The 71,832-nt window shown below is 43.1% G+C and overlaps 2 protein-coding genes and 10 non-coding genes across 14 annotated transcripts; 1 reads left to right on the top strand and 11 right to left on the bottom strand.

Annotated features, from left to right (window-relative positions):
- Positions 1 to 21,652: 21,652 nt before the first annotated feature.
- On the bottom strand, positions 21,653 to 30,883 carry LOC123114280 (zinc finger MYND domain-containing protein 15). Its single transcript, XM_044535700.1, has 12 exons — positions 30,510 to 30,883; positions 29,772 to 29,882; positions 28,864 to 28,977; positions 28,497 to 28,615; positions 27,588 to 27,634; positions 27,404 to 27,504; positions 26,682 to 26,769; positions 24,130 to 24,238; positions 22,720 to 22,876; positions 22,531 to 22,602; positions 22,099 to 22,212; positions 21,653 to 21,997 (listed from the first exon to the last, which is right to left on the bottom strand). The coding sequence occupies exons 2-12, from the start codon at positions 29,880 to 29,882 to the stop codon at positions 21,905 to 21,907; spliced, it is 1,125 nt and encodes a 374-aa protein (XP_044391635.1). The 5' UTR covers positions 30,510 to 30,883; the 3' UTR covers positions 21,653 to 21,904.
- A 1,531-nt stretch (positions 30,884 to 32,414) lies between these two features.
- Positions 32,415 to 32,486, bottom strand: TRNAC-GCA (transfer RNA cysteine (anticodon GCA)). Its single transcript has one exon. It is a non-coding gene; the product is annotated as a tRNA-Cys (tRNA).
- A 1,164-nt stretch (positions 32,487 to 33,650) lies between these two features.
- On the bottom strand, positions 33,651 to 33,722 carry TRNAC-GCA (transfer RNA cysteine (anticodon GCA)). The gene has a single exon. It is a non-coding gene; the product is annotated as a tRNA-Cys (tRNA).
- A 1,147-nt stretch (positions 33,723 to 34,869) lies between these two features.
- On the bottom strand, positions 34,870 to 34,941 carry TRNAC-GCA (transfer RNA cysteine (anticodon GCA)). Its single transcript has one exon. It is a non-coding gene; the product is annotated as a tRNA-Cys (tRNA).
- Positions 34,942 to 36,113: 1,172 nt separating this feature from the next.
- Positions 36,114 to 36,185, bottom strand: TRNAC-GCA (transfer RNA cysteine (anticodon GCA)). The gene has a single exon. It is a non-coding gene; the product is annotated as a tRNA-Cys (tRNA).
- A 1,161-nt stretch (positions 36,186 to 37,346) lies between these two features.
- TRNAC-GCA (transfer RNA cysteine (anticodon GCA)) lies at positions 37,347 to 37,418 on the bottom strand. The gene has a single exon. It is a non-coding gene; the product is annotated as a tRNA-Cys (tRNA).
- A 14,034-nt stretch (positions 37,419 to 51,452) lies between these two features.
- Positions 51,453 to 51,524, bottom strand: TRNAY-GUA (transfer RNA tyrosine (anticodon GUA)). The gene has a single exon. It is a non-coding gene; the product is annotated as a tRNA-Tyr (tRNA).
- A 3,122-nt stretch (positions 51,525 to 54,646) lies between these two features.
- On the bottom strand, positions 54,647 to 54,718 carry TRNAY-GUA (transfer RNA tyrosine (anticodon GUA)). Its single transcript has one exon. It is a non-coding gene; the product is annotated as a tRNA-Tyr (tRNA).
- Positions 54,719 to 55,753: 1,035 nt separating this feature from the next.
- On the bottom strand, positions 55,754 to 55,825 carry TRNAY-GUA (transfer RNA tyrosine (anticodon GUA)). The gene has a single exon. It is a non-coding gene; the product is annotated as a tRNA-Tyr (tRNA).
- Positions 55,826 to 56,860: 1,035 nt separating this feature from the next.
- On the bottom strand, positions 56,861 to 56,932 carry TRNAY-GUA (transfer RNA tyrosine (anticodon GUA)). The gene has a single exon. It is a non-coding gene; the product is annotated as a tRNA-Tyr (tRNA).
- An 807-nt stretch (positions 56,933 to 57,739) lies between these two features.
- Positions 57,740 to 57,811, bottom strand: TRNAC-GCA (transfer RNA cysteine (anticodon GCA)). Its single transcript has one exon. It is a non-coding gene; the product is annotated as a tRNA-Cys (tRNA).
- A 1,101-nt stretch (positions 57,812 to 58,912) lies between these two features.
- Positions 58,913 to 61,491, top strand: LOC123114278 (putative receptor protein kinase ZmPK1). 3 transcript variants are annotated; one of them, XM_044535699.1, is made up of 4 exons: positions 59,211 to 59,486; positions 59,594 to 59,797; positions 59,892 to 59,976; positions 60,055 to 61,491. In XM_044535699.1, the coding sequence occupies exons 2-4, from the start codon at positions 59,782 to 59,784 to the stop codon at positions 61,379 to 61,381; spliced, it is 1,428 nt and encodes a 475-aa protein (XP_044391634.1). In that variant the 5' UTR covers positions 59,211 to 59,486; positions 59,594 to 59,781; the 3' UTR covers positions 61,382 to 61,491. The 3 variants fall into 3 exon arrangements, with proteins under 3 accessions (XP_044391633.1, XP_044391632.1, XP_044391634.1); XM_044535698.1 differs by having other exon boundaries at positions 58,913 to 59,976; XM_044535697.1 differs by having other exon boundaries at positions 58,916 to 61,491.
- Positions 61,492 to 71,832: the final 10,341 nt, after the last annotated feature.

The following is a 71,832-nucleotide window of genomic DNA, read 5'->3' as shown; positions in this document are numbered from 1 at the left end:
TGGAAATATGCCCTAGAGGCAATAATAAAAGTATTATTATTATATTTCCTTGTTCATGATAATTGTCTTTTATTCATGCTATAACTGTATTATCCGGAAATCGTAATACACGTGTGAATACATAGACCACAATATGTCCCTAGTGAGCCTCTAGTTGACTAGCTCGTTGTGATCAACAGATAGTCATGGTTTCCTGGCTATGGACATTGGATGTCGTTGATAACGGGATCACATCATTAGGAGAATGATGTGATGGACAAGACCCAATCCTAAGCATAGCACAAAGATCGTGTAGTTCGTTTGCTAGAGCTTTGCCAATGTCAAGTATCTCTTCCTTTGACCATGAGATCGTGTAACTCCTGGATACCGTAGGAGTGCTTTGGGTGTATCAAACGTCACAACGTAACTGGGTGACTATAAAGGTGCACTACAGGTATCTCCGAAAGTACCTATTGTTTTATGCGGATCGAGACTGGGATTTGTCACTCCGTGTAAACGGAGAGGTATCTCTGGGCCCACTCGGTAGGACATCATCATATGCGCAATGTGACCAAGGAGTTGATCACGGGATGATGTGTTACGGAACGAGTAAAGTGACTTGCCGGTAACGAGATTGAACAAGGTATTGGATACCGACGATCGAATCTCGGGCAAGTAACATACCGATAGACAAAGGGAATTGAATACGGGATTGATTAAGTCCTTGACATCGTGGTTCATCCGATGAGATCATCGTGGAACATGTGGGAGCCAACATGGGTATCCAGATCCCGCTGTTGGTTATTGACCGGAGAACGTCTCGGTCATGTCTGCATGTCTCCCGAACCCGTAGGGTCTACACACTTAAGGTTCGATGACGCTAGGGTTATAAAGGAAGCTTGTATGTGGTTACCGAATGTTGTTCGGAGTCCCGGATGAGATCCCGGACGTCACGAGGAGTTCCGGAATGGTCCGGAGGTAAAGATTTATATATAGGAAGTCCTGTTTCGGCCATCGGGACAAGTTTCGGGGTCATCGGTATTGTACCGGGACCACCGGAAGGGTCCCGGGGGCCCACCGGGTGGGGCCACCTGCCCCGGGGGGCCACATGGGCTGTAGGGGGTGCGCCTTGGCCTACATGGGCCAAGGGCACCAGCCCCTAGAGGCCCATGCGCCAAGATAAAGGAAAAAGGGGAGAGTCCTAAAGGGGGAAGGCACCTCCGAGGTGCCTTGGGGAGGATGGACTCCTCCCCCCTCCTTAGCCGCACCCCTTTCTTGGAGTAGGGGGCAAGGCTGCGCCTCCCCCTTCTCCCCTGCCCCTATATATAGTGGAGGGGAGGGAGGGCATCCACACCTGAGCCCTTGGCGCCTCCCTCCCTCCCGTGACACCTCCTCCTCTCCCGTAGGTGCTTGGCGAAGCCCTGCAGGATTGCCACGCTCCTCCATCACCACCACGCCGTTGTGCTGCTGCTGGATGGAGTCTTCCTCAACCTCTCCCTCTCTCCTTGCTGGATCAAGGCGTGGGAGACGTCACCGGGCTGTACGTGTGTTGAACGCGGAGGTGCCGTCCGTTCGGCACTTGATCATCGGTGATCTGAATCACGACGAGTACGACTCCATCAACCCCGTTCACTTGAACGCTTCCGCTTAGCGATCTACAAGGGTATGTAGATGCACTCCCCTTTCTACTCGTTGCTGGTCTCTCCATAGATAGATCTTGGTGTTACGTAGGAAAATTTTTGAATTTCTGCTACGTTCCCCAACAGTGGCATCATGAGCTAGGTCTATTGCGTAGATTCTTTGCACGAGTAGAACACAAAGTAGTTGTGGGCGTTGATGTTGTTCAATATGCTTACCGTTACTAGTCCAATCTTGTTTCGACGGTATTGTGGGATGAAGCGGCCCGGACCGACCTTACACGTACTCTTACGTGAGACAGGTTCCACCGATTGACATGCACTTGGTGCATAAGGTGGCTAGCGGGTGCCAGTCTCTCCCACTTTAGTCGGAACGGATTCGATGAAAAGGGTCCTTATGAAGGGTAAATAGCAATTGGCATATCACGTTGTGGTTTTGCGTAGGTAAGAAACGTTCTTGCTAGAAACCCATAGCAGCCACGTAAAACATGCAAACAACAATTAGAGGACGTCTAACTTGTTTTTGCAGGGTATGCTATGTGATGTGATATGGCCAAGAAGAATGTGATGAATGATATGTGATGTATGAGATTGATCATGTTCTTGTAATAGGATTCACGACTTGCATGTCGATGAGTATGACAACCGGCAGGAGCCATAGGAGTTGTCTTTATTTTTTTGTATGACCTGCGTGTCATTGAAGAACGCCATGTAACTTACTTTACTTTATTGCTAAACGCGTTAGCCATAGAAGTAGAAGTAGTCGTTGGCGTGACAACTTCATGAAGACACGATGATGGAGATCATGATGATGGAGATCATGGTGTCATGCCGGTGACGATGATGATCATGGAGCCCCGAAGATGAAGATCAAAAGGAGCAAAATGATATTGGCCATATCATGTCACTATTTGATTGCATGTGATGTTTATCATGTTTATGCATCTTGTTTGCTTAGGACGACGGTAGTAAATAAGATGATCCCTTACAAAATTTCAAGAAGTGTTCTCCCCTAACTGTGCACCGTTGCTACAGTTCGTCGCTTCTAAGCACCACGTGATGATCGGGTGTGATGGATTCTTACGTTCACATACAACGGGTGTAAGACAGTTTTACACAGCGAAAACACTTAGGGTTAACTTGACGAGCCTAGCATGTGCAGACATGGCCTCGGAACACGGAGACCGAAAGGTCGAGCATGAGTCGTATAGTAGATACGATCAACATGAAGATGTTCACCGACGTTAACTAGTCCGTCTCACGTGATGATCGGACACGGCCTAGTTGACTCGGATCATGTAATCACTTAGATGACTAGAGGGATGTCTATCTGAGTGGGAGTTCATAAGATGAACTTAATTATCCTGAACATAGTCAAAAGACCTTTTGCAAATCATGTCGTAGCTCGCGCTATAGTTCTACTGTTTAGATATGTTCCTAGAGAAAATTATAGTTGAAAGTTGATAGTAGCGATTATGCGATCAGTAGAAAGCTTATGTCCTTAATGCACCGCTCAGTATGCTGAACCCCAAACGTCGTTTGTGGATGTTGTGAACATCGGACATACACGTCTTGATAACTACGTGATAGTTCAGTTAAACGGTTTAGAGTTGAGGCACCAAAGACGTTTTCGAAACGTCGCGGAACATATGAGATGTTTCGAGGGCTGAAATTAGGATTCCAGGCTCGTGCCCACGTCAAGAGGTTTGAGACCTCCGACGATTTTCTTAGCCTGCAAACTAAGGAGAGAAGCTCAATCGTTGAGCTTGTGCTCAGATTGTCTGAGTACAACAATCACTTGAATCAAGTGGGAGTTGATCTTCCAGATGAAATAGTGATAGTTTCTCCGAAGTCATTACCACCAAGCTGCTAGAGCTTCGTGATGAACTATAACATATCAGGGATAGATATGATGATCCTTGAAATATTCGCGTTGTTTGACACCGCGAAAGTAGAAATCAAGAAGGAGCATCAATCGTTGATGGTTGATGAAACCACTAGTTTCAAGAAGGGCAAGGGAAAGAAGGGATACTTCATGAAACGGCAAATCAGCTGCCGCACCAATGAAGAAACCCGAGGTTGAACCCAAACCCGAGACTAAGTGCTTCTGTAATAAGGGGAACAACCACTGGAGCAAGATTACCCTAGATACTTGGTAGATGAGAAGGCTGGCAAGGTCGATAGAAGTATATTGGATATACATTATGTTAATGTGTACTTTACTAGTACTCCTAGTAGCACCAGGGTATTAGATACCGGTTCGATTGCTAAGTGTTAGTAACTCGAAATAAAAGCTACGGAATAAAACGGAGACTAGCTAAAGGTGAGCTGACGATATGTGTTGGAAGTGTTTCCAAGTTTGATGTGATCTAACATCGCACGCTCCCTCTACCATCAAGATTAGTATTAAACCTGAATAAGTGCTCTTGCACTTAAAGGAATGGTTTATTGAATTTTGGTCGTAGTGATACACATTTTCATGCCAAAAGATATAAGATAGTAATGATAGTACCACTTGCTTGTGGCACTGCCATGTAAGTCATATTGGTATAAAACGCATGAAGAAGCTCCATGTTGATGGATCTTTGGACTCACTCGTTTTTGAAAAGTTTGAGACATGCGAACCATGTCTATTGGTGTATATGCATGAAGAGACTCCATGCAAATGGACCGTATGAACTCACTTGATTTTGAATCACTTGAGATATGCAAATCATACCACATAGGCAAGATGACTGAAAAGCCTCGGTTTCAGTAAAATGGAACAAGATAGCAACTTGTTGGAAGTAACACATTTTGATGTGTGCGGTCCAATGAGTGCTGAGGCATGCAGTGAATATCGTTATGTTCTTACTTCACAGATGATTCGAGTAGATGTTGAGTATATTTACTTGATGAATCACGAGTCTGAATTATTGAAAGGTTCAAGTAATTTCAGTGTGAAGTTGAAAGATCGTCATGACAAGAGGATAAAAGATCTATGATATGATCATAGAGATGAATATCTGAGTTACGAGTTTTGGCACACAATTAAGACATTGTGGAAATTGTTTCACAATTAATACCGCCTGGAACACCATAGTGTGATGGTGTGTCCGAACATCATAGTTGCACCCTATTGGATATGGTGCATACCATGATGTCTCTTATCGAATTACCACTATCGTTCATGGGTTAGGCATTAGAGACAACCACATTCACTTTAAATAGGGCACCACGTAATTCCGTTGAGACGACACCGTTTAGAGAAACCTAAGTTGTCGTTTCTTAAAAGTTTGGGGCTGCGACGCTTATATGAAAAAGTTTCAGGTTGATAAGCTCGAACCCAAAGCGGATAAAATGCATCTTCATAGGAAACCCAAAACAGTTGGGTATACCTCCTAATTCAGATCCGAAAGCAATATGGATTGTTTCTTGAATCGGGTCCTTTCTCGAGGAAAGGTTTCTCTCGAAAGAATTGAGTGGGAGGATGGTGGAGACTTGATGAGGTTATTGAACCATCACTTCAACCAGTGTGTGGCAGGGCACAGGAAGGTGTTCCTGTGGCACCTACACCAATTGAAGTGGAAGCTTATGATATTGATCATGAAACTTCGGATCAAGTCACTACCAAACCTCGTAGGACGACAAGGACACGTACTACTTCGGAGTGGTAAGGTGATCCTGTCTTGAAGGTCATGTTGCTAGACAACAATGAACCTACGAGCTATGGAGAAGCGATGGTGGGCCCGGATTCCGATAAATGGCTCGAGGCCATAAAATCCGAGAACGGATCCATGGACTTTGGTGGACTTGCCCGATCGGCAAGCCATTAAGATAAATGGATCTTTAAGAAGAAGACGGACGTGGGTGGTAATGTCACCATCCATGAAGCTCGACTTGTGGCAAAAAGTTTTTCACAAGTTCAAGGAGTTGACTACGATGAGATTTTCTCATCCGTAGCGATGCTTAAGTCCGTCAGATTCATGTTAGCATTAGCTGTATTTATGAAATCTGGCAGATGGATATCAAAACGAGTTTCCTTACCAGTTTTCGTGAGGAAAGGTTGTATGTAATACAATCAGAAAGTTTTTGTCGATCCTAAGGATGCTAAAAGGTATGCTAGCTCCAGCGATCCTTCTAAGGACTGGAGTGAGCATCTCGGAGTTGGAATGTATGCTTTGATGATGATCAAAGATTTTGGGTTTGTACAAAGTTTATGAGAAACTTGTATTTCCAAAGAAGTGAGTGGGAGCACTATAGAATTTCTGATGAGTATATGTTGTTGACATATTGTTGATCAGAAATAACGTAGAATTTCTGGAAAGCATATAGGGTTATTTGAAAGGTGTTTTTCAATGGAAAGCCTGGATTAAGCTACTTGAACATTGAGCATCAAGATCTATAAGGATAGATCAAAATGCTTAATAATACTTTCAAATGAGCACATACCTTGACATGATCTTGAAGGTGTTCAAGATGGACCAGTCAAAGAAGGAGTTCTTGCCTGAGTTGTAAGGTACGAAGTTAAGACTTAAAGCTCGACCACGGCAGAATAGAGAGAAAGGACGAAGGTCGTCCCCTATGCTTAAGACGTAGGCTCTTCAGTATGCTATGCTGTGTACCGCACCTGAAGTGTGCCTTGCCATGAGTCAGTCAAGGGGTACAAGAGTGATCCAAGAATGGCTCACAGGACAGCGGTCAAAGTTATCCTTAGTAACTAGTGGACTAAGGAATTTTCTCGATTATGGAGGTGGTAAAAGAGTTCGTCGTAAAGGTTACGACGATGCAAGCTTGACACCTATCCGGATAGCTCTGAGTAGAGAGACCGGATACATATAATGGAGCAATAATTTAGAATAGCTCCAAGTAGAACAGTTGTTTGGAATAGCTCCAAATAGAGCGTGGTAGCTGCATCTAGGAGATGACATAGAGATTTGTAAAGCACACACGGATCTGAAAGGTTCAGACCCGTTGACTAAAACCTCTCTCACAAGCAACATGATCAAACATAAAACTCATTGAGTGTTAATCACATAGTGATGTGAACTAGACTACTGACTCTAGTAAACTCTTGGGTATTAGTCACATGGCGATGTGACCTGTGAGTGTTAATCACATGGCGATGTGAACTAGATTATTGACTCTAGTGCAAGTGGGAGACTGTTGGAAATATGCCCTAGAGGCAATAATAAAAGTATTATTATTATATTTCCTTGTTCATGATAATTGTCTTTTATTCATGCTATAACTGTATTATCCGGAAATCGTAATACACGTGTGAATACATAGACCACAATATGTCCCTAGTGAGCCTCTAGTTGACTAGCTCGTTGTGATCAACAGATAGTCATGGTTTCCTGGCTATGGACATTGGATGTCGTTGATAACGGGATCACATCATTAGGAGAATGATGTGATGGACAAGACCCAATCCTAAGCATAGCACAAAGATCGTGTAGTTCGTTTGCTAGAGCTTTGCCAATGTCAAGTATCTCTTCCTTTGACCATGAGATCGTGTAACTCCTGGATACCGTAGGAGTGCTTTGGGTGTATCAAACGTCACAACGTAACTGGGTGACTATAAAGGTGCACTACAGGTATCTCCGAAAGTATCTATTGTTTTATGCGGATCGAGACTGGGATTTGTCACTCCGTGTAAACGGAGAGGTATCTCTGGGCCCACTCGGTAGGACATCATCATATGCGCAATGTGACCAAGGAGTTGATCACGGGATGATGTGTTACGGAACGAGTAAAGTGACTTGCCGGTAACGAGATTGAACAAGGTATTGGATACCGACGATCGAATCTCGGGCAAGTAAAATACCGATAGACAAAGGGAATTGAATACGGGATTGATTGAGTCCTTGACATCGTGGTTCATCCGATGAGATCATCGTGGAACATGTGGGAGCCAACATGGGTATCCAGATCCCGCTGTTGGTTATTGACCGGAGAACGTCTCGGTCATGTCTGCATGTCTCCCGAACCCGTAGGGTCTACACACTTAAGGTTCGATGACGCTAGGGTTATAAAGGAAGCTTGTATGTGGTTACCGAATGTTGTTCGGAGTCCCGGATGAGATCCCGGACGTCACGAGGAGTTCCGGAATGGTCCGGAGGTAAAGATTTATATATAGGAAGTCCTGTTTCGGCCATCGGAACAAGTTTCGGGGTCATCGGTATTGTACCGGGACCACCGGAAGGGTCCCGGGGGCCCACCGGGTGGGGCCACCTGCCCCGGGGGGCCACATGGGCTGTAGGGGGTGCGCCTTGGCCTACATGGGCCAAGGGCACCAGCCCCTAGAGGCCCATGCGCCAAGATAAAGGAAAAAGGGGAGAGTCCTAAAGGGGGAAGGCACCTCCGAGGTGCCTTGGGGAGGATGGACTCCTCCCCCCTCCTTAGCCGCACCCCTTTCTTGGAGTAGGGGGCAAGGCTGCGCCTCCCCCTTCTCCCCTGCCCCTATATATAGTGGAGGGGAGGGAGGGCATCCACACCTGAGCCCTTGGCGCCTCCCTCCCTCCCGTGACACCTCCTCCTCTCCCGTAGGTGCTTGGCGAAGCCCTGCAGGATTGCCACGCTCCTCCATCACCACCACGCCGTTGTGCTGCTGCTGGATGGAGTCTTCCTCAACCTCTCCCTCTCTCCTTGCTGGATCAAGGCGTGGGAGACGTCACCGGGCTGTACGTGTGTTGAACGCGGAGGTGCCGTCCGTTCGGCACTTGATCATCGGTGATCTGAATCACGACGAGTACGACTCCATCAACCCCGTTCACTTGAACGCTTCCGCTTAGCGATCTACAAGGGTATGTAGATGCACTCCCCTTTCTACTCGTTGCTGGTCTCTCCATAGATAGATCTTGGTGTTACGTAGGAAAATTTTGAATTTCTGCTACGTTCCCCAACACGTGCGTGGCTGGCTCTGGCCGGCCCTGGGTTCTCCGGATCTGGCTGCTTCGTTGCGGCGAGAGGCTGTTTGGTGGTCCGGCCGGGCTTGGGCTCGGCAGACAGTGTGGCAACGCCAGGCGAAAGCTCTACCTCGGGCTTCTGGCCGGGGCCGGCGACAGCGACACACTCGGGTGCCGCGCTCTTCTTGAAGACGTCGTCGAGGTGTGCTGTCTGCCCTGCTCGTGTCTCCGGTCGGTGAGACCAGTGGTGTGATGGTGGCTTCTGCTTGGCCATGGCGTGATGGCTTCGTGGGAGGTGTGCGGGTCAGCGGAGGTGCAGTGCGTGAGCGTGTGGTGTTGGGCGGTGCTCCGGGCGAAGGCTTACCGGGTTTCTACCGGCCGACGGCGTCGGCGTCTGCGGATGTCGTGTCACCTTCTTGGAGGCGCCGTCGTGGAGTCCACCCCCTGCACATCCTCGGTTCCAGCTCTTCGGGTGAAAGCCTAAGGCCCAGTCGGGTCGGGCGACGGCATCGGCATCGTCGCTTCCTCCTTTGGGGCGTCGCCTTGAAGAGCATTGGATCCCGTTTGCACTTTCCTTGGGCTGGAGCTCGCGACATTGCGGTCGGCGGCTGTCTGTCCGGCAATGTGGATGTTGCGCGACTTCTAGTGTGGCAACGATGACGGCTTCGAGCGAAGTTGGGCGGCTGCTGAGCTTTGGTAGTCGGTCTCATCCGGCGTGTTCGAGGGGTTGCCGGGCCTCATTTGTCTTCCTGAAGTCGGAGCTGCAGAGGAGGTGCTTCCGGGGCAACGATGACACGAGACGGGTGGTCGGCTCCGGTGCCGGCTCGACGCAGGCCCAGCGCTTTCCCCCTACGATGCTCGTCGACAGAGTCAGAGCTGCCTGGTCGTCGACGTGTGCGGTGGACTGTTTGGCATCGACCGACGCAGGCCTCGACGCTTGTTCGTGGTTTTCTCTTTGACGGCGTGTGTGGGTTGCCAGGTCGCCCTGTGTGACTTGTTTTTGCGGGCATGTTGACGGTTTTCGCCCGGTTTTCCGTTAATTAACTGGGCACCTCTGTTCGACCTTTTTTAATGAATCGGGCCCTAAGGGACCGCGTTTAAAAAAAATAGTTAGTACTACTGATGATGAAGCACATTGTTTACCATTTAGTAGTTTTGATGCTTATAGTATTGATGCTCACTGCAATAGCTTAGTTGGCTATTAAGAAACAGTATGACTGAGCTACCTAGGCCACACCTCAGCGTTTTGACGCTAACAGCCATCCGATGACGCTCCCAAACGGACCAGATCTCTCCATCATCCCGCAGCATCCTGCCGGGCCTCTTTTACCGTCCGAACAAGCTATCAAACGTAAAACGGGCCGCTGCTCCGCAGAACCACCTTGGCGATTTCTTATGAATCGGGCCATGTAGTGGGCCACGCAAGCTACGTACGCAAAATCAGCCGAGGCCGCTGCGCTCTCTCTCTCCCCTGTTCTTCTTCGATCGAAGATGCCTCCTCTTCCGTCATCCCCTCGCCGCGAGGCCTCATCTCTCACACCCATGACGATGCCTAGGGTTCCGCCTGCACCTGCTCATTGTAGCATGGGGCGCCACGCCATGTTGTTGATGGCGGATAGGAGATCAACGGCAAGGAAGCTGGGAAATATAATCTAGGCGTCAGACTGAGTTTATGCTAGGTATTTTTTTCTGCTTCTCAAACTCCACCCATCTTTTCCTGAGATCTCTATCCGGATTTCACAATCTCATCCTCTCTCTCTCTCTCTCTCTCTCTCTCTCTCTCTCTCTCTCTCTCTCACTTGCTTATATTTGTGATTTGTTAACAACTTGCTCCGGTGTTAGTATTGTTTAATTTCCCTCAATTTTTCTCTTTTGTTTCTACACATGTTAGGCCAATGAGGGATTACAAATAGGTATAAATCCTCTCAAGACTTATCTTCTTGGGATGCAAAGAACATAGTTAAGTTGATATTTAATAATTAATTTAACTACAGGCCAGGAGGGTTAGAACTTGGAACAGATTGAGACCCCTGAGTTATGGTGGAGCTGACGTATTCTCTGGGAGATGATTAGTTAATTTGTAAAATTTCCATATTAGGTTAATGGTGCCCCCTGGTAGTCCATGTATAGTTTTTTTAGGGATTGTCCATGTATAGTTTGTTTCTACCGTGAGTAGTTAAAAGTTGTCTCTTCAGAAATGTCGAGCTGCTACAGAGGATGCCCAGGAATTGCAGTAAATATGTTAATCGTAAACTGGACTAATGATTCAGTAACCTTACTTTTTGTTTGACGATAAATATCTTCAGCAAGGCTAGGATGAATCTTATTTCTTGAGGCCATACTGAACCACATGTTTGTTGCTGGAGCTGTACTATAGACTATTAGTTCTAAACTTATTTTAAGCAAATTTTATGCCTCTCACTTATGAGAAATTTATAAACCATAGGCTCTTCATAAGCTTTCGACCCTACTACATGTATATGTACCCGTTGACATTATATGTATGTTTTTATTTGTTTAATTTTCTAATGAGGGTGAATCGTTCATATGTGGACGTAGTGTAGAAGGTACCATGCAAGAAAGATAATGTAAGTTTTAATCCGTGGAGAGGTGTTTCTTCATCCCATTTCATTTATGCTTCACCTGCAAAATATTGCATGGTTTCTTGCACATTTTAGCTACTTGGTTTCTTTAACTTCTTGCAGATTAATTATATGTAAGATGTGTGCTGCATTAAACAACTTGTTAGCCTTTTGGCTTGCTTCCATGAACAAGCATCTATCATACAAATGAACGAGTGCGGCAACGCGCGCCATCATGGTCTAGTGTTCACTGTAATATATAGATGGTTTAGTTATTTATTAGTAGTTCCGATGCTTATAGTTTTGATGCTTATGTTCACTGTAATATATATTAGTAGTTCTGATGGTTTAGTTATTTATTAGTAGTTCTGATGCTTATAGTTTTGATGCTTATGTTCACTGTAATATATATTAGTAGTTCTGATGCTTATTTATTAGTAGTTCTGATGGTTTAGTTATTTATTAGTAGTTCTGATGCTTATAGTTTTGATGCTTTGTTGAAGCTTTGGGAAATGTTTGAAGATAGCAGGACTGCTAGGAGGAAGGATAACCTGGAAAGTTCACTTACTATCCACCACCTTAAAGAAGAAAAAATGAATCTGGATGCCAACTATGACAAACTAGTTGAAGGTGTCCATCAACTTCTCAATGCCCAGGAGGACAGGGTGTTGGATTTCAGCTATGTGCAGGCTAAGGAGAAGAGAGCTGAGGTTGCCAGTGCATCAGTTGTGGCTTCCATGAAGAATGAGATGGAGAAGAAAGAGGCAGAGAACTTCAAGATGCAAGAGAAGTACAAAGTGCTGATGAACCTGGTAGAAGCTCAAGGCGGTGTCATTAGGAACCTGAAGATGAATCATTTGAAAGAGGAAAGCTAGCTGAATGCAACAACAGTTTAAAGATTCAGGTTGATGAGCTCACCCAGTCTGTGAAAAAAACTAACAAAAGAGAATGTACAGTTCAAGAGGGGACATGAGAATCTGATAAAACGTAGGGATGAGTTAAAGCTCCAGTTTGCTGTGCAGTTCAAGTCACTGGAGAAGAGCAAAGAGAAGTTGAAGTTGATCCATGACATCTTGAAGGAATGAGGTAGATGAAGATGATCTGGGTAGATGAAAGAGATCATACCTATCATGATATCTGTTGCTTTGATAGAAGGCTTTGCTAATCTTTTGTGAAGGGTGGTTTAATGAAGTGTAATGTATGGATGTAGTAGTTGTGAACAATGTTGAACTCCGCTATGCTATGGTCTTTAGCTAATGTTGTAAGAATCTATTAATTATGGCTGTAAGAATCTATGGTTATGTTGAACTCCACTATGCTATGTTATTTACCTAATGCTTTCTTAGATGGCTCAAGTTATACCTCTAATGAAATATGTTGCTTTGATGGCTGTTAGATGGCTCAAGTTATACCTGTAAACTAACGAATCCCTATCCAAATCAAACCTTAGTGTCGTTTTAGCCAAAAAAAGCACTGACGTGGCCACTGTCAACCGGTATTGCTCTGAGTGGTGGCCCTGGTTATAACAGCAATGCGCGGGGGCGAACAGGAAACTGTTTGTGGATTTGGGGGGGGGACTAGGGTTAGGCAACGGCAGAGGCGATTCCTAAGCGGGCCGGCGGTGGAGGCGACCTCGCAGGGGGTGGCGGCAGCGGCTGCGTCCAAGGCAATGTCAATGTCGTGGTCTTCGGGTCGTTCTCAGGCTCCCAGCTTCCGTCGAGCCTCTGGAAGGAGAGGGGACAAATCGAGGTCGCCGGTGCCCTAGCGTGAGAGCCCGATGGCGTATGAGCCGGAGAAGCTCTGCTGGTGCAGGCTGCGTCGAAAGGCCCCGAGATGGATCTCATGGAGCCGTCAGAACCCAGGCAGGAGGTACTACGCCTGCGTGGATGCCATAGTGAGCTTCATTTTTGTTCTACTTTTCTGTTCATTAGATCTCCTCCCCTCTCAAACCCTGATTTCTGTTGGTACAACATGGTGGTTGTGGCTTCGTTGAATGGCATGATGATCCTCTGCCGAAGTTTTTGAGTGATTTGATTGGAGATTTGCGAGATGAAGTGCGTAGGCTGAGAGCTGAATCAAGTGTTGTTGTGTTTGAAGATGACACTACAGTTGTGGTTCTTCCTGAAGCTCAAAGAGGAAGAGAGGTGGTGGCTATGTCTTTGGAAGATCAGCTCAAGGAGAAAAATGCAGAGATAGATGCACTGAAGGGGAAATATCAGAATGTTGTCTTTTTTTCTTGTCTTTGTGGTAGGTTTAGTGACAGCCAAGATGCTGCTGCAGTAAGCTTGTTTAGTGGTAGTTGTATGCAATATAGTACTGGTCAGTGGTTTAGACTCAAGCTTGTTTTGGCACTGAAGATGCAAGTTGTGGTCAGGTTGATCCTTGTAAGGAGAGTTGTTGGTTAGTGTCAAGTGTTGCTGGAACTGAATGTTGATCCTAGTATTGTTGATCCTAGTAATGTGTCAGGTGTCTTTGTAAAAAAGATTTGGTATGTTGATCCTAGTAATGAAGTATGTGGCCATTGTGGCATTATCAACCAGTTTGTGCATGGTTTCTTGACAAATGAGCATGGTTTCTTGACAATACAAGGATCTTTATGGTTTCTTGACAAATGAGCATGGTTTCTTGACAAACTAGTTGACATGAGCATGGTTTCTTGACATAATATTGACAGGAGCATCTTTGCAACAACACAAAAAGCATTGAATTGTTCACAAATGACCAGAACAACACAAAAAGCATTGAATTGTTCACAAATGCCAAATGACCAAATATTGCAGATATTGCAGGCATAATATGTTGACAGAAGCATGATATGTTCACAAATGACCAGAACATACATGGTTTTGTAGCACAAATAACTTAGTTCTCATCAGACTCAACTTAGTACTCCATCAGAACATACATGGTTTTGTAGCACAAATAACTTAGTTCAGAAGCAAAAACCATAAGCATTTTCTGGTACACATCGGACCAAAGTTGCAACATTCTGTCACTCAAGTGTTACCACTGGCAGTAAAGAATGACATCAAGTGAGTATAATTCCCTGGGACACTTGAAGGAGCACCAGAAGTAGAAGGACCAGAAGATGAAGCTCCAGCAGCAAATCTTGGGGCAGTGAAAGGCCTTGTAAATCTTGCACTAGCTGACCCTCTAGCAGATCTTGCAGAAGCAGTTTGGCTTGGCACTAATCCTTGATGTCACAGTGTTGCTAGGGCAAGTGTGCTCCAGCCTTATTTTCTTAATAGCAAAAGTCTTCTACCCTTTGATAACTGCAGCAACTATGCAAAACTGGCAGTGCTCTTGCTTACAACAGGCAATGATCCTTTGGTCTGAATTTCTTTGATACCTGAAGTCTCTGGCATGTGTGATATGCAAGCTCAACAAAGCATCTCTGAATTGCTGCTGATTCTTAAAGCACATGTACAGACATAACTGCTGATGTGGTTGCTCAAGTTTGTCATTGTACCAGATCCTTAGCTTCCTTTTCTTGGCCCTACTCTTCCTCCCTTTAGGTAGAACAAATGACAGTGGCTCATGTCCATCATCTTCATCCTCAAACAGCAACTCATCATCTTCTTCATCTGATGAAGGAATGAAATCAGGTTGCACCTCCTCCAACATACTTGAATGTGACCTAGTAGTAGGGCCTCTCCTGACTACCAGCTTCTTCCTCCTTTTTGCAGGTTTTTGCATTGCTTCTTCTTCTGTTGCAACAACATTGACCTCATCCTCCTTCTCCTGCTCCTCCTCCTCCTCCTCCTCCATCTCAAACAAATCCTCAACCTCAGTGTCACCCTCATAATGTACTTGTTCCTCTTCTGAATCCTCATCTGAATCTTCATCTTCAACTTCTTGCTCTGCTAGTTTATTCCCCTCAATTATCTCTGTGTCTTCAATTATCATGTACTTCTTCATGCAGAAAGGATTGTTATCACTGTCATATGCAGCAGCCTCAGAGTCATCACTGTTATTATGTCCCTCCTCTAGCAGTGCCTCTTCCTCCATTACAGCTTTGAGCTTCCCCTTACTGAAATTTCTGCTCTCTTGTGTGCACTGACTATGAAAAACAACACCTTCTTTATCTACAGCAAGAACTGCAGGCTCATTGAGATCATACACTAAAGGTGGTTCATACTATATAGTTGCTAAATCTTCTTCTCTCCTCTGACAGACATTGCTGTACTTTGATCTCACTAAATCTTCTTCTATTTGACATACAAAAGGTGCAGTTGCCCTCACTAGCAAATTCAGAACTAAACTATGCTCATATTCCTTCTTAAGTTGCTGCAGTTTGATGTTTGTGTCAATCAATTCTAACCCATGCTCTCTTTCCTCTCCTCTGCCTAAATTCTTCATGTGGTACAATTTATCAGAGAAGGAATAACCTTGTGTGCACATCAGTGCATATAAGTTCAGAAATGTCACATCTGAGTTGCATATCTTCCTATCCAGATTATGTTGTGCATCAAAATGAATCCGAACATCCCAAACAGCATCATCCAAACTCCAATTGACAGCACAAATTTACACTGTCATGAGCAACTAACCCTAGCCCCATGTTTTGAAATATACAGAAAGAAGGAAAGAAGAGAGGGACTTACAGCACGCCGCCAGCAGCTCCACCGGTCCACTGATGGCTACTGATAGGGTTGGTCACCCATATCTCTGCCAGCTTCACCCTGTCCTCCATGGACAGCGCGGCCTCCTCCTCCAAATCCTCGTCGTTTGCACTGGAGTAGTACGAACTGGAGTCGTCGACGTCGTCTAGACCTAAGTGGTCATCACTCCCGAGGCCAGGAAGGTCTCCGTACCCACCCGCACCGCCAGTGCCACCGGGAGTCGCCGCCGCCATCGCCTGAGAGGGGAGAGGGAGATGAGTGAGGGGGAGAGGAAACTAGGGTTCGTCCCGTACGGGTTTGACCCGACCCAGCTACATGGTGCGACTGAGCCGGCTGGAACGAGTGACCGCGCGGGTGCGCGCGGGTAAGCCACCGTGGCACCTGACACCTCGGGCCGGTCGGTCAGATACGTGGTCAATATGCGCTTATACGCCTGTCATACCGTTTTGCAACACTTAGGCTTAGAGTTGGTACTGCATGGCAAAAAAAAGACTAGTGGTACTGATTCGTTACGACGTGCCAAAGTGTGGTAGTTCCTTGCAATTAACTCATTTGTCATTCCCTCAATTATTAATGCGCACATCACCTCGACGCAGCGTGCGGCCAGATATCTGTGTACAGATGCCGCTGCGGCCAGGACGGACACAGCCCTTCCTGACACTAAAACAATAACTCCACCTCAAAATTCACTAAAAAAACAAAGTTGTCAAGCATGAGGAACGCCTAGCTTAACAGGACTAAGAAAAAAAGGACTCAACAAAGATCAACGGTCAACCAATAATAAAGAAAAATGGAAAAATAGGTCGCACAAAGAAAAGCGGTGCGGCAAAGCGCACGTCCACAGCCGACAAGGAAACTCTAGCCGCAACCCAGTGGTGACCAAAGGGATACTACATGACGATATTTAACTATAGTTAAATGCGATCGATGGACATGCAATTGTAGTTGCATGCCCATGCGGGGACGTGCGACTGCAGTTGCGCACGATCTGTTGGCATGCAATTGTAGTTTTATGTGGTTGACGAACATGGTAAAAATAAAACCAACACACACAAAAATAAAAGTACCAATCAAACTGGTCAAAATAAAAAATAGAAAGGATGTGTTCCGCTTTGCGCAAAATAAGACTGAGATTAGCAAAACAATTTGTCTGAGATGAGTTCATTTTTGTTTCACAGTATTATCTAAAAGCACACAAAAACAAAAATAGAAGTACCAATCGAAACGATCAAAATAATAAATAGAAAAAAGGAAAAAGACATGTTCCGCTCCATGTAAAATAAGACTGAGATTTAGTAAAAATGGATAGAACGGTTGGGCTAGGTAACTAGTTCGGTTTTTGATAAGGCCCATATGTGTGCGACCGCTAGTGCCAAGGAGGCACGGCAGGGTGCCGTGCTTAACAACACGGTACAATAGCCGGTTCCTATGGCATAAAGAATACTCCCTCCGTTTCAAAATAAATGACTCAACTTTGTACTAAGTTAGTATAAAGTTGAGTCATCTATTTTAAAACGAAGGGAGTATTGGAGATGTTGCAGAGCTTTATTGTGGCTAGGGGACCTTTGCCCCCCTCCCCCAATCCAAAAATATTGTAACTTCTTTCTTTAGGGGATAAAAACACTGTAACTTTTAGGCATGCATGTATGAGTCTGATAACTGAGTGGGACTAACTAGCCCATCCCACTTAAATTGCGTTAGTGGGATCCTATTTGTATACAACCTTGAAGTGTAATACTATCCCCCATTCTTTATCCCTCGAACTTTTGAAGTGTGAGCAGCCAGAACACATCATTAAATGGCTCATGCAGCTCCGGTACGTAAAATTGCTTTGTTACTAGCGGCAGTGTGGACGATGGCTCGGGCCAATATATTGCCGTTCAAAAAATTTCAAACTAACTAGAAATAGCCTGGAGGGAAACTAGGCTATATATATAGCAAGCGGGAGAGTGAAAAATTTGTAATTGCACCACCAAAGAATCTCATTCCAATCCCCACGCTGTCCATTCTTCGCTCGACACTTCCACATGGGTGGGGCGGTGGAAACGCTGCTCAGCATCTTCCTTGATTTTCCTTTTCATCTATATTTGTAGCGTGCATATCTGATTTGTTCTTATAAATGAGACGTTTTGACAGCATGTGATATAGCAAAATTAAGGCCACGCAGTCTACTACTGTTGTGCTTTGCTCCTCCATTTCATTGGCTTCTATTAATGGCCAAAACAAGGTTCATTTAATAGCTTGATTATTGAAAAGCATTTTTTTAATATTAAAATGGTTGGTGATCGTATTTACATCTGACTTTTGCCTATGTTTTCACTAGGATCAGTGCCATCTAGATGGAGATTCCCGTGCGGATAAAGAATCTTTGGTCTCATGTGATGATGGATTCGCAGAAAAGTATGTTGCCCATTATATAAAAAGGAATGTTACAGATAGTAGTTTTTTCACGATTTTTTAACTAACAAACATTTGAACGAAAAATTGTGTCTATGGCCGCGAAGAAGAGCGATGCGGCAAAGTGCGCGCCCACTTCCAGTTATATTCATCCGCTATAAAGAATACATGAGCTCGAAAATCTTCTTGAGATATTAAATGGCACATGGCGTAAAGAATATTAGAGATGTTGCAGAGCTTCATTGTGGCTAGGGGACCTTTGCCCCCCTCCCTCAATCCAAAAATACTAGCTTCTTTTTTTAGGGGATAAAAACACTGTAACTTCTAGACATGCATGTATGGACCTGATAACTGAGTGGGACTAATTAGCCCATCCCACTTAAATTGCGCTAGTGGGATCCTATTTGTATACAACCTTGAAGTGTAATACTATCCCCCATTCTTTATCCCTCGAACTTTTGAAGTGTGAGCAGCCAGAACACATCATTAAATGGCTCATGCAGCTCCGGTACGTAAAATTGCTTTGTTACTAGCGGCAGTGTGGACGATGGCTCGGGCCAATATATTGCCGTTCAAAAAATTTCAAACTAACTAGAAATAGCCTGGAGGGAAACTAGGCTATATATATAGCAAGCGGGAGAGTGAAAAATTTGTAATTGCACCACCAAAGAATCTCATTCCAATCCCCACGCTGTCCATTCTTCGCTCGACACTTCCACATGGGTGGGGCGGTGGAAACGCTGCTCAGCATCTTCCTTGATTTTCCTTTTCATCTATATTTGTAGCGTGCATATCTGATTTGTTCTTATAAATGAGACGTTTTGACAGCATGTGATATAGCAAAATTAAGGCCACGCAGTCTACTACTGTTGTGCTTTGCTCCTCCATTTCATTGGCTTCTATTAATGGCCAAAACAAGGTTCATTTAATAGCTTGATTATTGAAAAGCATTTTTTTAATATTAAAATGGTTGGTGATCGTATTTACATCTGACTTTTGCCTATGTTTTCACTAGGATCAGTGCCATCTAGATGGAGATTCCCGTGCGGATAAAGAATCTTTGGTCTCAGGTGATGATGGATTCGCAGAAAAGTATGTTGCCCATTATATAAAAAGGAATGTTACAGATAGTAGTTTTTTCACAATTTTTTAACTAACAAACATTTGAACGAAAAATTGTGTCTATGGCCGCGAAGAAGAGCGATGCGGCAAAGTGCGCGCCCACTTCCAGTTATATTCATCCGCTATAAAGAATACATGAGCTCGAAAATCTTCTTGAGATATTAAATGGCACATGGCGTAAAGAATATTAGAGATGTTGCAGAGCTTCATTGTGGCTAGGGGACCTTTGCCCCCCTCCCTCAATCCAAAAATACTAGCTTCTTTTTTTTAGGGGATAAAAACACTGTAACTTCTAGACATGCATGTATGGACCTGATAACCGAGTGGGACTAATTAGCCCATCCCACTTAAATTGCGCTAGTGGGATCCTATTTGTATACAACCTTGAAGTGTAATACTATCCCCCATTCTTTATCCCTCGAACTTTTGAAGTGTGAGCAGCCAGAACACATCATTAAATGGCTCATGCAGCTCCGGTACGTAAAATTGCTTTGTTACTAGCGGCAGTGTGGACGATGGCTCGGGCCAATATATTGCCGTTCAAAAAATTTCAAACTAACTAGAAATAGCCTGGAGGGAAACTAGGCTATATATATAGCAAGCGGGAGAGTGAAAAATTTGTAATTGCACCACCAAAGAATCTCATTCCAATCCCCACGCTGTCCATTCTTCGCTCGACACTTCCACATGGGTGGGGCGGTGGAAACGCTGCTCAGCATCTTCCTTGATTTTCCTTTTCATCTATATTTGTAGCATGCATATCTGATTTGTTCTTATAAATGAGACGTTTTGACAGCATGTGATATAGCAAAATTAAGGCCACGCAGTCTACTACTGTTGTGCTTTGCTCCTCCATTTCATTGGCTTCTATTAATGGCCAAAACAAGGTTCATTTAATAGCTTGATTATTGAAAAGCATTTTTTTTAATATTAAAATGGTTGGTGATCGTATTTACATCTGACTTTTGCCTATGTTTTCACTAGGATCAGTGCCATCTAGATGGAGATTCCCGTGCGGATAAAAAATCTTTGGTCTCAGGTGATGATGGATTCGCAGAAAAGTATGTTGCCCATTATATAAAAAAGGAATGTTACAGATAGTAGTTTTTTCACAATTTTTTAACTAACAAACATTTGAACGAAAAATTGTGTCTATGGCCGCGAAGAAGAGCGATGCGGCAAAGCGCGCGCCCACTTCCAGTTATATTCATCCGCTATAAAGAATACATGAGCTCGAAAATCTTCTTGAGATATTAAATGGCACATGGCGTAAAGAATATTAGAGATGTTGCAGAGCTTCATTGTGGCTAGGGGACCTTTGCCCCCCTCCCTCAATCCAAAAATACTAACTTCTTTTTTTTAGGGGATAAAAACACTGTAACTTCTAGACATGCATGTATGGGCCTGATAACTGAGTGGGACTAATTAGCCCATCCCACTTAAATTGCGTTAGTGGGATCCTATTTGTATACAACCTTAAGTGTAATACTATCCCCCGTTCTTTATCCTTCAAACTTTTGAAGTGTGATATTTCCAATCGTGCGTGCATTTAAGTGGGATCCCATTTGTGCCCACATAATTTGTGTATGTTCTGACGGGATGTCTGGTTATCAGCACTAACCGTACAGATTGAGGTGGAACAAAGAACAAGAACACATCCAAGAAGCAAACTGTACCAACCGCATCGAATCGTTGGTTTGAATCGCGCACCCGCTGCAATGACCGAACTTGCATAATAAATTCACCGTCTTAAGGAGTCGTGATTAAGATGATGGAGGTAGGAGGAGTATAATTTTGCCGAGCAACGGAAACGGCCTAAAGAAACACTAGAATGATCCTAATTAGATGGTCAAGTGCCGATAACGGTCCCTTTATCATTAATTATTTAATGGTTTTGATCAGCTTGCTATACTCGAGAGATCAACACATACTTATTTATCTTTATTTATATATGTGTGTGCCTAGCTGCCTCTCATCGTGTCCGACTGGATCAAGCAGCATCATGCTCCTGTGCCTAGATGATCTCTGTTCCTCAACGGCATCAAGCTTGATCTTTGATGGGGGTCGATGCGGGTGATGATGGCGTTTGCAGACGTCCTTCTACTTATCAGAGGTATTGTCGACGAGTTCGTTAGATTGTGGCAATGGTTTAGTGTCATCATTCATCAAACACCGTGTATTCATCATTCAGACGACAAGAATTCTGCCGGTTGTAACTTCAAAAATTGCCTGAGGCTGTTTTAGTTCGAAGAACGGCATAGACAAAAAACATAGCCGCTGTTTCCACATTAATTCAAGTCAGTTCACATCCACAAGAGGTCTTGAGCACATCAGTTTAAAACAGAAATGCAACACCAGGGCCTTTTAAATAACTAAAACGCCGAAATTTGTTGTAAAACAGAGGAATCACCACATGAACCGACTTGCATGCAACAGTGGCATTACCACATTCCCATAAATTCAGCAAATAACTATCCAGGTCCAGCATGGGACAGATTTTGCAAGAAGCAAATTGCGCAACTTCACCAACAGGGCAACGTACGAACTGATGATTCGATGAGTGCATCTTAAACGCACATGTTTCTGAACACATGCATACCGGAAACAACCAAGAGCAACATCATCCATGTAAAACATATTTAGCCCGAAAGGGACTTTCGGCTAAAATGGCTATTCTACATTCCAAAAACAAAGCCATTCGAGTAGCATGGTATGTATAGCGCACTATTGTTCTCCGCAATCGGCTGCCTGAAAGGATTTACCTGTATCTGGATGAGAAATGACAGATGATGAAGGTGTTAGTTTGATTGACGCTCCATAATGCAACAGCAAAAGAGATAACGAAAGGCAGAGCATATATAAGACATACAGGGAGTCCCAGGGGTTGACCAGTTATGGAGCTTATGCAGCAAGAGGCCAGATGAGCAGCTTCTTCGCAGAAGTCCGTAAAAATTGCAGGAACTCCAATCCCCCTAATCATTTCCTTGAAATGAAATAGAATACAAATGATAATTAGCACCAACTTTTTAAAATAAAAAGCCTCTTACAAATATAGCTGAGGCAGTGTAAATGTGAAATTCCAAAACATGCTTCCATGAATCATGTAGCTGATGCAGTATTACAGAAACAAGAGATATCAATTGACTGCATGCATTTTTACTTTGAAATCATCAATTGAAGTTATAACTTGGAGTACTAGACAAAAGGAGGGAGGATACACCAACACAGGATCAAACAGTTGAAGTCATAAATGCATACTACGGTATGAAAGTAACTTGTTTATTATGCACTCAATACTTACAATAGTAGGCATCCAACTAGGATAAGCAGCTACACCCGCATTTGGGGCAAGTATAAGATGAGGATTTGAATCCTACCAAGAGACAAATTATTAGTAGGGGGAAGTCAGCCATACATGAAAGTACTTGACTGTCAAGCTGACAGGGAATTTCACATTTTTAAATAAGTCAAGAGTTACTGTTGAGAGAACCTTTACTATATCACCATATCTCTCATGATAGAGGCCTTTCCATATTCTCAGTGTCACCGCACTGCAATTCAAGTTCTCAGAGGAAATAGAAGATCTACACTGGCAGCTCTCACCGGAACAATTTGGATAGCTGGAAATATTTACAACTTCACCATCCCTGTAAGCAGCCATCATATCAAAATCACAAAAAAGAGCAGGAACACCAAACCAATTATCCTACTCAGTATTTGGAAATAACAGTATATGATATACCTGTTGAAAATAAGGCCTACCACTAAAATAATCCCGAAAACAGGCAACATACTGAACATCAATGTTAGGTCTACAAGATTTCTACCACTATCAAATATATGAAGGCTAGTACTGCGTGTATCATCGACTTAAGACTTGGATAGACTAAATTCGATATGAGTCAACCGGGAATTTGATCACATATGAAATAACAAATCACAACATGTACTTGCAGTGCAACAGATCGGACATGCTTTTGTACATAGACAGAGGAGAGGTCATGGCAATCAGGTATATGCAAAGGAGAGGCGACAACAATCGGAGACCTGAGTAGTTGTGTGGAGGACAGCACTGCCCAGAATCCTTATCACATGGCACCCATTTTAGGTCCTAGTTTTCGCCATTCACATGCTGGCACACTTAACTTGGCCAAACAGAATTCAGAGAACACATGTGAGATGTATTCTCCTCCTCTATTCGACCTTAAGCATTTGATTTTCTTATCTAGTTGGTTCTCTACCTCAACCTTACTGATCTTAAAGCAATTTAATGCCTCATCTTCTGCTGTAAGTTAAAACATGTAGCACCATCTTCTATGGACATCATCATACTATTTCATTGTATTAGTCAATATTGCATTCATGTGCCATCCATGTGCCAGAGCCATGAGTTGGTTGCGAGATCTTATGGGTTTCACCTCTAGCCTAACCCCAATTTGTTTGGGACTAAAGGCTTTGTTGTTGTTGTTGTTGTAGTCAATATTGCATTCGTTCGACATATGTCTAAATGGTTAAATCTAAAGGTGAAAGATTGTTCTCCCATATAGCCATGAATAGATTTCGAGGTTGGCTTGCACACAAGCAAGACAGTTAGATCCTCTGACTATGGAAAAAATCAGAACTGAATCAAGTTTGCACAAATGAATAATGTGATCAAAATTAATGCGACATAAACAAGAATTCTGAACATGACACTCCCTAAATTATTTCCAGAGTCTAGATTAACGTTCAACCTTTTCTATTTAAGATGACTAACTGGAGGCAGATTTCTAATTAGCTCTCATAAATAAAGGAACGATAAAAATATTGATGGGGAAAAAGTAAGTATATATATAAAGTTGTCGGGCAAACACAAGGAAATATCAAACATTAAAATCAAAAATCAGCTTCTGTGGCTAACCTGGATCTTGGAACTGCTGGCCCCACAAGTTCAATGCGAAGGTGGACACCTGGAAATAGTGCACGTAGTTCTGCAAACACCGCAAGCTGAAGCAGCTCTTTCTCAGGTCCTTCAGATATTTAGTAGATAATGTGCATGAAGAAAGAAAAACATCAGTGCCTGTTATCTGGTTGAAAGAGCTACACAGTACTGAAACAAAGATATTTCTCCTATGGCGAGTTGTGGTAAAATAGGAACCATCACATAATTAAAACTTGATTGTTGTGTTGTTGAGTAGTAATCAAAGACAAGCTAAGAGCCTAAGATACACTATTTGCATTCAAAGTTTCAAAGATATTGTAAGTTATAACACCCTGAATTCTGTTCTTGCTTTTATGGAAGAGAATGAGTGATAGAAATTTTGTCTCATTGAACAGCCTACAAAGCTTTCAACGTTTGCTGCAATCTGCACAATAACAGCCTAAGAAAGTTCCTGCCATGAATTAAGTACAATCTTGCTTACTACTTAATGGCATTATTGGCATGTACTTGTGCCCAAATATTTAGTGATAATCCTGTACAACCAATACAATGTGGGACGAAGTGTTAGAGTACGTAATGGGCCTAATGGGCCCGTTAGTCTTAGGGTTAATTAGAGATAAGGGTCGCTTGCTTAGGCGTCAAGTAAGCCTTGCTTGGGAGTCAAGTAAACCTCTCTATATAAAGAGAGGAGATGTATCAATCTAATCAAGCAAGAATTAAGAAGGAAATCCCTTCCCTCTTGCCCGGCCGTGGGCAGAAAGGCCCCCGGCCGGCCCTCTCGCGCCCTCCTCCTTACAGCGCCATAACAATTTGGTATCAGCTAGCTTCGGTTCGATCATGTCTTCACCGCCGCCAAGCCCGTCTCTTCCGCTGCCGGTCACCTCGTCGCCTCTGGCGACCACCACGACCGTCGCCCCGCTCCTGCCCACGCCGGGATCCTCCGTCGCGCCCGCCCCCGCCATCCTCACCCCGGAGGAGGTGTTCGGGGTGCTGCGGGACCTAACCCAGGCGGTCCAGGAGATCCACATGTTCTTGGCCGAGTCCTACGGGACGCCCCCGGCTGCGCCGCCCATCGCCGCCCCCGCGCCGCCGTGGCTGCCGTGGCAGCCGCCGCACCTGGCGGCCTTCGCCATGCTCGCCGGGCCGCTGCAACTGCCATCCATCGCCACCACCGCCCAGCCCTGGCTGCAGTGGCAGCCGCCGCTCCTAGCGGCCTCCGCCGCGCCCGGCGCTTTGCCGCAGCAGCCGCTGCCGCTGCCAGGCGCGACACCGCAGTAGCCGCTGCAGCTGCAGCAGCCATCGCCGGTCAGCTCCGCCGCCCAGTATGGGATGCCCTACGACGGGACTGCGACGACCTTGTTCCCATCAGCGCCGCCGCCATCCCAGGGCGTCCACGTCCAGCAGATCAAGTCCCCGCCGCCGCCGTCACCGCTTCCGTCTTGGATCGCTACCCGCCACATGTCGGCGGCGGTGAGGCTGCAGGCTGCTGCACACGGCCTCCTAGCGCGTCGGCGTGTGCGGGAGATGCGTGGTCTGCAGCTGCCGCTCCTCCAAGTTGCCCTTCGCTGTGCAAAGGACCTCGATCTCGTCCGCTGCGTCGGGGATCTTGGGCATGCGGTTTCCCCCACGGGCGGCGGGCATGCTGTTTTCCCCGTGGGCAGCGACCTCAAAGTCTGCGACATCGGCGGTTGGGGGGGCGCACCTCTCCTCGACATTCTCCATCGCAAGCCCTCCACTCTTCCATGTGCAGTGCAGACCAACAGTCATACACATGCACTCCTTTTGTCCAGGTGGTGTCCATGGGATCCAAGTGGTTGTACACGTGCACGTCCAAAATAAAGTGTCCCAGTCTATTTCAGGTTGAGAGTAATAACACAAGCCAAGATGTAAAAAGCTTGTTTTTAGGTGTTAGGTTTGTGTTGCGTCGAGTCATGGTTATAAGTTGGTTAGGCTGCAACTCGAGAACAAGCTGCATGACCAGGTGGGGTGTAGTGTTAGAGTACGTAATGGGCCTAATGGGCCTGTTAGTCTTAGGGTTAATTAGAGATAAGGGTCGCTTGCTTAGGGGTCAAGTAAGCCTTGCTTGGGAGTCAAGTAAACCTCTCTATATAAAGAGAGGAGATGTATCAATCTAATCACGCAAGAATTAAGAAGGAAATCCCTTCCCTCTTGCCCGGCCGTGGGCAGAAAGGCCCCCGGCCGGCCCTCTCGCGCCCTCCTTCTAACAGCGCCATAACACGAAGGTAGTCAATGAAACAAATGGTAATACCAGGAGACGCTTATACTTCTGAAATAAATTTCAGCAGGCATTAAGAAGTTTACCAACGCTTCAAGACTTTGCAAAAAATGCAATCATCCACAACTAGCCCTAGAATAGAGTGAACCTCAAAGGCATTTTAAACTAGCTTGGCCCAATAAAAAATGACGCTAGCAGGAACCATTGAAGAAGCTGGCTACCATGGAACAACCGGAGTTACACAGATGCATGCAAGCACTCTACATGGCAGAGAGCTGAACATAACAGATTTTACCTAAATAGTGAATGCACAGAGTGTCATGCCCATCATATCTTGAAGTTTGGATGCGAGATAGTTGAAGGCAATGATATAGAGTAAGTGGCTGCAAAATTGAAGCAAGTGCGGTGAACACTGGCCCGTAATGAGATTGCACAGTAAGACAAAATGGGACCGCAACTGTACAATATACTACAACAGCAGCATCTCCCTGTCTGAAAAATGCTATACAAAATAAAGTTTGCCCCACTTAACTTCAATTCCTCCCTTTACTCACTTTGCAATTAACGTTGTTCAGTATCGGACCACTTATAATTAATGATATTGATACTGTACAAGACCTTCCAAGTTTCATGCTATATGGTGACATGAAGATGGATTATCTCAATCTAAATAAAACCTTTCACACATATCCTATATACAACAATTGTATTTGCAATGCAGGCAGTGGATGTGTTTTTGTGTATATTTCTTTGTTTATTAAGGAGTTCTGTAACCAGTTGTCTCTCCTTTGTTTGGACCTTTATTTTGCCCTCCTAATATGTTCAGAATACCCCATCCCCCGTGTGCTCTTATTAACAAAATCAAACCCACCAGATGACATAATGAGTAATAGGATATTTAAAGAGTACCACTTCTGAAAACTAATAGTCCCTCTGTACAAAAATAATTTGAACTAAAACCAAGTTACTTATTTCGGGGCGCAGGAAGTATATCATAAGATATTATATTGCACATACCCAGTGAAGTAAAACTGCCACAGGTGAATGTAAAGGAAGGGATCTCCACTGAAAGTAGTCTTCCCAGCTTGCGAGGGGTGCGGGCACAGGATTTTCAGGCTCTATGGTTCACAAAAAATGTGATATTTTTAATTACAGTAAAATAAACATATTTCTAGCAACCTCACCAAATCCAGAGCTGCACCTGTACATGGGCAAAGTGAGCTTTCCATGTTCCATTCAGTTGTTATGCTGTACATTATGCAGAACAATACGAAGTCAAATTACCAGACAGTAACAACGGAATAAAGAAATAACAATTTTAAGCCATGTAAATAGTTTGTTTAAAAAATAATTAGCCACTGAGACAGTTATACCCACATGAAAATGGTGAAGACTGATTCCTAATGACCAGAAAAGGAGAGCATGTAGAAAGACTCGAAATTATTCAAGTTTGATCTATAGGATGAAAAAAGTGATAGAATTGAATACATAAAAAGTTGAGATAGAAAAGCAACTCATCGTTATATAAAAAAGTTACCCACACCCTCGTCGGCCATTACAACTCTTTTGATGCCCTATATGAAGTTAAGCGAAAAATATGAAGATGAACACAAGACTCTATAAACAACTTCCAAGCAAATTAGCAGAAAAATCACTGCCATCAGCCAGTCAAACTGTATCAGTTCAAACATTCAGTATATACATCACAGGAATTCCCTCCTGCTCCGACCACAATAGCTTAATAAGAGAAGCGAGTTCCCCAAAAAGATAGCCATAAGATCTTTAGACTTAACTAATAGTGTTCCCAAGACATGGAAGATCATACATTGATAACATGATATCATATAGAATATCAAACTGGATGGCTAAGAGTGCCTCCTCAACAAACAATAGAGTTCATTATTATGCTTAACTGACTAGATCATTCCAGGGCTGCTCTTCTGCCGCCGGCACACTGAGCATTTCTTAGTGTGTTCATTTTGCTTTCAGTTGTTTGGCTGACCTTGTCTAAGGAATGTAAAGTTTTCAATCATCAATACAACGAGACACAATGCTCATTAAGTTTTCTTGAAAAGACTAGTGTGTCATTATGCTATTTTCTTTTACAAACCTCAGGTCCTTGACACAAGCAATATCTGGGCCACACATGCATTCTGATTTCCAGAGTCCTTTCAGATGAACTTTCATCGACTCCAAAAACAAGCACCTCATACTTCGGTTCGTATGATTCTAAAATTAATAAAATGTGTGTGAGAAAACAAGACATTACAAAGCAATAGAGAAACACAAGCTCTTTAATTTGCATAAAAAGGTAACTTAGAAGAACAGGTGAGGTAAGTGCAGAACACGAATGAAGGCAATTGGTACCAAATCATTTCAAGAATCTAAGGTAGGACCATGAAAAGAACTTGAGGCACAAGAAAAATGAAAAATTACGGAGAAATGGAATATCACTATTTTGAAAAGACAGGAAGTACCAGAGCAAGAGGTTCAACGGAGAATGTGAACGGAAATTGGCTGAGCATATCAATGCGACTCATTTGTGTTGCAAGCCTTGCACATTCTTCTTTATGAACTTTCCAATGAATGAACTGAAAAGGGATTGCCAAATTAATGCATGAAAAATATATGTAAAAGGAGAATGATAAGTGATACAATTATAGAAGAATTTATTTCCTAGTACACTGCTATAAACTCCACTGACCCTGTCGATAGTGCTACATGGCTCCTAAAGTCATGTTTCCTAGTATAATTCTGCTACCTCTGTCAGAATCAAACTGCTTTTGATGGTTATCAAATAGCCCTCCATTCCTACTGCATGATGCATAGCCTACCAACCCTTCTTGACATGAAGTCTATCAAACACCCCAACCATCAGAAAAGGCTCAAGCTTAAGCGAATATAGGAGAAATACTCCTTTCAAAATGCAAAGTGAACAAAAAACTTGTCTGCAGTTTGATTTGTCCTGATGCCTGATGATTCCCTCGTTGTGTTTATGGCTTATTTAAAACAGCGACAATCACAAATTTACAACGATGTAACTCAATCCTAATGTACCCGTGAGCCTCCAATAATCAAGTGAGCACTTTTCTAGCAATATTTTCACCGAAAGGTTGCACGATCAACTAATTTGTAGTACATTCCTCAATCGAAAACCCCCAAAGGAAAATCAATCTAGAACCACAAAACCTCGATGCTACAAAGCTCACGGTATACGCAAGTCCAAATGTGCCCATTCCTTAGCCATATTTCTCTATTCAGAGTGCTACTAACATGCCGGTCATTCTTGGAGCTAGAGCACGCACTCGAATTCGCAACCCTCCCCCCAAAATTCCAAGAACTAAATAAATTGTAATGGAACAAAAGATAAAGGGATAGGTGCTACCTGGTGGCCTTTCGAGCAGTAGGCCACGGCCCCGCAGCTGCCGCACCGCCGGTGGGCGCCGCTGGCACATGGCTCCTCCACTATCCCCCTCGCCGCACACTCCATTGTCATCTGACAAGAAAAAAAGAAGGGAAGGTGAACTCTTTGAGGGGTGACAAAGACAGCTCCAGCCCACAAAAATCTGTGTAGAGCACTGTAATTTTTCCCATGTGCTAGTAGTGGTAGTGGCTGCTGGCTGGTGTCTCATCTGTTTATTTAATATTGCCGGTTGCTCAATGCTAATTACCATGTGAAGTTGTGAAGTGAACAAGTTAGATTTTGTCGATGAAGTGGTGATTTAAGCACCCTTTACTGTCGGCGCAGGTGACTGGTGATTATTAAGCTGCAAACCGCATTCAGTACTACACTATTGCAAGAAAACAAAATCTGCACCCTGCCAAGTATGCATAATAAATTACTGATTCTCAACCTTCTCAACCCTGCTGACATCCTACCAAGCCCAAGCATGTTACAAATTTCTGTCTAGTTTGTTAGAGTTGAAGAAAAGCCAACTATTTTATTTGAGAAGATAATGTATGTAACTTTAACCTACTTTGCTGTTTGTGAAGTAAAATTTCTGGTTTGCATCAAGAATGTAGGTAACAAGCCGAGGCTTTACACACCATTTCTTCAGAACTATTCAAGCCCAGCATCTAAGAAGACACGGGGAAGAAGGGAATAGAGTGGGAAATGTCTTACGGGGCTGAAGCTTGACGGAAAAGTAGGGAGATCTCGTCGACCTTGGGGCGGAAGACGGCGGGCTGTGAGGTGGAGGCGGAGGAAGCCCACGCGCTGACCAGTGGTTTTGTGAGCCGCTTTTGGGCACGGCCGGCCGGCGGGCGGTGACCGGGAGGGGCGGAGCTCGGAGGGCACCGACGGCGGGCAGAGTGGGCGGCGACGGCCGAACGGGTGCACCGGGGGGGTAGAGCGGCGGCGGCGGCGGCGGCGAGGGATCCCTAGTTTTCTCTGTCTCGCTCGATTTGAGGCTGACCTGTTTGGGCTGAGAGGGCACGTCACACGTGAACAGTATCAGTGACATGCCCCCTCCCTAAACCGTCCGATCCACAGTCAACGGACAGATCAGGATGAAGCTACAGAAGAAACACCAACAATAGGGGCAAAGAGCCCTCCATCTCTCAACTCCTTGTCCTCGTGACCAAGGGGTTGCTCCCGGTCATTATCACTCTGCCGCGGCGCCATGCTTCCCCGCTAGAGGTCTAGCCTTCCATCTCACAGTGAGCATAAAATCCGATGCCTGAAAGTTAGGGTATATGATAGTAGTTGCTATTCCCTCTGTTCTTAGATATTTGTCTTTCTAGATATTTCAACAAGTGACTACATACGGAGCAAAATGAGTGAATCTACACTCTATATACATCTGTATGTGGTAGTCCATTTGAAATCTCTAAAAGACAAATATTTAGGAACGGAGGGAGTATATATGAGTGGGTTTTGTGTCTCTGCACACGACTTGCGCGCCATTGGTAAGTAGTTGTCTCAGTTTAAATGTTCGACTTGCCAAATGGTTCTCTTCACACAACTTGCATGCCGATTGATGTAGTTGCCTCGGTTTTAACTTCATAAGGACCAAATGGTTTGACATGCAATTTTTACATTGATATTGCTATGTTTTTTCTATTGCTACTGAAACTTGCTACACTCCAATGTACATATGTTTGCACGGATAGTTCTTTATACACAAATCTGTTGTTAACTATGTGGCCATCTAAGTGGATTATCTAGTCTTTTTTTTCATTTTCTCAAAACTTGCCTAACACTTGATAACTATTTGCATCAACCACACTTGAAACCTTGACTCACTAGGTCTTGATGAGCCAATACCCGCAAGCCCAAGAGTGTCCATTTGGAATTATGTTCTCATAACCAAGGTAATGAAGAAAGACAAAAGGGGGCCAAGGGATTCTGGCAAGCTGCGTTTAAGCGTTTTTTTCTACACAACATCTTTTTTTTTTGCATCAAAATATGGCAAACTTCATGAAGGCAGTCCAGGAAATTCCCACACATAACATAGGGCAAAAAAATCATACAAACATTTCTCAGGGGTAATCACATACATAATTTCCAGACAAGTCATAGATGAAACACTAACAACTCAAACTCATAACATAAGCAAGTCATGCACACAGGATCTACACCGTGACACAAATTTTAACAGGTAAGTCATACATAATGAGAAAGGAAACACATAAACACAAGGTGTGCATGCACAAAACATGAATTGACTTTTTTTCAAACGAGCTTGATGAACTATTCTTAGATTCTCTTGAAGGGCCTAATTGGATATATGTTCTTCCTAGATGTCTAAAAACACGTATATCAGCCTATCATCCTCTACAACAAAACATAATACACAATTTTCTGAATTTTTAACTAACTAATATATTGGAATAGCAGTAACTATGTAATGCACGCATAACAATTCTCTCAAAGAATATCCGTCATGCCAAAAAGTACATAATGGGATTGAGAAGGAATAAAGCTAATAAGGTAAAAAAGAGAGTAAATACTAAATACTTGCGAAAAGTGTGGAAGGCCAGGACAATAGTTGAATAAAGAAACAAAAATAGAAAGAAAGAAAATAATAGGGCCCAACCGGGTTCGAACCGATGACCTATTGATCTGCAGTCAATTGCTCTACCACTGAGCTATGGGCCCATTAATATTGTTTCATTTTACCCTACTACATATATAACTACATGTCATTGGTAAGTAGTTGCCTCGGTTTAAATGTTCAACTTGCCTAATGGCTCTCTTTACACAATTTGCACGCCAATTAATGTAGTTGCCTTGGTTTTAACTATTCGACTTGCCTAATGGTTTGACCGGCAGTTTTACATTGATAATGCTATGTTTTTTCTATTGCTACTGAAACTTGCTACACTCCAATGTACATATGTCTGCACTGATAGTTCTTTATACACAAATTTGTTGTTAACTATGTGGCCATCTAAGTGGATTATCTAGTTTTCTTTTTCATTTTCTCAAAACTTGCCTAACACTTGATAACTATTTGCATCAACCGCACTTTAAACCTTGACTCACTGGGTGTTGATGAGCCAATACCCTCAAGCCCAAGAGCATCCATTTGGAATTATGTTCTCATAACCAAGGTAATGAAGAAAGACAAGTAGGGGCCAAGGGATTCTGGCAAGCTGCGCTTAAGCGTTTTTTTTCTACACGACATCATTTTTCTGCATCAAAACATGGCAAACTCCATGAAGGCAGTCCAGGCAATTCCCACACATACCATAGGGCAAAAAAACCATACAAACACTTCTCAGGGGTAATCACAGACATAATTTCCAGACAAGTCATAGATGAAACACTAACAACTCAAACTCATAACATAAGCAAGTCATGCACACAAGATCTACACCACGACACAAATTATAATAGGTAAGTCATACATAATGAGAAAGGAAACACATAAACACAAGGTGTGCATGCACAAAACATGAATTGACTTTTTTCAAACATGTTTGATGAACTATTCTTAGATTCTCTAAAAGGGCCTAATTGGATATATGATCTTCCTAGATGTCTAAAAACACATATATGAGCCTATCATCCTCTAAATCAAAACATAATACACAATTTTCTGAATTTTTAAGTAACTAATCTATTGGAATAGCAGTAACCATGTAATGCACGTATAACAATTCTCTCAAAGAATATCCTTCATGCCAAAAAGTACATAATGGAATTGAGAAGGAATAAAGCTAATAAGGTAAAAAAGAGAGTAAATACTAAATACTTGCGAAAAGGTGTGGAAGGCCAAGACAGTAGTTGAATAAAGAAACAAAAATAGAAAAAAAAAATAGGGCCCAACTGGGTTCGAACCAGTGACCTATTGATCTGCAGTCAATTGCTCTACCACCGAGCTATGGACCCATTAACATCGTTTCATTTTATCCTACTACATATATAACTACATGTCATTGGTTAGTAGTTGCCTCGGTTTAAATGTTCAACTTGCCTAATGGCTCTCTTCACACAATTTGCACGCCAATTAATGTAGTTGTGTTGGTTTTAACTGTTCGACTTGCCTAATGGTTTGACCGGCAATTTTACATTGACAATGCTATGTTTTTTCTATTGCTACTGAAACTTGCTACACTCCAATGTACATATGTTTGCACTGATGTTGTCAACTATGTGTCCATCTAAGTGGATTATCTAGTTTTGTTTTTCATTTTCTCAAAACTTGCCTAACACTTGATAACTATTTGCATCAACCGCACTTGAAACCTTGACTCACTGGGTGTTGATGAGCCAATACCCTCAAGCCCAAGAACGTCCATTTGGAATGATGTTCTCATAACCAAGGTAATGAAGAAAGACAAGAAGGGGCCAAGGGATTCTGGCAAGCTGTGCTTAAGCGTTTTTTTTTTCTACACAACATATTTTTTTGCATCAAAATATGGCAAACTTCATGAAGGCAGTCCAGGCAATTCCCACACATAGCATAGGGCAAAAAAATCATACAAACATTTCTCAGGGGTAATCACATACATAATTTCCAGACAAGTCATAGATGAAACACTAATAACTCAAACTCATAACATAAGCAAGTCATGCACACAGGATCTACACCGTGACACAAATTATAACAGGTAAGTCATACATAATGAGAAAGGAAACACATAAACACAAGGTGTGCATGCACAAAACATGAATTGACTTTTTTCAAACAAGTTTGATGAACTATTCTTAGATTCTTTTGAAGGGCCTAATTGGATATATGTTCTTCCTAGATGTCTAAAAACACGTATATCAGCCTATCATCCTCTACAACAAAACATAATACACAATTTTCTGAATTTTTAACAAACTAATCTATTGGAATAGCAATAACCATGTAATGCACGCATAACAATTCTCTCAAAGAATATCCGTCATGCCAAAAAGTACATAATGGGATTGAGAAGGGATAAAGCTAATAAGGTAAAAAAGAGTAAATACTAAATACTTGCGAAAAATGTGGAAGGCCAAGACAGTAGTTGAATAAAGAAACAAAAATAGAAAGAAAAAAAATAATAGGGCCCAACCGGGTTCGAACCGATGACCTATTGATCTGCAGTCAATTGCTCTACCACTGAGCTATGGATCCATTAATATTGTTTCATTTTACCCTACTACATATATAACCACATGTCATTGGTAAGTAGTTGTCTCGGTTTAAATGTTCAACTTGCCTAATGGCTCTCTTTACACAATTTGCACGCCAATTAATGTAGTTGCCTTGGTTTTAACTGTTCGACTTGCCTAATGGTTTGACCGGCAGTTTTACATTGATAATGCTATGTTTTTTCTATTGCTATACCGAAACTTGCTACACTCCAATGTACATATGTTTGCACTGATAGTTCTTTATACACAAATTTGTTGTTAACCATGTGGCCATCTAAGTGGATTATCTAGTTTTGCTTTTTATTTTCTCAAAACTTGCCTAACACTTGATAACTATTTGCATCAATCGCACTTCAAACCTTGACTCACTAGGTGTTGATGAGCCAATACCCTCAAGCCCAAGAGCGTCCATTTGGAATTATGTTCTCGTAACCAAGGTAATGAAGAAAGACAAGAAGGGGCCAAGGGATTCTGGCAAGCTGTGCTTAAGCGTTTTTTTCTACACAACATCATTTTTCTACATCAAAACATGGCAAACTCCATGAAGGCAGTCCAGGCAATTCCCACACATACCATAGGGCAAAAAAATCATACAAACACTTCTCAGGGGTAATCACAGACATAATTTCCAGACAAGTCATAGATGAAACACTAACAACTCAAACTCATAACATAAGCAAGTCATGCACACAAGATCTACACCATGACACAAATTATAATAGGTAAGTCATACATAATGAGAAAGGAAACACATAAACAAAAGGTGTGCATGCACAAAACATGAATTGACTTTTTTCAAACATGTTTGATGAACTATTCTTAGATTCTCTAAAAGGGCCTAATTGGATATATATTCTTCCTAGATGTCTAAAAACACGTATATCAGCCTATCATCCTCTAGAACAAAACATAATACACAATTTTCTGATTTTTTAAGTAACTAATTTATTGGAATAGCAGTAACCATGTAATGCACGTATAACAATTCTCTCAAAGAATATCCTTCATATGCCAAAAAGTACATAATGGGATTGAGAAGGTATAAAGCTAATAAGGTAAAAAAGAGAGTAAATACTAAATACTTGCGAAAATGTGTGGAAGGCCAAGACAGTAGTTGAATAAAGAAACAAAAATAGAAAGAAAAAAAATAATAGGGCCCAACCAGGTTCAAACCAGTGACCTATTAATCTGCAGTCAATTGCTCTACCACTGAGCTATGGACCCATTAATATTGTTTCATTTTACCCTACTACATATATAACTACATGTCAATGGTAAGTAGTTGCCTCGGTTTAAATGTTTAACTTGCCTAATGGCTCTCTTCACACAATTTGCACACCAATTAATAGTTGCCTTGGTTTTAACTGTTCGACTTGCCTAATGGTTGACCGACAATTTTACATTGACAATGCTATGTTTTTTCTATTGCAACTGAAACTTGCTACACTCCAATGTACATATGTTTGCACCGGTAGTTCTTTATACACAAATTTGTTGTTAACTATGTGGCCATCTAAGTGGATTATCTAGTTTTGTTTTTTATTTTCTCAAAACTTGCCTAACACTTGATAACTACTTGCATCAACCGCACTTGAAACCTTGACTCGCTGTGTGTTGATGAGCCAATACCCTCAAGCCCAAGAGCGTCCATTTGGAATTATGTTCTCATAACCAAGGTAATGAAGAAAGACAAGAAGGGGCCAAGGGATTCTGGCAAGCTGTGCTTAAGCGTTTTTTTTCTACACAACATCATTTTTCTGCATCAAAACATGGAAAACTCCATGAAGGCAGTCCAGGCAATTCCCACACATAGCATAGGGCAAAAAAATCATACAAACATTTCTCAGGGGTAATCACAGACATAATTTCCAGACAAGTCATAGATGAAACACTAACAACTCAAACTCATAACATAAGCAAGTCATGCACACAAGATCTACACCGTGACACTAAATTATAACAGGAAGTCATACATAATGAGAAAGTAAACACATAAACATAAGGTGTGCATGCACGAAACATGAATTGGCTTTTTTCAAACAAGTTTGATGAACTATTCTTAGATTCTCTTGAAGGGGCCTAATTGGATAGATGTTCTTCCTAGATGTCTAAAAACACGTATATCAGCCTATCATCCTCTACAGAACATAGTACACATTTTTCTGAATTTTTAACTAACTAATCTATTGGAATAGCAGTAACCATGTAATGCACGCATACCATTTCTCTCAAAGAATATCCGTCATGCCAAAAAGACATAATTGGATTGAGAAGGAATAAAGCTAATAAGGTAAAAAAAGAGTAAATACTAAATACTTGCGAAAAGTGTGGAAGGCCAAGACAGTAGTTGAATAAATAAACAAAAATAGAAAGAAAGAAAATAATAGGGCCCAACCGGGTTCGAACCGGTGACCTATTGATCTGCTATCAATTGCTCTAATACTGAGCTATGGGCCCATTAATATTGTTTCATTTTACCATACTACATATATATAACTATATGTCATTGGTAAGTAGTTGCCTCGGTTTAAATGTTCCACTTGCCTAATGGCTCTCTTCACACAATTTACACTCCAATTAATGTAGTTGCCTTGGTTTTAACAGTTCGACTTGCCTAATGGTTTGACCGACAGTTTTACATTGATAATGCTATGTTTTTTCTATTGCTACTGAAACTTGCTACACTCCAATGTACATATGTTTGCACTGATAGTTCTTTATACACAAATCTGTTGTTAACTATGTGGCCATATAAGTGGATTATTGATGAAAATATGCCCTAGAGGCAATAATAAAATTGTTATCTATATTTCCTTATATCATGATAAATGTTTATATTCATGCTAGAACTGTATTAACCGTAAACTTAGTATATGTGTCAATACATAGACAAAATATATTGTCCCTAGTATGCCACTACTAGACTAGCTCGTTGATCAAAGATGGTTATGTTTCCTAATCATAAACATGTGTTGTCATTTGATGAACGGGATCACATCATTAGGAGAATGATGTGATGGACATGATCCATCCGTTATCTTAGCATTATGATTGTTACAGTTTCATTGCTACTGCTTTAGTTTCATTGCTACTGCTTTCTTCATGACTTATACATGTTCCTCAGACAATGAGATTATGCAACTCCCAAATACCGGAGGAACACTTTGTGTGCTGTCAAACGTCACAACGTAAATGGGTGATTATAAAGGTGCTCTACAGGTGTCTCCGAAGGTGTTTGTTGGGTTGGCATAGATCGAGATTAGGATTTGTCACTCCGTGTTTTGGAGAGGTATCTCTGGGCCCTCTCGGTAATGCTCATCACTATAAGCCTTGCAAGAAATGTGACTAATGAGTTAGTTACGGGATGAAGCATTACGGAATGAGTAAAGAGACTTGCCGGTAATGAGATTGAACTAGGTATGATGATACCGCCGATCGAATCTCGGGCAAGTAACATACCGATGACAAAGGGAACAACATATGTTGTTATGCGATTTGACCGATAAAGATCTTCGTACGATATGTAGGAGCCAATATGAGCATCCAGGTTCTGCTATTGGTTATTGACCGGAAATGTGTCTCGGTCATGTCTACATAGTTCTCGAACCCGTAGGGTCCGCATGCTTAACGTTCGATGACGATTGGTATTATGAGTTTATGTGATTTGATGTACCGAAGGTTGTTCGAAGTCCCGGATGATATCACGGACATGACGAGGAGTCTCGAAATGGTCGAGACGTAAAGATCGATATATTGGAAGGCTATATTTGGACATCGAAAGGTTCCGAGTGATTCAGATATTTTTCGAAGTACCGGGGAGTTACGGGAATTCACCGGGAGAAGTAATGGGCCTTATTGGGCTTTAGTGGAGAGAGTGGAGAAGGGACAAGAGGTGGCGCGCGCCTCCCTCCTGCCCAAACCGAATTGGACAAGGAGTGGGGGCGCAGCCCCCCTTTCCTTCTCCCTCTCCCTCTCTTTCCTTCTCTCCTACTCCGAATAGGAAAGGGAATCCTACTAGGACTTGGGAATCCTAGTAGGACTCCCTATGCTTGGCACGCTGAAAGTGCAATCATGCCCTTAATCATATTTTGATGTTGATGAAAACACATATGCTTGAGACTAATCATGTTTATCAAGTATATCTCAGGATTATGTTCCAAAGACCGTGTGCATGGATCATGACTAGGGACAAAAAGCATATAACTCAAGAATGGAGATACAAGATGTTGACTTCATTTATGTTTTGTTCTTGAGTATAGGGATCCCGCACTATTAAGAGGGGATCGATGGATCTAGTGAAAAACTTGCTCAAAAGCTACTATTTCTATACCTTACCTTCGGACGTCCGGTCCTTCTTGATTGCCCGGACGTCTGGCCACTTCCGTACGTCCGGCGTTCCACAACAAAAGCATTTCTACGGATGTCCGGAACTCTCCAGACGTCCGACACTTTCACAACAGAAGCATTTTTACGGACGTCCGGACCCTCCGGTCATCTGTGCTCCGGATGTCCGGCCCTGCTCAGACGTCTGTATCCTGTACACTTGGTTGTGGCTCACATTTTCACAGTGGTCGGTCGTCCGATGACTGTCGGACGTCCGGACCTATTTGTGCCTCTGGACGTCTGACGTTCTCCGGACGTCCGGCCCATCCTGTACCCAAAACGGTCACTTTTACCCACCACCTATATATATACCTTTCCCTTCCACAGGAGAAGGTTGACCATTCACCTTGAGCCTATCAAGAACACTCCTCACTCTCTCTCTCTCATTCATCCACACTAAATCCTAGATTCCCAAGTGTTCTAGGAGCATTTGAGAGAAGTTCTCCAATCAAGTGATAGATCCACTTCTTCCCCTTCTGTGCACCAAAGGAATTCGTGACTCGAGCAACTTTTGAGCTTTTCCCCATCGTTCTTGTTACTCTTGGAGGTTGGAGACTCCTAGGCGGTAGGAGTCATTGGAGAGGAATCGAACTTTGTGATTACCCTCGGAAAAGTTTGTGAGGGTTTGGAGACCACCCCAAGGTCTACCACTAGTGGTTGAGAAACGCCTCCGTGGTGTTGTCTCAAAGGGAGAATAGGGTGAGCCTTCGTGGTGTTGGTGTGCCTTCGTGGTAACATCCACCTCTCTAACGGTGACTAGCTTCCCTCCAAGGAAGTGAACATCGGCATACATCCTCGTCTCCCGGAGTTGCGGTTATTCCTAACCCTAACTCTCTACTTGTGGTTACTTGTCTCTTTACACTTACGTACATTATATTGTGCTTGCCTACTTACGTGTTTGTGTTGTTTGCTTAGTACCTTGTCCTCACGTGCAATTGTTAGGCTCATCTTCATATTCCGCATTATTGCCTAAAATTGCCAAGTAATAATTAAAATTTGTAATTGTACCTATTAACCCCCCCCTCTAGGTCCATCTCGATCCTTTCAATTGGTATCAGAGCCTCGTGCTCTATTCTTGTGGCTTAACCGCCCTAGAGCGAGATGAACCCAGATGGGACTCCCCTAGTTGTAGATCTAAGGATAAAGGCGAGGTTTCTTCGGAAGTCAAGTCCTTTACGTCTCAGGATCTAGAACGGGCCCTTGCTAAGCAAAAAGAGGAGCATGATGCTTCTCTTGAGGCCTTGGTCCAACTGAGATTAGCCACGTTGTCCGCGGTGCTTGCACCACACTCAAGTGGTGTGGGTTCGAGGCCAACCGTGCCTACATCATCACTTGGTCAACAACCTCCTAGCAATGAACACGCCAGTGTTCCTTGGCTTTATGCAAGACCTCAGGTTGAGAAACCAAGATATAATCCTCAAGGCAAACCTCCTTTATTTAGTGCTACTTCTGATTTTTCTTTGTGGAGAGTTGCTATGCAGGATCATCTTCGACATGGAAACGATGAGATGCTGGAGATTATAGAGTATGGCTATCATGTGGTTGATCCAAAGAACCCCACACCAAGAGAAATATATGACAAGAACCTCAATGACACGGCAATCATGTGTATAAGGAGAGGTATGGATGAAAAGCAAAGGAGACCGTTCATACACATCAGAAGTGCCAAGGAACTATGGGAAAGTATTATACGATCCAGGACTGGCACTTCTACCCTCCGGAGTGCTCAATATGAAATTGCCAAGGGGCAATTGCAAAACTTTTGTATGGAAAAAGGTGAAACCCCCAATCAACTCCTTGAGCGTCTCTTGACTCTCACTGCGGATATTGATTCATGTGAGTGTGACAAGACACAAAGATGGATTCAACATGACTAAGAGGTTTCTTGTGGATAAGTTGCTTCATGCTCTTGCTCCATATCATCATCAAATGGTGTGGGATATAAGACAACACCATACCTTCAAGAAAATGACTACATATGACATCATATCCACCTTCCAACTATTTGAAGAGTCAAAGGCTAATGCCACAAAACATCTTGCCATGCATGGTTCCCCATCATCAAAGATCAATCTTGCATTGAAGGCCAAGCAAGTATGTGAAGATGAGCAAAGTGAAGAATAAGAAGAAGATGATGATGATGAAGATGGTAATGAGATTGACTCCGACGAGGGCCCTTCGTATGAAGACATGGCTCTTTTTGTCAAGAAGTTTAGCGCCGGAAAATTCAAGGGAAGATTTCAAAAGAAGAAAGTAAGAAAATGCTACAACTGTGAAGAAACCAATCACTTCTCCAACGAGTGCCCTTATGAGAAGAGAGAAAATAAACCAAGGTTTCCCAAGACCTTTCCCAAGAAGAAGTTACCAAATCCTTTGAACTCCAAGCTCAAGAAGAGAGATGGAAAGGCAATGGTTGCTCAAGAAGAATCTGATCCGGATGATGTTAGTGGTGTTGCCGGAGTTGCTCAAGACTCTCAAAACACGTCGAGGTTAGTAAACAAGAGTGGTGACATGGTCACCTACAACTACATGAAAGATTACAAGGGCAACGCTCACAAGTGCCTAATGGCAAAGGCCATGGTTGAAGAAGGAGAGGACCAAAGCTCTTCTGATAAGGTCAAGGTAACTCCACGATCAAATCCTCCTCTTTTCACACCTTCTACTCCTAGTGATGAGTATCTAGATGCGGAGGATAGCTATGAGGATGATGATCTAGATGATCCTATGATTGCTAAACTTAATAAGTTCATGTGCTCCCTCAAAGGAAAGAAACTCACTATGTTTCGTATGCTTATGGAGATGGTGAGTAAGCACACCATCACCATTAAGGAACTCGAAACCCTCGTCACCGAGGAAAAGGAAAAGTGTGAAATCCTTGAGCGGAAAGTCCAATATGAGGAAGCACGAAATGATGAACTATGCTTAAAAATTGGTGCAAATATTGATGTTCACACTAATGATGTTGCCTCCTTAAAAAAGGCTATTGACTCTTGCGAAGAGTTAATGAATGATAAAAGTAAGCTTGTGAAGTCTCATGCTTCTCTATCTAAGGATTGTGAGCTTCTATCCGTGTCTCTCAAGACTAAGGAAGGAGAGCTCACCATTCTTAGAAAGAGTTTTGAGACGCTCAAACTTACTTATCTTGAAACTTTAGCCAAGGCTTACTCTTCCCCTATTATAAATGTTGATGCTTGTGCTACTAACTCTAGTAGTGATCTAGCATCTATTCTTGAGGAAAATCGTTTTCTCAAGGCTCAAATTGAGAAAGGTCTCATGACATGTGCTCAAGGGCAAAAGAATCTTGATGAGATTTTGAGTCAACACAATGAGGTGTTTGCCAAAGAGGGACTTGGGTTTGACCCGAGCACAAGCAAGAAGAAGACGTCCTCCCAAAAGTGCACAACTCCTCTAAACGAAACATTTGTAAGAGAAGGGCACAAGGAGAAAGGTAAGGTTGTGAGTGGGAAGGCCACAAGGGGCATGCCCACTCTCAACAAGCCTAAAGAGTTCATGCCTCCTTCCTATGTACTTCGTAAGACTAAGGATGGAGAAGTCTTTGCAAAATTTGTTGGTCCTGGAAATGCATTCCGGTTCTATGCTATTTGGGTCCCTAAGACCCTTGTAACTAACCTGAGAGGTCCCATTGCAAAATGGGTGCCTCTAACCAAGTCCTAAATTGTGTGTAGGTAAGCTTCTCCGGTGGAGTGAAATGGGTGATTGATAGTGGATGTACAAATCATATGACCGGAGATAGCAAATTGCTCTACGATTTCATGGAAGCAATTCAACCATTCATGAGCATTATGTTTGGTGGAGGTTCAAAAGGACAGATCGTGTGTGTAGTGCATGCATAGCCGGGAAGCAACATCAATGAAAGCACCGACCCAAGAACATAGTATCTACTTCAAGGCCCCTGGAGCTCCTTCATGTGGATCTTTTTGGGCCTCCTTCATGGGATAGTCTTGGTCGAAAAAAGTATGGGCTTGTCATTGTTGATGATTACTCAAGATATACATGGGTGTTCTTCCTCAAGTCCAAGGACGAAACGAAGATCACCTTCATTGATTTTGCCAAGCAAGCCCAATGCAAGTTTGACAAAGAAATCCGGGCAATAAGAAGTGACAATGGCTCTGAGTTCAAGAACTATACCTTGGAAGAATTTCTTAGTGATGAAGGGATTGAGCATCAATATTCAGCTCCATACACTCCTCAGCAAAATGGTGTAGCCGAAAGGAAGAACCGTACACTTGTAGAGATGGCAAGGTCCATGTTGGATGAATACAAATCACCACATAGTTTTTGGGCCGAAGCTGTCAATACCGCATGCCATGCATCAAACCGGCTCTTCCTCCGCACTATATTGGAAAAGACTCCATATGAGCTTCTAACTAGAAACAAGCCAAATGTCAAGTACTTTCGTGTATTTGGGTGCAAATGTTTCATCCTCAACAAAAGAGAACGGTTAGGAAAATTTCAATCCAAAACAATTGAAGGTATATTTGTTGGTTATGGATCAAACTCTCACGCCTATAGAGTCTACAACAAATCCAATGGATGTGTTGTAGAAACTTGTGACATGGTGTTTGATGAATTTAATGGCTCCCATGGGTAGCAAGTTGATCTAAGTGATGTAGGTGAGGAAGATTCTTCTCAAGACATTTTGACCATGGGTGTTGGTGTACTTCTTCCTATGGAACAAGAACCTCATGATGATGAAGAAGAAGATGGAGGTCTCACACATCATCAAACTACTTCAACATCCATACCACCACAAGCTCCTATTGTTCAACCGATACCCTTAGCCCATGTTGAAGAGGATGATCAAGTCTCTCTTAATGATAATCATCAAGAACAAGATCATCATCAAGAGCAAGAACAAGAAAGTCCAATCATTGATGATGAACCTCAACAAATGCAACATGAACACGAAGATCTTCCTCCACACGTGAATGATCCATATGTTGAAGATGTGGATGATGGACATGAAGTTGAACCTCGTGAAACCCTCACCTCCATCATGCCTCGAGTGGCCGGTCGTGTTGATGTTGACAAAATCCTCACCGGCATCTCGGAAGGTAGAGTCACTCGTAAACATTTGACAAACTTTTGTGCTCACTTCTCGTTTGTGTCTAGTATTGAGCCACTCAAGGTACAAGAGGCATTGATGGACAACGATTGACTAGTTGCTATGCAAGAAGAGTTGAACAGTTTTGAACGCAACCAAGTGTGGTCATTAGTCAAGAGGCCATCTACCGAGCACAACGTCATTGGAACAAAATGGATTTTCAAGAACAATCAAGATGAAAATGGTGTAATCATTCGCAACAAGGCAAGGTTAGTGGCACAAGGGTACTCACAAGTTGAAGGTTTGGACTTTGGTGAGACCTTTGCCCCCGTTTCCCGTCTTGAATCCATTCACATCTTACTTGCTTATGCCGCTTTCAATGGTTTTACATTACATCAAATGGATGTGAAGAGTGCTTTCCTTAACGGTCCTCTACAAGAAGAAGTATATGTGTCACAACCACCCGGGTTCGTTGATCCCTTTCACAAAGACTATGTGTATAAACTTCATAAGGCTTTGTATGGCCTCAAACAAGCACCTCGTGCTTGGTATGATCATCTGAAGAAGTTTTTACTCGATGATGGTTTTGTGAGAGGGGTGATCGATCCCACTCTTTTTACTAAGAGGGACAAGGGTGATTTGATCCTATGCCAAATCTATGTAGATGACATCATTTTTGGTTCTCCTAACATTCATTTGTGCAAGAAGTTTGCGGCTTCAATGACCAAGAATTTTGAAATGTCACTCAATACGGATTTGAAATTCTTTCTCGGATTTCAAATTCAACAATTTCAAGAAGGAATTTTCTTATCTCAAGCAAAGTACCTCAAGGATATTCTAGAAAAGTTTGGTATGTCTGATGCTAGTCCATGCAAGACACCCATGCCAACCAAAATTACTCTCACTAAAGACACAAATGGTACTCCTTTCGACCCATCTACTTACCGCTCTATGATTGGTTCATTGCTTTATCTTTGTGCATCTAGACCAGACATCATGTTCAGTGTACGCATGTGTGCTAGATTTCAAGCTTTCCCTATGGAAAGTCATCATAAGGCGGTTAAGCATATTCTTAGATACCTTGTTCACACCCCAAAGTTGGGCCTCTAGTACCCCAAGGATGCTAAGTTTGATCTCATTGGGTACACGGATGCGGATTGGGCTGGAGACAAAGTGGATCGTAAGTCCACATCCGGTGCATGTCAGTTTCTTGGACGATCCTTGGTGAGTTGGTCCTCGAAGAAACAAAATTGTATTGCTCTATCTACCGCAGAAGCTGAATACATTGCTGCCGCTAGTTGTGCAACTCAGTTGTTATGGATGAGGCAAACTTTGAAGGATTACGGTATCACCTATAGAAATGTGCCTCTTCTGTGTGATAATGAAAGTGCCATCAATATTGCTGAGAACCCCAAAGATCATCTCCGCACCAAACACATTGATATTAGGTATCATTTCTTGAGAGATCATCTTGAAAAGGGAGATATTCACATTGATCACATTGGCAGAGATTTTCAACTAGCAGATATCTTCACCAAACCTTTAGATGAAGCAAGGTTCTGTCGACTTAGGCGTGAACTTGGTATCTTGGAGCTTGACAACATTATGTGAAATCTAGTACCCATTCATGCATGAATCTAATGCTTGTCGTGATGTAGGCATATACTTAGGGGGAGACATTCAATTCATGAATGTTCTCACCCTACTCAATGCATAAAAAGAACCAACACTCTCAAAGTAACCATGGGTCTAGACCTATGGTGCTTTAACATGATGGAGTAGTGACTATGCACTCAAAGTTCAAATCTTTCCATGTCATGTCATGTCTACTCAGACATTGTGGCATTAGCCACCACTTGTAGTATATGGCTATGATTGGGTGAGGTAGGGTATTAGTTACTACATAAATAATTTTTTTTACTGTGGACAAAAATTGCCTTCTCCTCATCATGATCAGCACTTGCACCTTTGCCTCCTGTCAAACTTCTAGCGTCGGACGTCTGTAGGTTCCGGACGTCCGTGTGGTTCTTCAATGCCGGTCGTCCATAGGCATCCGGACGTCCGTAAATTCTTCTTTGATTACCATCGACTGGTCGTCCGGCCTCTCCGGACGTCCGTAAAATCCACTTGGGTCCCCTTAGTTGGCCTAGACGCCGAAACGACGGACGTCCGTAAGACTCCGGACTTCCATAACAAACTTTCTGTTACAATCTGTCCGGTCGTCCGAAGCCGTCGGTCGTCCGTAGAATCATCTCTGTCATCCTCTACTTTCTGTTGGTCACGACTCCGGTCGTCCGTACCCCCCGGACGTCCGGATGCATATTCGACTCCGGACGTCCGGACGTTTTTACTGGCCACTATATATACTGCGCGGTAGGGTTTCTCAACTGACCACATCCTCTATCCGCTCGTTCCCCACCGCCGCCGCCGCTCCTGCCGTGTGGCCACTCACCGCGGCCGCACGCCGCCGTGCCCCTCGCCGGGGGCTTCTCTCCTCCGCGGATCTGCAGCCCGCTTGGCGCTGCTCCAGCCCGTCCAGCCCGTCGGCCACCTGCTCCAGCACGCCGCTCGTCTCCTCCGTGTTCTTCCTTTCAAGGTAGGGCACAACCTTCCCCCATCATGCATTCACCCTGATCTATGGAGGGGTGTTGATATGTGCCTTCCTTCTCCCCTAGGTCACGATTCCTCGGTCCAAGCACTCAGCTCGCAAGCAAGTCGCCGGAGGACCGGCTCGTCCGTCTCATCGTGGTGGCTCCGACGACTCCCAGGAGGAAAATCGCCCTCGGAAATGTGCCACTCGTTCTCCCAGCTCGTCCAGTGATTCCTCCTCGGAGGGGTCGGACTTTGAGGATGAGCTTGAGGAGGTGGATCCGTCCCCAATGGTTGGTGTTCGCGTCGCTGCACCCAAGCCGGGCACTCGTCGTCCAACCTTTCACCCTCCTCCTCCTCCTCCGGTGCAACCCCACGGTGATGCTTGCCACATCTCAATTGAGCCTCCACTGCCACTCGGCCGTCATATTAAGAGTTTCAACAAGGTGCCAAAAACTTCATATCTTAAATTGCGTCGTGATGTAGATCAATTTACTGTCGTTAGGGATTCTCGGGATAGTCGCTTTCGCACAAATGTCCAAGCTAACATCTTCACCACGATTGTCATCCCTAAGGGCTTGTCACTTCATGTTTGCATTGATCTTGAGCACATTCGCACTCATCCAGAGAAATATCCGGGAGCCATTGAGCTCATTGAGTCGTCCAATCTAGCTGCTCCATTCGCCTTTCAACATGATTTTAACCACGCTGCCATCCATCAGTTTTATGCCACATGTTACTTTGCTCCTGATAACACTGTCACATGGATGACCTCCGACACTGCACTCACATCATCTTATGCTCAGTTTGTCACTGCCCTTGGATTTCCCGACACTGGGTTCAAAATCCATAAGGATGACCCCAACCATAAGCCCAAGGGCATTGCGGTCTGTGCGGATCTCCTTAGACCCATATCAACTTTGTCTGCCACTGAAAAACAAAAGGGTCTAAACCAAGTCTCCATTTGGCGCTTTCCATTCAACATCATTTATCAGTGTATCATCCGCACCATCTATCCCAAGATGGGTGACAAGGGCTCCTGCAGCAGCTACTACATTGATCTCATGCATCGCCTCTTCACATCTCCTAAAGGGAAGATCAATGTTCCACACTTTCTATGGCATGAGATCCGCCTTGCTAGCTTCCAGCACAAGAGGGCTTTTCCTCATGCACCTTTTATTCAGGCTTTTATCGAAAGTGTAGCTCCCTTTCCTATTGCCTGCACTCATGTACATGAGCGATGGGTCATTCCCGCTCACATGGCGGCTGATCATGTTCCTCCTCCTCCCGCTACTGCTAGTCGCACCGCCGCTAGTGTTCCTTCTCATGCTACCCATCCTCCTTCCAGTGCTGTCCCCTTTGGGCACATTGCTCGTTTTCTTGGGAAGGCTCACTCAGTCATGATGAAGATGTTCACCTACCATTGCTCCCAACACCACGATGTGGTCACTCGCATGGTCACTTCCAAGAACGCTCTGAAGGCTCGTCTGAGAGACTCAGGAGTGTATGATGTGAGTGACGATGAGCGTCTTCCTGCAGACCCCCCTTCTGACTTTGGTTTTCCCTCCGGTCCTGAGTGGGCTGATTTCTTCAACGAGGTTGGTGGCAGTGGTGTTCATGATGATGATGATGAGGATGATCTCTAATGCTATTATGTTTTCCCCCTAGTTCTCTATTTTCTTTGGATACTTGATGCCAAAGGGGGAGTAGGCTCCATATGCATGTTATTCTAGCTCATTATGTAATCAAACTTATTGTTATGGATGTGTTTTAGCTTGTACTGAACCTATGTTATGAGTTTGTTGAATCTGAGATTTGGTGAATCTACATGTGAAGAATTTATATAAAGTTTAACTCTTGATTATCGTGTGTATGAAATTTGGTTATACTGGAGGCATCATTTTGAGGGGGAGCCCTCATCACTTTGTTTTAGTAGTATCTATGGTATCACTTTGAAGGGGAGCTCGCTCGCTACTCATTCTTATTATGGTTATTGAGCTCCACAACAAATACTTCCGATTACTATTATGAGTATGCATATGAGTTGTCATCAACTACCAAAAAGGGGGAGACTGAAAGTGCAATCATGCCCTTAATCATATTTTGATGTTGATGACAACACATATGCTCGGGACTAATCATGTTTATCAAGTATATCTCAGGATTATGTTCCAAAGACCGTGTACATGGATCATGACTAGGGACAAAAAGCATATAACTCAAGAATGGAGATACAAGATGTTGACTTCATTTATGTTTTGTTCTTGAGTATAGGGATCCCGCACTATTAAGAGGGGATCGATGGATCTAGTGAAAAACTTGCTCAAAAGCTACTATTTCTATACCTTGCCTTCGGACGTCTGGTGTTCTACGGACGTCCGGTCCTTCTTGATTGCCCGGACGTCCGGAAGTGACGTCCGGCCACTTCCGGACGTCCAGCGTTCCACAACAAAAGCATTTCTACGGATGTCCGGAACTCTCCGGACGTCCGACACTTTCACAACAGAAGCATTTTTACGGACGTCCGGACCCTCCGGTCGTCCGTGCTCCGGATGTACGGCCCTGCTCGGACGTCAGTATCCTGTACACTGGGTTGTGGCTCACATTTTCACAGCGGCCGGTCGTCCGATGACTGTCGGACGTCCGGACCTATTTGTGCCTCCGGACGTCCGACGTTCTCCGGACGTCTGGCCCATCCTGTACCCAAAACGGTCACTTTTACCCACCACCTATATATATACCTTTCCCTTCCACGGGAGAAGGTTGACCATTCACCTTGAGCCTATCAAGAACACTCCTCACTCTCTCTCTCTCATTCATCCACACTAAATCCTAGATTCCCAAGTGTTCTAGGAGCATTTGAGAGAAGTTCTCCAATCAAGTGATAGATCCACTTCTTCCCCTTCTGTGCACCAAAGGAATTTGTGACTCGAGCAAGTTTTGAGCTTTTCCCCATCGTTCTTGTTACTCTTGGAGGTTGGAGACTCCTAGGCGGTAGGAGTCATTCGGAGAGGAATCGAACTTTGTGATTACCCTCGGAAAAGTTTGTGAGGGTTTGGAGACCACCCCAAGGTCTACCACTAGTGGTTGAGAAACGCCTCCGTGGTGTTGTCTCAAAGGGAGAATAGGGTGAGCCTTCGTGGCGTTGGTGTGCCTTCGTGGTAACATCCACCTCTCTAACGGTGACTAGCTTCCCTCCAAGGAAGTGAACATCGGCATACATCCTCGTCTCCCGGAGTTGCGGTTATTCCTAACCCTAACTCTCTACTTGTGGTTACTTGTCTCTTTACACTTATGTACATTATATTGTGCTTGCCTACTTACATGTTTGTGTTGTTTGCTTAGTACCTTGTGCTCACGTGCAATTGTTAGGCTCATCTTCATATTCCGCATTATTGCCTAAAATCGCGGAGGTGTCGTGCATTCGGTACTTGATCGGTTGGATCGCGAAGACGTTCGACTACATCAACCGCGTTACATAACACTTTCCCTTTCGGTCTACGAGGGTACGTGGACACACTCTCCCCCTTGTTGGTATGCATCACCTAGATAGATCTTGCATGATCATAGGAATTTTTTTGAAATTACCGCGTTCCCCAACAATTATCTAGTTTTGTTTTTCATTTTCCCAAAACTTGCCTAACACTTGATAACTATTTGCATCAACCGCACTTGAAACCTTGATTCACTGGGTGTTGATGAGCCAATACAAGCAAGCCCAAGAGCGTCCATCTGGAATTATGTTCTCATAACCAAGGTAATGAAGAAAGACAAGAAGGGGCCAAGGGATTCTGGCAAGCTGCGCTAAGGCGTTTTTTTCTTCTACACAACATCATTTCTTTGCATGAAAACATGGCAAACTCCATGAAGGCAGTCCAGGCAATTCCCACACATAGCATAGGGCAAAAAAACATACAAACATTTCTCAGGGGTAATCACAGGCATAATTTCCAAACAAGTCACAGATGAAACACTAACAACTCAAACTCAAAACATAAGCAAGTCATGCACACAAGATCTACACCGTGACACAAATTATAACAGGTAAGTCATACATAATGAGAAAGGAAACACATAAACACAAGGTGTGCATGCACAAAACATGAATTGGCTTTTTTCAAACAAGTTTGATGAACTATTCTTATATTCTCTTGAAGGGGCCTAATTGGATAGTTCTTCCTAGATGTCTAAAAACACGTATATCAGCCTATCATCCTCTACAGAATATAATATACAATTTTAAGTAACTAATCTATTAGAATAGAAGTAACCATGTAATGTATGCATAACAATTCTGTCAAAGAATATCCGTCATGCCAAAAAGTACATAATGGGATTGAGAAGGAATAAAGCTAATAAGGTAAAAAAGAGAGTAAATACTAAGTACTTGCGAGATGGTGTGGAAGGCCAAGACAGTAGTTGAATGAAGAAATAAACATAGAAAGAAAAAAAATAGGGCCCAACCGGGTTCGAAACGATGACCTATTGATCTACAGTCAATTGCTCTACCACTGAGCTATGGACCCATTAATATTCTTTCATTTTACCGTACTATATATATATATATAATTACACAAACAATAAGATTGGCTATAGGCCGGTATCCTTGTGTTTAAATATTAATTGGTTCACTATCTATTGTTAATGCAAATTTAAAATTAGTTTGCATCCTTACAGATTTAGATATGGATTAGAATCTAGTGTTTTTTTTTCATGATAATACGTGTCTCATTTATATCATAAGGATCATAATACAAGTCATGTACGCACCGACCTGGCAAAACTGGAAAAATAACATAACGCTAGCCTTGCACAAAGGAACACCAGCCAAGGAGTAAAATTACAAATAAGACCGGAAAACCTCAGAGCTTGACACCAACGCACGTCACTTGTCTATGGCATATCCACAACAGCCACCAAAGTAAAAAAATGACGGATCACATCCACACCCAAGCTCAATGTAGCTCCATCGTCGATATGCAGCTTTGCGGACCTCCAAGGTGGCTCACCAAAAGCGAAACTATTACCGTTGAATGAATCAGACCGGGGCAACACCCCGGACACACCATCAAACTCCAGATCTGGCACCCATACATGACTAAGACGCCGGAGGAGGAAATCATACCTACCATCCACGTACCACGAACCCATCACACGATCCACCATCTTTCAGATGCCATCGATGCAGACTATAATTTGCATCCGTCCCTGGACTACCTCTGAAGCTCCGCGCCGACGCTGGAGAAAATGCCATCACAAAGACGGAGCCCGAGGACACAGATCCACCACGAGGATGCCGCCACCGCCGTACCATCCTTGCTTGAATAGACTGGATTTTAAATCCATCCCCAACCATAGGATCGATCGCCTTGTCAGAGTAGGATCTGAGAAAACTTTATTCAGCGCCACCACCGCCGCCGCCGAAGCAAGACGATGAACGGCCTAAAAACTAAGCTACTTTAGCCTAAAACTATCCACACATGTGGATCCGGCAACCCCCCCCCCCACCACCACCATCATCATCGTCGACCGAGGTCGTCAGCGGAGGGGAGCCACCGAAGGAACTCCCTGGCGGCGGCGCTGGCAAGATTGCCTTTTCCTTCCAGAGGAACGGTAGTTAGGAGCTTACACATATGCATACAAACGAATGTGCCATCGTAAATGTGCTCATGGAATGCCGGGTCCTGGGTTGGGAAAACTATTTTTAGATTCCCTTGAAGGGGTCTGATTGGATAAATGGTCTTCCTACATGTCTAAAAATATCAACGCACGTCACTTGTCTATGGCATAACCACAACAACCACCAAAGGAAAAAAAAATGACGGATCACATCCACACCCAAGCTCGATGTAGCTCCATCGTTGATATGCAGCTTTGCGGACCTCCAAGGTGGCTCACCAAAAGCGAAACTATTACCGTTGAATGAATCAGACCGGGGCAACACCCCGGGCACACCATCAAACTCCAGATCCGGCACCCCCACATGACTAAGACGCCGGAGGAGGAAATCATACCTACCATCCACGTACCACGAACCCATCACACGATCCACCATCTTTCAGATGCCATCGATGCAGACTATAATCTGCATCCGTCCCTGGACTACCTCTGAAGCTCCGCGCCGACGCTAGAGAAAACGCCATCACAACGGCGGAGCCCGAGGACACAGATCCACCACGAGGATGCCGCCATCGCCGTACCATCCTTGCTTGAATAGACTGGATTTCAAATCCATCCTCAACCATAGGATCGATCGCCTTGTCAGAGTAGGATCTGAGAAAACTTTATTCAGCGCCACCACCGCCTCCGCCGAAGCAAAATGATGAACAGCCTAAAAACTAAGCTACTTTGGCCTAAAACTATCCACACATGTGGATCCGGCACCACCCCCCCCACCACCACCACCATCACCACCGACGACCGAGGTCGTCAGCGGAGGGCCGGAGGAACTCCCTGGCGGCACGCTGGCAAGATCGCCTTTTCCTTCCAGAGGAACGGTAGTTAGGAACTTACACATATGCACATCAACCGAATGTGCCATCGTAAATGTGCTCATGGAATGCCGGGTCCTGGGTTGGGAAAACTATTTTTAGATTCCCTTGAAGGGGCCTGATTGGATAAATGGTCTTCCTACATGTCTAAAAATACGTAATATTGGTCTATCATGCTCCACATGATATACATAATTGCCTTAATTTTGAAGTATTTGAGAACTATTCAAATAGCAATAGTGGTAACCATCTAATCTATGTAAGCATAACAATTCTCGCAAACAAGAAACGACATGCCGGAAAATGCATAACAATGAGAAGGACTAAAGCTAGATATGGTGTAAAAAAATACTTGCATGTGGAACGTCAAGACAGTAGTTGAAAAAAGAAACAAAAATAGAAAGAAAAACATAGTAGAGACCAACCACTCAAACCGATGACCTATTAATATGCAGTCTGTTCTCAAAATAAATAAATTAACATGCAGTCAATTGCTCTACCACTGAGCTATGAAGCCATTAATATTATTCCATTTGACCCCGATAAATATATAATTACACAAGCAATATGATAGACTTGTGCCCGTATCCTTGCGTTTAAATATCAATTGGTTCACTCTATTATAAATGCAAATTGAATATCAGTTTGCATCCTTACATATTCAGATACAGATTAGAACACTAGTTATGAACTTACACATACTTATATCAGTCGTATGTGCCATCATAAATTAGGTGCACGTACCGCAGGGTGTGCTCAGGGATTGCGGGTTCTAGGTTTTATGTAACATGATATTTTGGGTTATGCAAACTATTCTTAGATTCTCTTGAAGGGGCCTAAATGGTACTCCCTCCGTTCCAAAATAGATGATCATCTATTTTGGAACGGAGGGAGTATAACTGTTCTTCGTACATGTCTAAAAATACATATATTAGTCTATCATGCTCCACAGAATATAATACATAATCACCTTAATTTTGAAGTAATTGAGAACTATTCAAATAGCGGTAACCATCTAATGTATGTAAGCATAACAATTATCTCAAAGAAGAATAGACATGGCAAAAAATGCATAACGAATGAGAAGGAATATAGCTAGATATGGTAAAAGAAAAAGAGTAAATACTTGAGAAGAAAGTGTGGAGGGCCAAGACAACAGGGCCCAATCAGGTTTGAACAGGTGACCTATTGATCTACAGTCAATTGCTCTACCACTGAGCTATGGACCCATTTATGTTATTGTAAATGACCCTAATTAATATATAGTTACACAAGATATAAGATAGAGGTGCAATCTTTGTGTTTAAATATTATTTGGTTCACTCTGTATTATGAATGAAAATTGAACATCAGTTTGTATCCTTGCAGATTTAGATATGGATTAGAGCGCTAATTAGGAACTTACACATACTCATATCAGTTGTATGCGCCATAATAAATTAGATACAGACCCTTGGCCTTAACTTACGTGCTAAGGCGCAAGTAAATTTCCATGGACATTTTCCTATGTTGGCCTACAACAGTTTTTCCTAGTCAGTATGTCTACAAAATAAATTTTTGAAACGCAGCCTTATCTAGAAAGAGAAGTCAGGAATGTCCCGTAACATTACAACAAAATCATTCTGAGGTTTTGATACGCTAATATGTACTTCAAGCTGTGCTCACGGATTGCCAATTCCAGCTTTTAAGTAACATGCTATTTTGGGGTTATGCAAACCATTCTTAGATTCTTTTAAAAGGGCCTAATTGGAGAAATGTTCTTCCTACGTGTCTAAAAATACGTATATCAGTCTATCATGGTCCACAGAATATAATACATATCTGCCATAATTTTGAAGTAATTGAGAACTATTCAAACAGCGGTAACCAACTAATGTAAGCATAACAATCCCATGAAAGAAGAATCGACATGCCAAAAAATACATAAGGCATGAAAAGGAATAAAGCTAGATATGTTGAAAAAGAAGAGTAAATACTTGCGAAGAAAGTGTGACAGTAGTTGAAAAAGAAGATAAAAATAGAAAGAAAAATACATATATTAGTCTATCATGCTCCACAGAATATAATACATAATCACCTTAATTTTGAAGTAATTGAGAACTATTCAAATAGCGGTAACCATCTAATGTATGTAAGCATAACAATTATCTCAAAGAAGAATAGACATGGCAAAAAATGCATAACGAATGAGAAGGAATATAGCTAGATATGGTAAAAGAAAAAGAGTAAATACTTGAGAAGAAAGTGTGGAGGGCCAAGACAACAGGGCCCAATCAGGTTTGAACAGGTGACCTATTGATCTACAGTCAATTGCTCTACCACTGAGCTATGGACCCATTTATGTTATTGTAAATGACCCTAATTAATATATAGTTACACAAGATATAAGATAGAGGTGCAATCTTTGTGTTTAAATATTATTTGGTTCACTCTGTATTATGAATGAAAATTGAACATCAGTTTGTATCCTTGCAGATTTAGATATGGATTAGAGCGCTAATTAGGAACTTACACATACTCATATCAGTTGTATGCGCCATAATAAATTAGATACAGACCCTTGGCCTTAACTTACGTGCTAAGGCGCAAGTAAATTTCCATGGACATTTTCCTATGTTGGCCTACAACAGTTTTTCCTAGTCAGTATGTCTACAAAATAAATTTTTGAAACGCAGCCTTATCTAGAAAGAGAAGTCAGGAATGTCCCGTAACATTACAACAAAATCATTCTGAGGTTTTGATACGCTAATATGTACTTCAAGCTGTGCTCACGGATTGCCAATTCCAGCTTTTAAGTAACATGCTATTTTGGGGTTATGCAAACCATTCTTAGATTCTTTTAAAAGGGCCTAATTGGAGAAATGTTCTTCCTACGTGTCTAAAAATACGTATATCAGTCTATCATGGTCCACAGAATATAATACATATCTGCCATAATTTTGAAGTAATTGAGAACTATTCAAACAGCGGTAACCAACTAATGTAAGCATAACAATCCCATGAAAGAAGAATCGACATGCCAAAAAATACATAAGGCATGAAAAGGAATAAAGCTAGATATGTTGAAAAAGAAGAGTAAATACTTGCGAAGAAAGTGTGACAGTAGTTGAAAAAGAAGATAAAAATAGAAAGAAAAATACATATATTAGTCTATCATGCTCCACAGAATATAATACATAATCACCTTAATTTTGAAGTAATTGAGAACTATTCAAATAGCGGTAACCATCTAATGTATGTAAGCATAACAATTATCTCAAAGAAGAATAGACATGGCAAAAAATGCATAACGAATGAGAAGGAATATAGCTAGATATGGTAAAAGAAAAAGAGTAAATACTTGAGAAGAAAGTGTGGAGGGCCAAGACAACAGGGCCCAATCAGGTTTGAACAGGTGACCTATTGATCTACAGTCAATTGCTCTACCACTGAGCTATGGACCCATTTATGTTATTGTAAATGACCCTAATTAATATATAGTTACACAAGATATAAGATAGAGGTGCAATCTTTGTGTTTAAATATTATTTGGTTCACTCTGTATTATGAATGAAAATTGAACATCAGTTTGTATCCTTGCAGATTTAGATATGGATTAGAGCGCTAATTAGGAACTTACACATACTCATATCAGTTGTATGCGCCATAATAAATTAGATACAGACCCTTGGCCTTAACTTACGTGCTAAGGCGCAAGTAAATTTCCATGGACATTTTCCTATGTTGGCCTACAACAGTTTTTCCTAGTCAGTATGTCTACAAAATAAATTTTTGAAACGCAGCCTTATCTAGAAAGAGAAGTCAGGAATGTCCCGTAACATTACAACAAAATCATTCTGAGGTTTTGATACGCTAATATGTACTTCAAGCTGTGCTCACGGATTGCCAATTCCAGCTTTTAAGTAACATGCTATTTTGGGGTTATGCAAACCATTCTTAGATTCTTTTAAAAGGGCCTAATTGGAGAAATGTTCTTCCTACGTGTCTAAAAATACGTATATCAGTCTATCATGGTCCACAGAATATAATACATATCTGCCATAATTTTGAAGTAATTGAGAACTATTCAAACAGCGGTAACCAACTAATGTAAGCATAACAATCCCATGAAAGAAGAATCGACATGCCAAAAAATACATAAGGCATGAAAAGGAATAAAGCTAGATATGTTGAAAAAGAAGAGTAAATACTTGCGAAGAAAGTGTGACAGTAGTTGAAAAAGAAGATAAAAATAGAAAGAAAAATACAAAAGGGCCCAACCGGGTTCGAACCGGTGACCTATTGATCTGCAGTCAATTGCTCTACCACTGAGCTATGGACCCATTGTTGCGTTTACATTTGACCTTAATTAATGTAAACCCATTTGTGAGCTGCGATTATCAATATTTGGTGTTAGTGCTCTCTTATCATATTTGACTTTCTCTGTTGCATATTATCACTGATATGTCTTTTTTTGAAATCTTATCACTGATATTTCTTAACGTATTCTGTTGCAATGTATTTGGAAAAATGTTATAGAATTTATATGTATAGCTGACATGATTTTTATTCCGAGTCTTTTCTTCTGGATTAATAATAAAACAATCATCTGATATGACTGCATCTCCCGTTTTCTATGCTTGCATGTTTATTGGCGCGGGATACCAAAAAGGGTGTGCTATATATAGCTCACAAAAATGGCGAGAATACGTGAAAACAAGGATTGTTCCGAGACCCCAAAACGGTGTACTATAACCGACGAAAACGGTCATAAACACAAAAATGGGGAGTTTTCAGGATATCCTAGTAACTCTGTACCCGGATCCACCTGACATGCCTAACACTGCAGTAACCATTTACTAGGCTCTGCCGGACCTTGAATGGTCTTGAGATCTCAAAACGGTGTGCATACATTAGTACCATGCTGATCAGACTAGAAAAGAAAAGCTTAAATTCTTGTCATTTGGTCATGCTGCAAAGTAGAGGCAAATGAGCATCTTGGTACCCAGCAAAGTATTTTTCAACTTTCTCCATACTTGCAGCAGATGTGGCTTGCATTATTCCACGTATTAGGTCCGAAAATAAAAGCAAGTTAACATCAGCTGATCAGTCAATTCCTATGAGTGTTAGGTCCGAAAATATCAATACGAAGCACATCAGCTTAGCTGTACAATAGACAACGGAGACCCCACCTTGAATGAGAGTTATAAGCCTGGTACATTGTCTTCATTCATCTGTCCTAGATGTGTCATTCTCCTTGAGGACTTTTCATCGAGCTTGGTGACCGTCAAAAGTCGAACTTGATCAACTGATATGAGTATGTGTAAGTTGGATACTCATATCAGTGCATTAAAAAGCTTTTGACATGGTTGATAGTGTGACACTGAAGCACCCTGTATGTGTCCACCTAGAAATGAACGGTCCTCTTATAAGTAGTAGTACTTGTGCCGCCGTGAGCTCAAACCATCTCTGCAACCATGGCTCCTGCTCTTGCCCTTCTGCTTGCCACCACTTCCCTCTTCTGCTTATCCTCTCTGCTTTTAGTACCAAGAGCTGTAGTAGCACATGATATTCTACCATTACGATCCTCTCTAACCGTCGAAGCCTTCCAAACCGACATACTGCAGTCGCCAGATGGCACCTTCTCCTGCGGCTTCTACAACATCTACACCAACGCCTTCACATTTTCGATATGGTACTCCAAGGCGGCAGACAAAACCGTCGTGTGGAGTGCAAATCGCGACCGCCCTGTCCATGCCAAAAGGGCAGCCTTCACCTTGCAGAAGGATGGCAACATGGTCCTCAAAGATTATGATGGCGCGCTTGTGTGGCAAGCTGGTGGCAACTTCACAAATGTTCAGCATGCTCAGCTGTTGAATACTGGCAATTTCATCTTGAAGAATACCGATGGTAAGATACTGTGGCAAAGTTTTGATTCGCCCACAGACACTTTCCTGCCAACTCAGCCCATCACCGTTTCTACAAAGTTAGTGTGTACAACCCAATCACGTGCTCCTGGTAACTACATCTTCCGTTTCAGTGATGTTTCAATATTGTCACTTATATATGAGATTCCTCAAGTTTCGGATATATACTGGCCAGACCCTGATCATTCTCTCTTTCAGAATAATAGAAACCAATATAACAATACTAGGTTGGGGATTTTGGAGATTGACGGGAGTTTTGGGTCGAGTGATTTTGCCGATGGTCGGCTACTTGTGGCCTCTGATGCAGGGCCAGGGATTAAGAGAAGGCTAACTCTAGATCCCGATGGTAATCTCCGGTTGTACAGCTTGAATGACTCAGATGGGTCATGGTCAGTTTCAATGGTAGCAATGTCCCAACCTTGCAACATCCATGGCATATGTGGTCCTAATGGAATATGTCACTACTCACCTAAACCTACATGTTCATGTGCACCAGGCTATGTGATGAGCAACCCGGGTAATTGGACTGAAGGCTGCAGGGCTATTGTCAACATAACATGTGATCATCAGGAACCTATGAAGTTTGTGAAACTCAAGAACACAGATTTTTGGGGCTCTGATCAGAAACATATGTTCTCAGTTTCTTTTCATGCTTGTAGGGATATCTGCATGGGCGACTGCACCTGCAAAGGCTTTCAGTACAAGGAAGGTGACGGGTTATGCTATACGAAAGCTAGCCTTTTCAGTGGATGGACCTACCCAATAAACGATCCGCGAACAATATATCTCAAGCTTCCTGCAAGGGTGAATGTTTCAGATACAGCTTTTCCTCGCTCTGACGTGTTTGATTCTGCACCACCTCATCTTGACTGTAGCCAGATGAACATACCACCAATTCTACAAGTGCATAACAGTAACACTGGTGCAGAAGAACCAAAATGGATCTACTTCTATGGTTTCATAGCTGCATTTTTTGTTGTTGAAGTTTCCTTTATAGCATTCGCATGGTTCTTTGTTTTGAGAAGAGAGCTTAGGCCATCAGAAGTATGGGCGGCCGAGGAAGAATACAAGGTGATGACTAGTCATTTTAGAAGATACAGCTATAGAGAACTTGTGAAGGCGACAATGGATTTCAAGGTTGAGCTAGGAAGGGGAAGCTCCGGCGTGGTGTACAAAGGTGTCTTAGAAGATGAAAGGCCAGTTGCTCTGAAGATGCTGGAGCATATAAGTCGGGGCAAAGAAGAGTTCCAAGCTGAATTGAGTGTGATTGCTAGGATTTACCACATGAATCTGGTGAGAATATGGGGGTTTTGTTCGGAAGGATCCCACCGGCTGTTGGTTTGCGAATATGTCGAGAATGGCTCACTGGCTAGCATTTTGTTCAGTGACAACATCTTGCTGGACTGGAAGCAACGGTTCAACATCGCATTAGGTGTTGCGAAAAGGTTGGCCTATCTTCACCATGAGTGCCTAGAATGGGTCATCCACTGCGATGTGAAACCCGAGAATATACTCTTGGACCAAAACTTCGAGCCTAAGATCACCGACTTTGGTTTGGCAAAGTTACTAAACCGAGGTGGGTCCAACCAGAACACATCTCATGTGCGAGGAACAACGGGCTACATTGCTCCCGAGTGGATCTCCGGCCGCCCTATCACGTCGAAAGTCGATGTGTATAGCTATGGGATCGTGCTTCTTGAGCTTCTATCTGGAAGCAGAGTATCGGAGTTGACCGTCGGTTCAGATGCAGAGGTGCACACGGTGCTCAGGAAGCTTGTCACCATGCTTGCAGATAAACTGGAAGGAGGTGATGATTCTTGGATTGATGAATTTGTGGATTGCAAATTGGGTGGGCAATTCAGCTATGTGCAGGCTAGAACGATGATCAAATTGGTCGTTTCTTGTTTGGAGGAAGATACAAGAAAGAGGTCGACCATGGAATCTGTTGTTCAGACTCTCCTATCATTAGATGAAGATGATAAGTAGTATTAATTTGATTTTCTTGGTATATGTTTTAAATAAGGCAACAATATATGATTGTAAGGTCAAGGATGTATATGTGCAACAATGTGGAAAAACTATGATATTTCTTCTAATCGTAGTCATTGATTAAAAAAAAGTACTCCCTTTAGTGATCTAAACGCTCTTATAAAAGTTTACAGAGGGAGTAATAGATTGATTCTAATGCATAAGTGTGGGATAGATTTAGTAAGCAACATAAAGCGAAAGACGGGGTAGTTGTACATGCGAGGCCATTGCCGTTAGTGTGTTGTATCTTGATTTCTAGCCTTAAGAGCAAAAGGTTAGGCCATGAGTTACATTTTGAAGATGTCAAGATCGCGTCCAGCTTTGTTCGCCTTTAATAGCGCTTATGTGTATCCTAATTAGATTATTTTTAATTGATTTTCTTATGGAGGGTTTGCAAAAAAGATTATATCAAAGATAATGTAGACTTTACGGTTCAATTGAAGAATTTTATTTTGTTTCTCTAAAGTTTATGCAAAGTACTCCCTCCGTTTCAAAATAGATGATCCAATTTTGTACAACCCGTTCTAAAATAGATGACCCAACTTTGTACAAGTTGGGTCATCTATTGAACCGTAAATAGATGACCCAACTTTGTACAACCCGTTTCAAAATAGATGACCCAACTTTATACTAACTTTGTATAAAGTTGGGTCATCTTTTTTTGAAACGGAGGGAGTATATATATTTGGTCCTTCAAAAAAATGTTGTGCTACATTTCTCTCATGTTTTCAAACTGGACATGGGCCGTCCAAAACGAGACATGGGGATGACGTGTCCCCGGTTTTGAATCTCACTTTGCCTTGCCAAATGGCGGTCAAAGTCAGCTCCAGTGCCACGTCATATCTTCTTCTTCTCTCCGTGGCAGGCATTTTGTCGAGCACCTTGTGCGCCGCGGCGACCCTGCACATTTCCCTCGCCGCCGCCGGGGACACAGAGCGACGGGCTGATGCAGTCCGGCCCGGGTGGAAGGCGTGGCAGCAAGCCGGGAGGACCCGCGCTCGTCCTTGTTCACGAACCCGGAGCTCCTGCACTGATGAAAGAGAGACTGAAAATGTGCGGTGTGCTTACATGCATGATGGAAGCACATCGACATGGCTCAGCCCGGTTTGCTCCTTGTACATTCAGATCACAGGCACTGCTGGCCAAGACACCATTCAAGTTGAGTAAACAATAAAATACCACATTTGGGGCTAGCGTTATACAAAATTACCACTTACTTTAGTTTCTCAAAAAGACACTACTATTTTGGTTGACTGTTTGAAAGAAAAAACACTAGTGACTGAAGCGTTAACATTTAACTGCGACTATGATAATGTTGGCCCCCGTCAGACATGACATGGCATAAATGTCAGCACCGTCAGCTTTGACCGTTATGACAGGTGAAGCACACATGTCGGTCCCTTTCAAAAAACAAGCAACTGGATCCCTGTAACTTTTTAAACAAAGCAATCAGGTCCATCTAACATTTTCGGAAAAAACAATAGAGTCCCTGTAACTTTTTTTAAAAAGTAATCGGGTCTTTGTGCTGGCACTGGTCGTGGCTGCACCGGCCGACCGTGGTGGTGGCCGGTCGTGGCTGTTGCGGCCTTGGCTATGTTGTTGTGGTGCTGCTGCCCTCTATCGCAGTTGTTGTTGCTTGTTGCTAAGCACAAGATCCAGCTCAAAGGGAGGCTGACGGTGGCGGCGACAACAGGGCCCAGAGTTTGCAACGCCTCGTCTTCATGTGCGGCCGCGCGAGCTTCTCCTCCTCCGCCCTCCAGCATGGAAGGCCACCAGAGCAGTAGGAAGGTCACCGGTGCATGAGAGGGTGGTTGGGCACCGGCTGGGAGCAAGAGGGAGCGGTTGGGCGCTGTCTGGAAGCAGCATGAGGCGGCGGCGGGGGTGTGCGCAGGCTGCTCGCGTGGTAGCAGTGCTCAGGCGACCAACTGTCCGGCCACTATAGTGAGCGTGGTGGACTAGTGCAGAGAAAAGGGATCCTCGACGGGGTACAGAGAAAAGGGAGACATAGGAGAAGAAGGTGACATGTGGGCCCTACCTGGTCATAACGGTCAGCTTAACTGTTTACATAACGCTGTTGACTTTTTGCCACGTGAAGTTGACGAGCGGGCCCTCCATGTAAAAAACCGGACTAAGACATAACCATTCACTCATTAATGTTTTTGGAACAACCAACAAAAATAGTGATAGTAAGAGCTTTTTGAGAAATTAAAGAAAGTACTCCTAGTTTTCGTAACACTAGCTCCAAATGGGGTAGGTTTTTGCTATTTACTCCATTCAAGTTCGACCAAGGAACTCAAGTAAGAGCAGGGGAAATGATATTCTACGCACGGTAAGTACTTATCTCTTTCCTTCAAATTATTCGAAGTTCTATTTTTCAAAAGCAAAATTGCTAAATGGAGGACGAGCTCCATGGAGCTCTTTTTTGATTTTTTTCCATAATTAGCATTTTGAAGTTATAAAAAGTTCTAAAAAATCACACACGTTTATATGGATGTTGTTAGGAAATATGCAACTTGTATTACCAGGAGGCCATAGGCCAGTATATATACATGTACATGTGTGGACTATATGCAGGAAACCCTTTATACAATAGGGTAAATACGAAAGGTTACATGGCTATATATATAATACTCTAACACCCCCCCTAAAACTCATGGTGGATTAACAACACTGACTTTGAAGAGATAGAAGCCATGCCGCGCTCTAGTCTGGGCCTTCGTCAGGAAATCCGCTAACTGTAACTCGGAAGGAACATTCTGAAGAGCAATAACCTGATCCTGCACACCAGCGCGCACATAGAAAGCATCAACACCAATATGCTTGGTGAGCTCATGCTTCACAGGATCGCGCGCAATGCTAATAGCGTCTGTACTGTCAGATAAAAGCAGGATAGGTGTAGTAACAGAAACACCAAAATCCTGAAGTAACCACCGTAACCAAGTCACCTCTGCCGTCAAAAGAGCCATAGCTCGTAACTCAGCATCTGCACTCGAATGGAAAACTGCAGTCTGTTTCTTCGTCTTCCAGCCAATGAGAGAACCACCAAGAAAAACACAGTAAGCAAAAAGTGAACGTCGATCAGAGGTATCACTAGCCCACGTAGCATCCGAATAGGCCTGAAGTTGTAAAGAACTAGATAGAGGAAAGAATAGACAGTGAGAGACCGTGCCCCGAAGATATCGGAGAACACGAAGGAGGTGACTATAGTGAACCGAAGTGGGAGTAGAGACAAACTAACTCAGAATATGAACCGGATAAGAGATATCCGGACGAGTAACAACTAGATATACAAGACTCCCAACAAGATGACGATAATGCGTCGGGTCAGGCAAGGGGTCACCATCGGTATCACGGAGGTGAACATTGAGCTCCGTGGGAGTCTCAACAATGTGCTCATCAGTAAGAGCAGCATGAGCAAGAAGATCCTGTATATACTTTTCCTGGGATATAAAAAAGTCATTAGAGGTAGAAGAGACTTCAATCCCAAGAAAGTAGCGAAGAGGTCCAAGATCGGACATAAGAAACTGCTCACTAAGACGGGCCTTTACAAAGGCAATATACTCAGGGTCGTCGCCAGTGATGATCATGTCATCAACATAGAGAAGAAGAAGAGTCCGACCACGAGGAGAAAGATGGACAAACAATGATGGATCATGAGCACTCCCTAAAAACCAGCGACAGTCACCACAGAGGCAAAACGCTCAAACCAAGCGTGAAGGGCTTGCTTAAGGCCATAGAGAGAGCGACAAAGACAACATATCATGCCATCAGGAACAGAATACCGAGGTGGTGGCTGCATATATACCTCCTCACGCATCTACCATTAAGAAAGGCATTCTTAACATCAAGCTGAGATACAGATCAGTGGTGTGCAGAGGCCACGGCAAGAAGTGTACAAATAGTGGTCATATGGGCCACAGGAGCAAAAGTCTTCTCGTAATCACGACCATGCTCCTGCTGAAAGCCACGAACCACAAGACGAGCTTTGTAATGCTCAAGGGAACCATCGGAGCGAGTATTAACCTTGTAGACCCACTTACAAGTGATGGGATGGACACCTGGAGGAAGAGAAACAAGATCCCATGTACCAGTGCATTCAAGAGCAGCAATCTCAATCGCAAACTGCCATTCAGGATGAAAACAGCCTCACGATAAGAAGCCGTCTCAAGAACAGCAGCACCAACGGTTGGAAAACCAAGGCGATCAACAGGCACGGACGAGGACGCAAGCCATAGGTAGGCTGAGACGAGGAGGACGACACATCAGCAGACGCATCCACAGTACGTGAACGACGAGTGTAATACTGAGGAAAAGATGGAAGAATACGAGGAGAAATAGCTAAGGTAGAATCAGGAGGTGGAGATGAAGAAATCACCGGGGAGGAAGGTGCAGAATCTGGTGACATGCGAGGTGAGGAAACCGTGGGAGATGGTGGCGGCAAATCGGCAAGCGGTGGAGAAGTAGAGTGAGCAGGACGGAGAGACAAGGGCTCAACCAGAGTGATAGGTGTGTCGGGAAAAGTGAGGAAAGAGATATCCTCCACTGAAAAGGTCAAGGAAGATGGACGCGGGTAGAAGGGACGAGACTCATCAAAAGTCACATCCCGAGAAATACGCATCCGACGACCGATAGGATCCCAACAATGATAGCCCTTATGCTCATCACTATAGCCTAAGAAAACACACTCAACAGACTGAGCGGTCAATTTGATGTGTTCGCGAGGGGCAAGAAGAACATAGCAAACACAACCAAATAAGCGAAGCATCGAATAATCAGGAGAACAATCAAAGAAACACTCGAAAGGAACAACATCCTGGAGAGCAGCGGATGGCTGAAGGTTAATGAGATAGGTGGAGGTGAAGATAGCTTCGGCCCAAAAATGAGGTGGAAGAGAAGCGGCGATCATCAACGCACGAGCCGTCTCAAGAAGGTGGCGATGCTTTCTCTCAGCCATGCCATTCTAAGCATGAGCACCAGGACAAGAGAACTGAGGAAGATTGGCCTGCTCAGCAAGAACACCACGCAACATCTTGGAAATATACTCGCCAGCGGAGTCAGCACAGAACACACGAATAGGCGAAGAGAACTGAGTGTGAACCATGGCAGCAAAGCGCTTATAGATGGAAAGAACCTCACTTCAAGAAGTCATAAAATAAAGCCAAGTGTAACGAGAGAAATCATCTATGAAAGTAATATAGTATCGATGGCCCCCTTTCGAAGCGAAGGGAGCCGGACCCCATACATCAGAATGGACTAAATCAAAAGGACGCTGAGACACCGACTCACTAGTAGGATAAGGTAACTGAATCTGTTTTCCTAGTCTACAACCCTGACACTCTAAAGAGACATCTCCTAAGACAGACCCCAGAAGACCTCGACTAACTAATGATGACAAGCGAGACCCACAAAGATGACCAAGTCGATGATGCCACCGCTGGAAGGAGCCGGTAGCTGAAGCGACGGAAGCGGATGGACTGGCAATAGTGGTGGCAGCGGAAGGAACATGAAGCTAGTCTAGCTCCCAAAGACCATGAGAGTCATGGCGGCGAGGGCCAGCCCCAACCAAAGTGTGCGTTTGACGATCCTGAACAAAACAAGAGTCAACGTCAAGGATGACGCGACAACCAGAATCAGTAAGTTGACCAGCAGAAAAAAGATTCATGGTAAGTCGAGGAACATGAGCAACATTAGGAATAGAGTAAGAAGATGTGGTAAGATTGCCTCGACTAGCAACAGAAAGAGGAGTACCATCGGCAGTGAGTACATGAACAGGAAAATCAAGCGATTTAAGAGAGGACAAATGTGAAGAATGAGAAGACATATGGAAAGAAGCTCCGGAGTCCAGAACCCACGAGGATGCACCTCACTGTGTAGAGGGTGGTTGCTGATGACCCACAAGTATAGGGGATGTATCATAGTCCTTTCGATAAGTAAGAGTCTCGAACCCAACGAGGAGCAGAAGGAAATGATAAGCAATTTTCAGCAAGGTATACTCTGCAAGTACTGAAATAAGTGGTAACAAATAGTTTTGTGATAAGATAAATTGTAATGAGCAACAAGTAACAAAAGTAAATAAAATGCAGCAAGGTGGCCCAATCCTTTTTGTAGCAAAGGACAAGCCTAGACAAACTCTTATAATAGGAAAAGCGCTCCCAAGGACACATGGGAATATCGTCAAGCTAGTTTTCATCACGCTCATATGATTCGCGTTCGGTACTTTGATAATTTGATATGTGGGTGGACCGGTGCTTGGGTGCTGTTCTTACTTGAACAAGAATCCCACTTATGATTAACCTCTATTGAAAGCATCCGCAACTACAACAAAAGTATTAAGGTGAACCTAACCATAGCATGAAACATATGGATCCAAATCAGCCCCTTACGAAGCAACACATAAACTAGGGTTTAAGATTCTGTCACTCTAGCAACCCATCATCTACTTATTACTTCCCAATGCCTTCCTCTAGGCCCAAATAATGGTGAAGTGTTATGTAGTCGACGTTCACATAACACCACTAGAGGCTAGACAACATACATCTTATCAAAATATCGAACGAATACCAAATTCACATGACTACTGATAGCAAGACTTCTCCCTTGTCCTCAGGAACAAACGTAACTACTCACAAAACATATTCATGTTCATAATCAGAGGGGTAATAATGTGCATAAAGGATCTGAACATATGATCTTCCACCAAATAAACCAACTAGCATCAACTACAAGGAGTAATCAACACTACTAGCAACCTACTAGCACCAATCCCGGACTTGGAGACAAGAATTGGATACAAGAGATGAACTAGGGTTTGGAGATGAGATGGTGCTGGTGAAGATGTTGATGGAGATTGCCCCCTCCCGATGAGAGGAGCGTTGGTGACGATGATGGTGATGATTTCCCCCTCCCTGAGGGAAGTGTTCCCGGCAGAACAGCTCTGCCGGAGCCCTAGATTGGTTCCGCCAAGGTTCCGCCTCGTGGCAGCGGAGTCTCGTCCCGAAAGGTTGCCTTCTATTTTTTCTCATTGAAAGACTTCATATAGGAGAAGACGGGCGTCGGAGAGCCACCAGGGGGCCCATGAGGTAGGGGGGCGCGCCCAGGGGGGGGCCACCCTTGTGAGCAGGGTGTGGCCCCCCTGGCCTTCATCTTTGGCGACGATTTTTCTTTATTTATTTTAAGATATTCCATGGAGTTTCAGGACTTTTGGAGTTGCGCAGAATAGGCCTCCAATATTTGCTCCTTTTCCAGCCCAGAATTCCAGCTGCCGGCATTCTCCCTCTTCATGTAAACCTTGTAAAATAAGAAAGAATAGCCATAAGTATTGTGACATAACGTGAAATAATAGCCCATAATGCAATAAATATTGTCATAAAAGCATGATGCAAAATGGACGTATCAACTCCCCCAAGCTTAGACCTCGCTTGTCCTCAAGCGAAAAGCCGATAACAATAAATATGTCCTCATGTTTAGAGGTAGAGGCGTCGATAAAAATAAAATACGGACATGAAGGCATCATGATTATTTTCATAACAGGAACATAAAAAGATTTTGTCACATGATTACTTATGTTCAAGTGATGATCTTTTCACAAAGCCAAAAGCATGAATCAAAAACCTTATTGAGCACCAACAAATTATAACCTTAGTCATTGAAGCAATTACAATTTATCATAACATCGGAAAGAGTCTATGCCAGAGCTTAAAAGCAAGTCCACATACTCAACTATCACTTAGTCCTTCATAATTGCTAACACTCACGCGATACTTGTGGTTATGGAGTTTTAATCAAACACAGCGAAAGATAGGGGCTTATAGTTTTGCCCCACAACCTTTTACCTCAAGGGTAATGTCAACAATAATAATTCATGCACCCCTACATCCAATTATATATATATATATATATATATATATATATATATATATATATATATATATATATCATGTTCTTTCCAGCATGCTGAGCTTGCCAAAGGATAAAATAAAAAGGGAAAGGTGAAGATCACCGTGACTCTTGCATAAGGTAGAGGATAATAATAAAAGATAGGCCCTTCGCAGAGGGAAGCAGAGGTTGTCATGCGCATTTAGGGTTGATACACAAAATCTTAATGCAAAAGAACATCACTTTATATTGCCCCTTGTATGTGAACCTTTATTATGCAGTCCGTCGCTTTTATTGCGTCCACAACAAGTTCGTACAAAGCTTATTTCTCTGCACTAATAAGTCATGCATATTTAGAGAGCAATTTTTATTGCTTGCACCGATGACAACTTACTTGAAGGATCTTACTCAATCCATAGGTAGATATGGTGGACTCTCATGGCAAAACTGGTTTAAGGGTATTTGGAAGCACAAGTAGTATTTCTACTTGGTGCTGAGAATTTGGCTAGCATGAGGGGGAAAGGCAAGCTCAACACGTTAGAGGATCCATGACAACATACTTTATCTCAGATGTAAGAAAACATAACTCATTATGTTGTCTTCCTTGTCCAACATCAACTCTTTAGCATGTCATATTTTAATGAGTGCTCCCAATCATAAAAGATGTCAATGATAATATATCTATATGTGAAACCTCTCTTTCCTTATTACTTCCTATTAATTGCAACGATGACCAAAGCTATATTTGCCAACTCCCAACAACCTTTAATCATCATACTCTTTCTATGTGAAGTCATTACTTCCACTAAGATCAATATGAACTCTTTGATTCTTTTTATTCTTTTTCTTATAATCACCCAAGATCATGGCAAAATACTCAAGCCCTTGACCCAACACTAATCTTTATTATATAGCTCACAGACTCAATTACAAAGAAGGATCATAAAGCAAAACTCAAAACTAGATCATGCCATGACTTTATTCTACTAAATCAAGATACTACTAAATAGATCGAACTAAGAAAAATGGTAAAGATAGGAGTTGTGATGGTGATACGATACCAGGGCACCTCCCCCAAGCTTGGCAGTTGCCAAGGGGAGTGCCCATACCCATGTGATTATGTCTCCTTCTTTGTTGTTGGCGGTGGAGGTGTTGTTGATGATGCGAGCTTGTCGTCCACCTTCCATGGCATAGGCTCACCATCATAGAAGGATGATCGTGTCTCCGGAATCCTCCAATCTGCAGCCAAACTCATCCTTTTGAATCTATATTCATACTCACAGTTTTGGTTTTGCAGATCATAGATTTGGGCTTGGAGGTGCTCGATCTTCTCATGTAGCTTGAATATGGCCTCCTCGGTCTTCTTGGCATCCGGCTCGTAGTTGTTGGTGAACTCCGCGAGCATCTTGTGGGTAGCATTGATTCCACGCTCCACCATCCCCTGGTACTTGAAAACTTGTTGCTCCATTGCTTCGAGCCTCGACTCCACGCTTCCGATTCCCTTTGGTCCCTCAACATCGCAGATGTGCAGCAACCCATCACGCATCTCAATGGTTTGAGGGTGTCGCAGCACCTCCGCGAGGTAAGGGTTGATCACCTTCTCGAAGAACTTGTCCTTGGAAGCACTTGGGGTCATCATGATGATCTAGACCTGTCAGAAAAACAGCTCGAAACAAGAACAGGGGAGATTTGCATGATACGAGAGTCAAAACCTTCGGGAGTATATATAATGAATTTTTATCAACCAAAATACGTATCGTGCAAGAAAACGGAGTCCGGAGGGCACACGAGGTGCTCACGAGGTAGGGGGGCGCCCAGGGGGGTAGGGTGCGCCCTCCACCCTCGTGGAGGCCTCGTGTCCTTCCCGGACTGCCACTTATTTTTCTATTTTTCTAAATATTCCAAAACGGAGAAATATTGCCTTAAAAATTGTTTTGGAGTCGGTTTACTTACCGTAACACATACCTATTCCTTTTCGGAGTCTGAAACGGGCTGGAAAGTGTCCCTTATGCATTCCTCCGGGGTTACGGTTTCAATAATATTGGTTTCAACATTTATAGGATTACCTGAGATATAGTGTTTGATCCTTTGACCGTTTACCACCTTTGGATTTGTGCCTTCGAAGTTGTTAATTTTTATGGCACCGGAACGATAGACCTCCTCGATAACGTAGGGACCTTCCCATTTGGAGAGAAGTTTTCCTGCAAAAAATCTTAAACGAGAGTTGTATAGCAATACATAATCACCTACATTAAACTCACGCTTTTGTATCCTTTTGTCATGCCATCTTTTAACCTTTTCTTTAAACAACTTGGCATTTTCATAAGCTTGGGTTCTCCATTCATCAAGTGAGCTAATATAAAATAACCTCTTCTCACCGGCAAGTTTGAAATCATAGTTGAGCTCTTTAATAGCCCAATATGCCTTATGTTCTAGTTCGAGAGGTAAGTGACAAGCTTTTCCATAAACCATTTTATACGGAGACATACCCATAGGATTTTTATATGCAGTTCTATAGGCCCATAATGCATCAT

The sequence above is a fragment of the Triticum aestivum genome, chromosome 5B (assembly GCF_018294505.1).
Source record: "Triticum aestivum cultivar Chinese Spring chromosome 5B, IWGSC CS RefSeq v2.1, whole genome shotgun sequence".
In the NCBI taxonomy this organism is placed as follows: Eukaryota; Viridiplantae; Streptophyta; class Magnoliopsida; order Poales; family Poaceae; genus Triticum; species Triticum aestivum.
Note: the sequence above shows the minus strand (reverse complement) of the source record. Positions and strands in the feature narration are given on the sequence as shown.

Bases quoted from the DNA above. Each gene is read 5' to 3' on its own strand.
- LOC123114280 (XM_044535700.1), bottom strand. From the start codon at position 29,882: ATGACAATGGAGTGTGCGGCGAGGGGGATAGTGGAGGAGCCATGTGCC. The intron at 27,635-28,496 runs GTTTGTAAAAGA...CATAATGTACAG, and splicing joins GCTTGTGTCAAGGACCTGAG to CATAACAACTGAATGGAACA. The intron at 27,505-27,587 runs GTGCAGCTCTGG...TGTGAACCATAG, and splicing joins CTCACTTTGCCCATGTACAG to AGCCTGAAAATCCTGTGCCC.
- LOC123114278 (XM_044535697.1), top strand. From the start codon at position 58,946: ATGGCTCCTGCTCTTGCCCTTCTGCTTGCCACCACTTCCCTCTTCTGC.